This window comes from Spinacia oleracea, chromosome 2 (assembly GCF_020520425.1).
Source record: "Spinacia oleracea cultivar Varoflay chromosome 2, BTI_SOV_V1, whole genome shotgun sequence".
In the NCBI taxonomy this organism is placed as follows: domain Eukaryota; kingdom Viridiplantae; phylum Streptophyta; class Magnoliopsida; order Caryophyllales; family Amaranthaceae; genus Spinacia; species Spinacia oleracea.
Window position 1 is genome coordinate 92001091 of NC_079488.1, and position 71247 is coordinate 92072337.

The window sequence follows — 71247 nt, forward strand, 5'->3', positions numbered from 1 at the left end:
ATTCTAACTGCGTAATTTCCCATCTAAAATTATATATGCCACCTAAGACTATTAGAAACCGAAGAGGAAAAGCACAAGAGGACGATGATCAAAACAATGATATCTCTTTGGAAAACCCTCCTAGACCAACAACTCATGTCCGTGAAGACAATGCACTTCCTCTCCTAAATCCTACAGAGATTGAAAGGTCACATGATGACGCTAGAGCATCGAACCCGAGGCCAAATTTATATTTAAGAAATATAGTCGTGTGGGATCTTATTAGATTCGTCTCAATAATATTTTTAAAATATCAACTTTTCATAATTTTTTCTTATCCATAATTGAAGATGTTAATGTTTGAAATCTTGCATTGGAAAACGTGCGTAAATATTGTGTCATTTAAAAAAGAAATGAGGAAGTATATATTTGGATCGGGTACGGATCGGATTTGTTTGGATCAATTCGTTTTGGGTCATTATTGGCCCGTTCGGGTTATGTGTCGGGAATTCGAGTTGGGTACGTGTCTGGTCTATTCGGGCTCGGGTATGGGTCGGGTCCATTTGGGCCCGCTTATGAAGTGCATAATCTATCACAACACGACCAGACATGAAGTCAACCATCCCGGATTGTGCGTCAGAGGCGATGGCCCAGTTAGGTCAAGTCCACACACACATTAAGTTATACAAGGACAATATTATGTCGATATTCAATATTCCCTCCGTCTAAATTTAGTTATTACACTTACCTTTACACGAAGTTTTAGGTGATAAGTGGTTGTTTGATTATCAATTGTTATTTTATTGAAAAAGTAGATGTGATAGGAGTTAGTGGGGTATTTTTTAAATTGAATGAAAGAGGGTGTGGGGACAAAAAAAATTTAGTGGGAAGAGGAAGACAATATAATAATTGTGGTCATTCCTAATTTAGAAGTGTAACAATTAATTTGGGACGGACGAAAAAGGAAAGTGTAACAACTAATCTGGAACGGAGGGAGTACCAATAATATTAGCACACGACACAACATGATCTCCATAAATACCTCCATCAAAAACCCAACGGGAAGCAGAAAACGACTTCGAAATTACTTGAATTCTAAATGAGTGGGGTCCATATAGTATCTCGGCTTCCCACTAACTTTTTGTAGTGTTTTTAGTTTATTTAATAATAATAATTATAATAAGAAAATTAACAATTATTATTATTACTAGAATGTGCGTGTGCATAAGCACAGGATATATAGTGATGCAAATAAAAATAAAAATAATATACTTTTACATAAGGGTAAACCAAAAAAAAACCCGAACATGACCCGACCGAAAACCAACCCGACCTGCACCCGAGTGATAAAGTGACCCAACACGACCCGACATGAGTATAACCCGAGATGACCGGACCCGTAAGCAAAATTGCAAAACAAGTTAACGGCCCAGACCTAACCACGTGATAGGCACGAAACAAAAATTGACCCTTATCTATCTTCATTATCCTCTTACCTCCCTCACTTCACTTCTCACCAGTCCTGTACTTTCTTAGAGTAGAAACTAGAAAGGTATGGCTCCTTCCCTTCTCTAACTTTCCTGAATTTTTCTTCGAATCTCCTTCCCCCTTTCCCAAATTTGGGGTTTTAGTTCAAATATTACATTTGTAAGCTCCAAAACTTTTATCTTTTTCCTTAATTGAACAATTATGTGAGTCATTGGGGTTTAATTTATTGCAATTTATCTTCTTTTTTCATTTTTCTTGTTCACATTCTTATCTTTTGATTTGATTTTATGCTTTGTTTAATATTTTCTTGTTTCAAAGTTTTGGATTGTTATCTGGGTCTGTCGAAATTCCCTCTATTCTCTTTTTAGGGTTGTGATTTTTGTAGTGTATAAGTTAAAAATTTTCCCATTTTTTTGGGGTTATAGCTGAAATTGAACACTATTCACTTAATTAATCGGGGGTTCTATTTATTTTTCTTGCATTTTTTAATATTAGGTCATGATTATTATGGTTGATTTTGAAGTTTCAAATGTGGGGTAATTATTGATTGGTTTGAATAGTTTTGATACCAATTTGCCTCTATTGTTGCTCTGCATATTTAGTTTGGTGTTATTACCAGCTTCTAGAGAAAATTCTCGTGTCGAGATTTACATCTTTTGCTGCTTTTCTCTGTTTACAGTGCCATCATGGCAGCAATTTTGCCCACATTCTCGATAAAAAGCAGTAGCTGCACTTATTCGAGCAGTAAACGGAGCCTGAGCTCTCCGAAAGCTGTATCTTTGTCAAGTTCGGTCAATGGTACTCCTAAGGTTCAGTCCTTGCGTCTGTCTACATCATTTGTTTGCTCCCCGAATCAGATTATTAAGCTAAAATCTGTGAGCCCTAGCCGGTCTACACAACTAAGAAGAGCAGTAGGGGGTTTGGAGATAAAGATGATGAGTGTTGATGCTGGGATTGGTGTTATGGGTACTAAGCTGGGAATGATGAGTTTTTTTGAGGAAGATGGTACTGTAGTTCCCGTGACTGTGATAGGGTTCAAGGAGGGAAATATTGTTACACAAGTAAAGACAGAGTCTACGGACGGGTATAATGCAGTTCAAGTGGGTTATGAGAGACTTAGAGATCGCAAGCTCACCATGCCCGAGCGTGGGCACTTGAACAAGGCTGGTGTGATTCCCATGCGTCATCTTCAGGAGTTTCGTCTTGTATCTGTTGATGACTTTACTCCCAGTCAAAAGCTTTTGTTTGAGGAGCTCTTCAAGGAAGGTGACATGGTGGATATCTCTGGTACAACCATTGGAAAGGGGTTCCAAGGTATCTTTCTCACTCTTGATTACCTTTTTTTATTGTTGCCTATATGGTCTTTAGCATGCTTTGCAATTAATTGTTCATATGTTTAATTGATGTGAATTTAAAACTTGTTGAACATTTGTCTGAAATTTACGGTCAATTTGGAAGTCTCTTTTCAGTCCAAACAACAAGCTTCCAAACATAACAACGTAGCCAGATTCTTAGTTAAGTCAAAATCAACCGCAGAAAAAAGAAAACTGATCACTTATGAGGAATTGATTCTTAGGGTTCTTGTTTGTGGTTAAGATGCACTTTTAATAGTTCTGGTTATACCCAAAGTGGAGTTAAAAGATGATTGAGGCAGTCGGCGTTCATATCAGCCAGTAAAACACCATCTTCCTAACCCCAGAACAAGATAGCTTCATAGTCTCCCCTGATGGACTTCTAGGAAGGACCACAAAACGTACAAAATATGAATAACCCACCTGCCACCTGGTATATGCTGTTTACATTTGACAAAATCCCCACCCGTGCCAACTCATCAACATGCACAGACACTTGACATCATAGAAGCTTAGCTTCAATTAATAAAACTAAGGTTAGACGAAACCAAAAGTTACTGCCAGTAGACGTTAGGGAACATCAACGTGAGAAGTTGTCAACACTCGTGAAACAACTACACATGTTTCTGCTTTTGAAGAGCAGCTTGTTTAGTTCTGTGTAAAGCTGTGTGTTCTCAAGTGACAGCATACAACTATACAAGCAGCTTCAACACTCAACAATACACCTAATTGTTGCAGCCGGCAGCAGAGCCTCATGGATCTGCATACACTTCAACAGTCTGCTTTGTTCTCACTCCTAAATATTACTCAACACCATCAGATACCAGCAACCTGAATAACTTTCCAAACGACTCCTTTGTAAACGTGGTTTTTAAATTTTGTTTTTGTTTTGGTATTGTGGGTAGTTGTTGACTGGATCCCTACATATATTGCCTTTCACTGCCTGTGTTATAGCTGTATTTTATTGGTATGTATGTGTTCATCAACTTGCCAAGATGTCGTGCAAAATCATGCTGGATAATGAAGATACAAAGATCGAATATTAGTGTATATCTGAATTTGTTATGTGTTACACAGGTGGAATCAAACGGCACAACTTTAAGAGGGGTCTGATGACTCACGGATCCAAGAGTCACAGGGCTTTGGGATCCATTGGAGCTGGAACAACACCCGGGCATGTCTACAAAGGCAAGAAAATGCCTGGAAGGATGGGAGGAACCAAGACCAAGATCAGAAAGCTCAAGATCATGAAAATCGACACAGATCTTCGTGTCGTCATGATCAAAGGCGCCGTTCCTGGCAAACCAGGAAACCTCTTGCGCCTTGCACCAGCTAAGATAGTCGGCAAAAACATTCCTAAGAATTAGACTTTTTGGAGTTTTTTGTTATGTTTTGCTGTAGATTTGTTGTACGTAACTTTTGCTGTATATTTCTGATGACCGATGAGTGTTATCTATTAACATTACCGTGATCTATATTTTGTATTCATCTTCTTCATTGGCAGCATCAATTAGAAATGTTAAATTCGAAGATGTTAAATAGTTTGATCGGTATTTTTTTTTACCACACTACAATTTTTTTCTTATGACATTACTTCTCCGGTGATAATCATAGCAAAATATGATATCAGTGTTCATTAATGCGAGTTGGTGTCAGTAAATGATAAATTTAGACCAAATAGAAGAATCTTGTTACTTATAATTGCATGAAGAAAGTTTTATTGCATGTAAATTGTTTTCCTAAATTGAAATGATTTCAACAGAGGAAGAACTAAGAAGTAAGAACAACACCGGAAAAAACACAGAAAACAATACCATTCAAGAAAAAGAAAAAAAAAACACGCACACAGAAGTTTGGAACTAGTGAGATGCTAGTCAAAAACAAAAAACGAAGCTAAGGCAAGATTAGAACATTTTTTGTGAATGGAAGTTGGCAAATTGATGATCAGGACGAGCAAAGCCTTCAATTTTGGCCTCAATAGATTTAAGGTCGAAATGTTGATCAGAAACACCACTATTATTATCCATGCTTAAACCTGATGAAGACGCGTTTGTTTTCTCCAGAAACATAGCTTGATTAGCTATATTTTTCTTAAGATCCTCCATTGAAGCACTCAAAACTTGGAGTTCATGCAACCCAAGGTTATCGATAGGCGCCTCCCACCACCATTGATTAGGCTTCCCCTTCAAGTTGTTAAACACTTCTCCTCTAACCTTTTCAGCCTCTAATAGATCAAGTATTTTGGTTAACTGTGAGTTGAGTTCACGCATACTACAACTTTGTTCACCACCCACACCTTCATCTCTAGGACTTATTGTGTTACGACTAAGGTAACGATTCACTATAGATTCCACATCAGGGTATCCAAAAGAAAATATTTTTTGGCCAGGGGAGAAAACGATTATAATGGCTTCTACACCACAAAGAGTGCATATTTCACTAGCTTTCTTAAACAAACCTAGACGCCGTTTTGAAAATGTTACTTGTCTATGGCTTGGATTTTTAATCCTAGCCATTTTTATCTTCTGACGACCTTTTGATTCCTTCTTTGCCATGGATGATTTGATGAAGGATTAATTGGAAGAAAAATTGACTACAACAAAAGCTATTTTATGTTGTTGTTAATAAGAAATACCAACTTAGAGGGTATTTAAAGGGTAAGCTGTGCTTCTTAAAACTTAATTAATTAATTCTTTACCAATTATTGAAGATTTAGGAGTTTAACATATCTTATCTAATTAATATTTTTCTCATTATGGAGATTTATTACCATTTACTTTGTAACTAGTATTGTTCATCCAACCAGATAATTAAATCATAGGATAGCCAAAAAAAGCATTTGACCCTGAAAAGTCAATTATGTTTCAATAATGTGTATTTATTTCAAAGGTTAGGAACATCATATGTTACTATCTTAGTGCTTGGGATTCCCCTCCTTTTCCTGTTTTGCTTCATGACATTCATTTCTTTTTAATTCGGTTTTATTGAATTTAAATACAAATAATTAAGCCATGGAAGTATCATAATACGATGGACAATGACATAGAATCCAATATTACTACATTTGAATCCAATGATGATTTGATATACTACGTACAATGTATGGCCATAGTGTCGATTTTTCTTACAAATTTCGAAATAATTTCATGCGTTAGAAGTAGTAGTTTGTAAAAGTTGTTCAAATACAATATTTAGTTGTTAATCTCATTATTGTGTTATCAATATGTTTCACATGGTACGTATTGCGCATGAAAACAAAGTATTCGGTAGCTTTAGTTGGTAAAGTATTTGAGAGGTAATATCCAAAACATAAAATCATGTTTCATTATAAGCTATTCGATCTATACTTTATGACTAAACAATTACTTCATACGTACATAGTATTATTTTTTCTTTTGTTGTGGTTGAACTAAAACCAATTCCTTAAAGAAATACTTCACACTTGACTCTAAATAGGTCTTCCTTGTTTTAGAGATCATCCTATATATGTTAAAAGAGTGATACAGATATTAAATACAATATTACGGAGTACTCCGTACTCTATATATGTGAAGAATTGTTTTAATAGATAGATTTAACCAACGTATGGAGTATCACATGTCATTCAAGTACGTCATTGGCTGATCAATTTTATCAAGCTAGTGTGAACCTTAAGAAAGCTCTCAAACGATCCAAATAGTTTAATCTACTACGTAGTACTTAACTAGGTTAGATCCCGTGCGCGCACGGCTTTTCTAAAATCAATTAGCCACTTTTTTATAATATATTTGAATGAAATATTTCTCTCTCATAATTTATTGCATAATTAATAAAACTTGAACGTTACTCATTTAACCATCTTCCAATTTCAGTCCTATTACCTATTGCATATTTTATATGCTTAATATGTTAATTAGGCCAAAGTATTCGATATACTAACATGCTAATTTGACCAAAATATTAAGTAACTATATCTTTCATTATTAATATATTGATTTGACTAAAATATTTCCAAAAATAACAAATTATTACGTAACATATATTATTTCCATAAACATACATTCTTTTTTCTATACATAAATGGTTAAATAAAAAATGATAGAAATTAAAAATATAAATAACCTAAAGTATTTAGGAAATTTATTTTTGGAGGGAAAATTTGGAAAATTTGTCAAATACAACCTAATAAAGTTCTCTATTTGCCAATTACAAACTCAAATTTCTATTTTTGCCAATTACAACCTCAAATTTATACGTCCATTTTAAATTACAACCCGAAATTATTTTCCGGCAAAAATCACCGGAAGATGATGTCATAATGTCATTAAAAAAAATAGTTACATATTTTCTATAAAAAAATTAAATCGATAAATAAGAATTAAAACAAAAAAAATCGAAAAAATAATTTTTTTTACAGATATTATATACTTAATAATTGTTTTAATAACGTTATGACATAATCTTTCGGTGATTTTTGCCAGAAAATGGTTTTGGGTTGTAATTTAAAATAGATGTACAAGTTTAAGGTTGTAATTGACAAAAATAAAAATTTGAGGTTGTAATTGACAAATAGAGAACTTTATTAGGTTGTATTTGGCCAATTTGTCGGAAAATTTTACACCAGGAATTGACATGTGTCATTCCTGGTATCTATTTTAGTATATAGTAATAGATTAAAAAAGAGTAGGGGCTTTGTGGCAAGTAGACACGATTAAGGGGTCGGAAATGCATGAGCCGTATCGTATGACAACCCGTTGGGAAATTTATTTCATTCTTTTATAATTTGCTGTTCCTTTTCTCCTTTCGAAGTTGTTACATGCGTTATGTATTAGTGTCCATTATAATATTCATAACATATTACATTGCGAGAATATGGATAACTCGCTAACATATTACGTACTGTCCATTCATAATATTCATAATTAATCATGTTCCTATATAAAATTAAGGAAACTAATTTTGAGCATAATTTACAATCTTTAACAATATGGAGAAATAATTTTTTTCAGAGAAAAGTTAGGCAGAGATTTTATTACAGGTTATATGGAGAAATAATCTAAATGATCGTTCATATAGTATATATATAAAAAACAGGTGGAAGCATAGAACATGGCAACATATCCTTTTGCATACATGAATACATGATGTCACATTTAAACACCCCTCTCTAACTTGTCTATATATATGTAATGACATTAGCCATAAGATGAACTCTTAATCAAGTCAAACAGTTAAGTTAATTGATAAATAATCAGATTATTATACTCACACAGTTGAAGGAAATTAAATGGAGGAAATAGCAAAAGAAATGGAGAAAGTTGGATTAGTGAATAATAATCATGATTGTGATGACATGATTAAGGAAGATGAAGCAGCCGGAGGAGATAATCAAGGTAGGAAGAATGGTGGAAAGAAGAATGATCAACAAAAGACAACTTTGAGAACACCCGCTGATATTTACGAACATCCTTGTTTTTATTCCTTTATTCTTGATATGCCTGGCCTTGATGCTCAAAATATTAAGGTAATTTATTATTTCATTTGTACAATTTTCTTTTGTTCTATTTCTTTCTGTAAGTCTGTTCGGCAACATCTGATTAAATTGGAACGATACAAAGAAAATGAACATGATCCCTCATAAATGCATGTCATATAAATCAAGAAATATTGTGGTTAATATGACGTTTCACTACAAGAATTTGTATCTTTAACGACAACCTAATTACGACGGGTCAAAAAATCCGTCGCAAAAGCCTTTTGCGACGGGGTTAACAACCAAACAAAGACGGGAACAACCGTCGCAAATGTTTTTTATGACGGGTTAACGACGAGATTTTCCATTAACGACGGCCCCTTTTATGACGGATTTGTGACAAGAAATCCCGTCATTAATCAATGATTATTGGCCTTTAGCGAAGGAATTTCCCGTCATTAATGGTACAATAATTTGTAGTAATACATAATATTAATAGAGCACAATATGTTTAGAATACTTGTGATTTGTGAATAGAGTTAAAATCATGGTCTAAAAGGTTTGTGGTATGTTCATACTATTTTTACCAATTATCACATGTGTATGGTATCTTAATTATATAGTCTGATATGTCTTGATTTTATGGTTGAGTATATCTAAAAGTCAAATATGGCATAACAATGTAATGGTAAACTAACAGGTGAAGGTAGAAAATGGGATACTTCATGTATCAGGGAAGAAGAAAAAGAAGCAGATAATAGGAGAACCGACGACGACGACGGGGAACGAAGGAGTGAAGGTGATAAGGATAGAAAGGAGGAGAGCAAGGTACATGAGGAAGTTTACATTGTCTGAAAATGCAAGCCATGAACAAGTCAAGGCTGCCTACAAAGATGGAGTGCTTTCCATTACTGTTGCTAAGCTGTCCAATACTCTTCATGTTCAACACTCATCTAACCCCATCTCCCTCACCAATGTTTCTATTTCTTAATTTATTTATTTAATTTACATCATTATTCTTCTTTTATTTCTTTATCTATATCTTTTGTCATTTATTTATTGATTTTCTAAGTTTACAGTGTCAATGTTTTTTATTTTGTCATGTATACCCTAAATATACTTGTTTACATCAATGTTAATTCAACGTATGTATTGGCTTACCGCTTACATGATCGAGTTTACCAAGCGCACAGTACATTCAAACTCATTTTTTTATTGCTCTTTTTTTTATTTGTTTGAATGTCTTTTTATGATGTACACTAATAAAGTGGAAAGTAAAGAGCCAATTAAAAGGGCGACAATATTTAAGCAAGGGGAGAGGCTTCAATATTGCATTTATATAAATAGTCATTTAAAAAAGACGAAATGGGGTTGTCCTATTAAAATACTATCAAAGAAGGCGACTTAGAAATCATCTTCTATAATAATAACAATATGGGCGGGAAATGCTAAATCGTCCTCTTTGATAAAACTAATAACACAACAACTTAAAATCATCATCTTTAAGAAAATCGCTTTATGAAAAATTAAAGATACAAAGAAAATACATACTTAATGTTAATTCAGACATATAATGAAAATGGTTATGCATGAGATTTCAAAAAACACACTACGTATTCAATAACTATTATGAGCTGCTCGATCATATTACATGCCCCGATTACACGTTACATCCTCTCACATGTAAGGAGAAAATGTGGTAGGAACCATCTATGTGCATAAAAATACTCTTGGGTGCACAGTGCCCTGGGAGTACCTAATAATTTTTCAATGAGATGTTAGTATGTTCCTAATATATTCAATACTCCCTCTATTCCATAATGTTCCTCATGTTTACTATTCATATGGTCAAAGTTTAAAAAATTTGACCGTAATTAATAGTATGATTAAGAGTATAAATGTTAACTTGTGGGATATCATTGGATTCGTTTCAATATAAATTTTCTAAATATAAATTTTTTATAGTTTTTACTAATACATAATTAAAATTATTAACGGTAAAGTAGTGCATTGGAGACCGCGCATAATGAAAAAGTGAGGAACAATATGGAACGGAGGAAGTACTCCATAACTCATAGACTATTTGTGATTTTTTCTTTTAATTTACCTTTCTTATTGTTATTTTTCCCAAGTATAGAATTTGTATAAGTACGGAAAATATATCGTATATTGATCATGAAGCTACAAAATATGAAAGTTCCCTTCTAATACGTATGTAGAGATAGGTTATTATCATTAGGAGATAACTAATAACATAATTTAAGAAAAATATATTTAAATATACTAATTTAAATCGATATACTATGTATTTGCAGCTTCTTATTAGGTTTCGAAGATAATCGGTATAATTCAACCTGGATATAAAATTTCATATAGTTAAAAATGCTGATTTTTTGAGCGAGTAAAAAAATGAGATTTAAAAAGTACTCCGTATCGTGTTTTTCCATTGGGTTTTAAACTTTTAATGGCTGCTTGGTGTATTACTTGGGTGAGGCATAAGGGATTATTTAACAAGCTTGACCATTTCCCTATAAATGTTCTAAAATTCCAATAGACCTTTTTTTTTATAGAATCATATTATTCTCTTTGATTCTACCAATTTTATTTGAGATTTAAATCAATTCCACATACTCCGTACTTAAATAGTTAAGATTTAAATCACGATTTTAACAACATTGTATGTTATCTTATAAATAGGAGTCCATAAGTCAATGTATTAACAACCAATTGGGTAAAATACCAATTTCTTCTCTCAAACAAGAAAAAATGGATCAATAGTTAGAGCTTGCAATTGTAAAAAAATGTCGAAAAATGTATTTTTGTTGGCTACAGTGGTAGTGTGCTTGGTGATTTTGCCCGTGATTAAGCCACCATTGCCGGCGCCTCCAACAATGTTCCTCCTTGTCCCTCTTATCATCTTAGGAGGGTTATTCTTTGTGGCTTTTACTACTCCCTACATAAATTGGTAGATCAAGATCAATAGATGTTTTCGTTACATTGGAGGCTATTGTGAAAACTTTTTTTTTTTGTGTTTCTTATTTTATCCAACGTTTTTAGCTCTTCCATTTAGTTTATTAAATAGATTAGGTCCCGTGCACGTACAGATTTTCTGAAATTATTTAGCCATTTTTTTATAATATATTTAACTCAAACATTTCTCTCCCATAAGTTACCGTATAATTAATAAATCTTGAACATTACTCGTTTAAGCATCTTGCAATTTCGGTCTGATTACATATTGCCTTTTTATGCTTAATATACTAATTAGACCAAAATATTTGATGTATTAATATGCTAATTTGACCAAAATATTAAGTAAATATATTTCATTATTAATATATTGACACTACTACATTTCTAATCAAATGCGACGGTTTAAAAAAGCCTAATGCGACACTTCACATAGAACCGTTGCATTAGATGATGCTAATGCAACGGTTTCCTCTATAATACACATGAAAGTTGGGCTAATGTAACGGTAGTGATAAACCGTCGCATTAGATTGTCTAATGCAACGCCTTGCTAGGCTAATGTAACGATGGTGAAAATAAAATATCAAAATACCCGCGTGACCTTTTATTCTTTTCCCTCCCATTTTTTCCCAAAATTTCAAACCCCATAGGCCCATACTTAGAATTATTTTCCCCAAAATTTCCAAGCCCTAGCTGCTCAAATTGTTACCCAAAAAAAAAGATAATAGAAATTAAAAACACAAGAGAGGAGAGAGACTGAGAGAAATTCATGAATTTCGCATCAATTCGCAATTCGCAGATCTAGGGTTTAGAGGGTCTGTAATTCGCAAGTGAGGGTTTAGAGGGTCTGCTTCGGGGGTTTAGAGGGTCGGCAACACCACCACGAGGAAGGAAGAGGACGTCGAAGGAAGGAGACGAGCCATCCATTCATGAATTTTGCATCAATTCACAATTCGCAGTTCTAGGGTTTAGAGGGTCTGTAATTCGCAAGTGAAGGTTTAGAGGGTCTGCTTCGGGGGTTTAGAGGGTCGGCAACACCACCACGAGGAAGGAGAGGACGTCGAAGGAAGGAGACGAGCCATCCATTCAAGTTGTAATCCCGTAAAACAGATTCATAAACTCTCACAAGGTTTGTTATTTAGATTAAATTTCTGGCCTAATTTCTTGAATTACGTTTAAGGTTTGCCTATTTAGGATTTTGATGATTTGCAATGATGGGGGTTTAACATGTCAGCTCTTTACAATTTCAATGGGTTTACTATATTTCAAAGATGATTTTGATTTTTGCATCCGCTTAAACGTTCTCTGATTCTGTATACTCCGTATTATTTTTCCTGAGCATTTTGTTTTTTTTTACTAGCTTAGTAATACTGGAAAACTGCTACCCTTGTAGGAAGAGTGATAAGAGCATTTTGAAGTGTTTTGTATTTGGTAGGTGTTTGTGAAGCCTATTGGGTTGAATACTTGTATCATTATTATTATGGTTTGAATTCTGGAATTTTTGGGTAGTTCTTTTTAGAGTTTTTTCCTTAAGATCTCCGGGAAGTCAATTCATTACTCTGTATTCCATCATTAAAGTGAATTGTTTTGTTGTTGGATTGTATTCCGTAGGACTCATACATGTCTAAGTATATGATGGAAGTTCAGGTACCCGTTATTTTGCTGAAGTCTTAGATCTGTAGTCTATTTTCTCCTGCTTAGTAAGTGGTTTCAGAAAAAAAAAAAGAAAAAAAAAAGTGCAAAGATGCTCAATTTCAAGCAATTTTCGAGAAAATAAGTTTTAGTTGATTATAGCTGAGAAGAAAAAGTTTCAATTCTTCAGAAGGTTAAGGCGTTGGGAACATCAGAGGAGTCTAACAGAGGAAAGATTGAACTACCTGATCATAATCAATATAACCAGTGCTTTCATCCAATATGTATGGCATTGTCTCAAAAAATATAGACACAGCAGATATCTTCTTGGTGTCTGTCTGCAACATAATAATTGAAGTTATTAGCTACTCATAATAATTGTGGTTGGTGTGTATGTATCTGGTATTGATTGGGTTGTTCCAAGGCTTTATATTTCAATTATCGGCCGTATTAGTTGACAGTTAGATCTAACCATTGCTATTAACATTAAAATATTGAAACTAGTAAACAATATGATTAATTATTTATAACTGAAATATCAACAAAACATATAATATTGAGAACTAATTAAATTTAGTGTGTTAAATTTTGTAGCCTGTTCAAATAATGAATTTCTCTGAAGTTAGGTAGCTTGCAAACTTTGCAAATTCTAGGCTAATCATATTAAGAATTTATTACAGTACAAGGCTGTAGTGTTTAAGGTGAGGAAAAAGGCTAAAAAAAAGAAGAAAGAAAAGGGGTAGTAAATATTGCTTCCAACATTTACGTTCTCGTAGCTCCAATGGTGAATCTCGTGCTTGCTAGTCGTTCACTCCATCTTGACTTTCCGTGTCTGGGATCTCGCCTGTTAGTTTTGCTTATAGGGCTAGACTAGGTAGCTTGATTTTGCCAACCTTATGTGCTTGCTTTTCCATGCCAACCTTGGCTAGACACAGCATGTTACTCAAACTCTTGGCCGTCCATGTTTCCCTTTGGCCCTTGCTAGTTGCTATCTTGGCTTAAATTGTATTACGTTGTCCGGTAACCCATGCTGGAACGGCCTACTGCAGAGGGTTATGTTCATGATTTCAAGACTTGCGAGTTGCTAGCAGTGTTTAAAAAAGCAGTAAATTGCATGGTTGGTACTGATCATTGGTAACCTTCAAAACCAGTTGGTAAAGCTGTTGAAAGGAGCTCATGAAAGTACATATGGTGGATGCATATATTTCACTCATCTTAGAAGTCTGGTCATCTGGTGGATGGTTACCCAGGCCATGTGGTTTGCCAAATACATTTAGAATCTTGCATAACTGAGGAAGAGAACTGTGAAGCTAAGCAAGGTGCATCCAGAGTCGTGCACGGTTGAACGAATCGAGGTATCAAAAACTTGCTCAAACATAGCATTATTCTGCTGCAATTGTAAATATACTTTGTATTGAATGATCATGTAGAATTGAATATCGGGCCTGGCATCCGGAACTTGTGAGATGATGTGACATTGTGTTGATCATCTAGCTAATTCAGTTGTCTGTTAGCTAAAGATATCCCTAAGGTGATCACTTGAATGTATTCATCTCTTTGAAGCAGTTTCTTAACTTGAATGGTTTCTCTTTCATTAAAACTATATGTAGCCTGAAGTACTTGTGCCATCCAACATGTCTTTGTTAAAATGTATGTGTTAGGTTAGAAAGGTTGATGAGAACTCCTTTTCCAGGAAATACACGAGGCTCAGACCAATTGAGTGTGTGCAAACCATCTCATGTTAGCATGAGCCACAAGTTTATTTACTTACAAGAATAGTGGTAAAGGGAAAGTGGTTACACACTAGTTTTTCTATTATTAGCACAAAACAACATATGAATTTGAGTAATGGGTACTTTCTGGTCATCATGGATTATTATGTCATCTCAGGGATTTTCTTTTTCTTTTGCTGGAATCCTGGTTCTATCATAGCTGTTAGTGATGATGAGGGTGGCCTTCATGAATCCCTTTTGGTTAAAGATACAAATCTTGGCTTGGATTCAGATTGTTTACCAACTAGACTAAAACGGAATGAACTCACTGAATTGGTTAAAGGCACAATCTTGGTCTGTATTCAGGTTGTTTGGATTCATAAATGTTCGGACCAATCTGTTTTTCAGAAATTTGACAGAATTTTGTTTATCTCCTATGAGCACTTTCGATTCTTACTGTCCTTTCACACAAGAGCAGGCGTGGCAGCATGTATGGTCCTGCTGCAGCCAAGCTGCACTATACGGAGTATAATTTGTCTGAACTTGGCACAATTATTTTTCATGGAATTATCAACTGATTATACATGTGATTTAGGACAAATCTACAATACTGCAACATAACTGATGAGTCTGATGAGTGTAAAACTGCTCCAACTTCTTTGCTGTAGAATGTTAGTATGGAGTATTCTACTGCATTTAAATTTCTTTGCTGTTAGCTCGCATTCTATCTTGTGGTAATGTACCCTTTTGTGAATTTTGGAGCTCGAAACTCTGCACAATATTCTTATTTTGAATTTCAGAAAGAAAATTATCAACTAAATACAGTGATAATATCTGATATTGGACATAAGGTAACTGCTTTGTATTAACTGCTTATTCCTTTAGGTGATAATACTTTATTTGCCAAAAAAATGCTAACTTGAGATGGATGCTGACATACTGTTGTATACATGATCTTTATACTACAGGTTTTGGCTCAGTCCCTGACTATGGGTGATTTTGTGAAGAATAATAATCCCAAACAGAAGCATCATCAGGTTAAGTAAGGTGAGCTAAATGGAGAAGAAATGGAGAAAAATGTAGATCTAGCAATGACATGGTGGAGGCTCTTGTTTGTTTTTGAGTCATTTTGTGATTTCTAGTAATGTACATTGAATTTGTTTATGTGGATTTTAATTTTATGCATTTTTTCATTAAAAACACTAAATTAATTAGTGAACGATTATTTTGTAATGCATGTGTCCTATGGGCACTAATATTGTAATATTACTCTTTAAGTCAATGAAAATCTTTTATTATTGACATCCTTTCTTAATTTAGAATAATAACTTTAATTATTATTATTATTATTTATTATTATGAATAAATGAACCCGTTGCATTAGGTGCTCAACAGATCGATTTATTTTGACAATAAATTACCGTTGCATTAGGCTAAAACGTGTTGCATTATTTCTTTAAGCCATTGTAGATAACCGTCACATTAGCTAAAATAACCGTCGCATTAGCTAAAATAAACCGTCGCATTAGCTTAAATGTCCGTCGCATTAGCTAAAGAACTAATGCGACACCCATCCAAGGACCGTCGCATTAGGTGTTTATCTAATGCGACGGTATTAATTTTACCGTTGCATTAGGTCATTGATCGTCGCATTAGGCCTAATGCAACGCCACCGGATGTAAGGGTCATTTGTCGTCGCATTAGGTCTAATGCGACGGATTTTGATGCCTAATGCAACGTTTTTAGGCGTTGCATCTGATAAGAAATGTAGTAGTGTGATTTGACTAAAATATTGACAAAAAATAACCAATATTTATGTGACATCTATCATTTCCATAAACATTTATTCTTTTTCTATACATAAATAGTTAATAAAAATGATAGAAATTTTAAACAATAAATAAAGTAAAGATTTTTTTAGGAATTTATGTGTGGTGTCTGTTTTAGTATAAAGTAATAGATAGATAGGTAGATTATTGCTCACCGATCAAATTACATACCTAACTTCTCCTTCTATCAAATATGTAGTACCTACTAGACTCGGATTTGTTTGAGCAGTCATTATTTGATCCAAGGAAAATTAGTTTAACTAGAACTCGAAAAAAAAGACATCAAACTCTACAAATAGTACGAAATAAAACAAGTCAATATAATAAAAATTGACATTGATCTAGATCAATCCTTTATTTTTTCAATAAAATAAAATATGAAGATAATTCAAATTTTCTTCCTTAAACAATATTCATATACTTCCTCCTTCCCTCTTTTTGTTCTTCCCATGTGGAATATTTTGTGAGACAAGTCACAAGTAATTAGAAGAACAAACAAATAGAGATGGACCGAATATATGACAAGCTCATTATGAAAAAATTATTTCATAAGAATTAATGGCAATCATTTTTTTCCCTTAATGCCTTATGTTGTGCTAATTGCTATTTCCTTGATATTTAGAAAGGCATCAATATGAGATTATAATACAAAGCAAGTAATTTATTTTCGAACACAGAGACATAAGAGAATATATATACATGTTGAATCTAACTGCTGAAACAATTTTGTAAAGATTTATGGGGGGCCAAATAAGAAGCAGATTCATCAATACATTAAAAATGAAGATTTACTTTACATGAGGACGATTGGTTGGTTAACATCTCAATTCGTAAAAAAACTTGCACTACAACACTGATGCCAGCCAACAGTAATTTTTGAGTAGGAGGCGAATGAAGCAATGACCTGGTTGTCGTTGTCAAGCCGCTAAGCACAAATGAGACCGGTTCACACTTGGAGAAGCAAGTACTCAGCCCAACAGAAATGCTGCGATGCAACAGGCTTTATCCATTGCTTTTACCGAGATTGGTTCTTGGCATTGAAAGCTCAATTCTAACCTTGGACAAAAAGAGAAGACGGAGACCAAAAGAAGTGAGCCTCTTGATAAGAAAACAAGGCAGACAATATCAGAGAGGTGCCTGCATCTTAAGCACAAAGAATGGAGGTCCTAGTCATGTATGTTATACGAATGTACCTTAGATTTTTTAGCGTTTCTCAGTGCTTCATAGATAAGGACTTTATTCTTGAGAAATGTGGCTGCTTTCATGAGGCACAATATTCTCTGAGAAGATGAAACTGCTCGAGGCATCAAAAATATTTGCAATTTGCAGAATTATAGATTGAATTGCAGGTGATGAGGGTTGAACATTTTCTGGGAGAGAAGGCAGGCACTGGGGAATGAATTCACCCTTCTTCTGTGTAGGAGCATACAGGGTAAGCACTGCACGGCAAAATATGAATCTGCAAACATCACAAAAAATCATTTCAGTTTAATTAATCACGGTGATTGTTGCAAGAGATCTGAAATGCTTTAAAGGTTTTTATGTTACCACAACATAACATCTCTTACCACTCCTACACCTTAGTACGAGAAACTGATGACAAATCGATGAACCTGTATTATGCGTTGAAAACATTCAAGCAAATATGATGCAGTGTCCAGCAACAACAGTTAGATTGAAATTGTCTTCCCTGAAATAGCACTTCACACTTTCTAATAACATGAAATAGATGAAGAGTTGATCCGATCATGCGAGAAACGTAGGAAGCACATAAACATAAATGATGCACAAGACCTGCTGGCACTCTCTCTAACTTCTAATACTGTTTCTTGAAGTTTTCATTCCCTTGTGCCTTCTTTTACTTCTCCTAAGCTGCACATAATCTTACCCATCTAGATATTTTCCTTTTTTTCTGTTTGTGTGTTCTGCACATATTTTCTTTTCTTTTTTAGAACAGGGAGGGGGGGTTATTTTCTTTACAGTTAGGTGACTCGGTAGAAAAATCTCCCTAGAAAGGAAGAAAACGGAATAAAATAATTAATTTGAACCTATAGCCAAGCCAGGGTGGACGGTTGGTCTAAGACAATTCCTTACGCATGCAATACAAAAATATTGAATTGTGCACAGACATGAGTTTGAAACCGTCTGAATTAGCAGTCCTTGATCAAGTTGATGACGACAGTCGCCACAACACAAATCTTGTATGGATCAGGGTATAACGACATAGTATGAGACATCTGAGGTAGCTTGTCTGACTATACAGCCTATTGACGAGCTTGACTTAATAAGGCTTAATTCAGCTTAGTGCCTTAGTGCATGCATCAATCCACAAAAAAAATTGAACATTACCTAAGTAGGAGTCGCCTGAGGAATGGATCGCAGAAAACTTGAGACCAAACAGGATCAAGAAAGCCTGATGTAGCTAAAGTCAATCCCCATTCACTTAAAGAAGAAGAGAGAAGTTTGTCGGCAATTTCGAACCCATCCTGAGTCATAATATTGTCATAAGTCTACATAACAAAGTACTCAAAAAAAAAAAAAAACAGGGATTGATTATTAACACACCCACCATTTGAATATCAGACCCAGAAAAACCCAGCAGCAGGCAGAAAGCCTGAATAGGAGCCGTGAGAAAGATGGTAAACAGGCTCCCGTTCAAATGCCAAGACCATTCACCAGTGGAAGTTGGTGGTGAAGACCTTGGAGATAAGAGCATAGCAGCTGGTTCTCCTTTTTCTGACCCACTTATAATCTACACATTTTAAGACAAAGGGTCAACATGGAGAACCAGTCATCCATCAGCGACGACTGTAGAGAATAGTGCTGCAGCATTTTAGGGAAAAACTCCAAACAGAACAACATAGAACTGTGTTAATGACGTTCTATCTGAAATCAGATTAACAAATAAAAGAAAGCATCATTACTTCAGGTATCTGGTGTCTTAACTTCTCTATGGTGTTTAGAAAACACTAATACATCAACAAATAAATGATCTGTAAAAATAGACATATATACCAGAGCAAAGAATGTCAGCAATTGATAACATACTTAAAATTGGCACACTCTGTGACAAGAGAAGATTGTCATGGCAAAATTTCCTCTCTTTGTCCTACACAACAACTTTCAAGTTGGTGAACCCACAATTACTGACATAAAATTGGCTGGTATGAGTCATTGGTCTGATCATCGACCAATAACCACAAACAAGCGTGAGGAATCAGACTTTGATAGCAAATTTAATTGTTGAAGTGATGTTTAAGAGTCAGAAACGAAATCTGATAAAGGCAAAGTCCACATACATGCTTATTATCAGGTATCACAAAGCCCAATGTGATTTAACTGCAAGACTAGCAGCAACCTAAATGAGACCTGATCAGGACAAGCCCGGCCCGGCCCGCCCGAAATTTTCGCGGGTTTGGACAGAATTTTCCGGCCCGGTTTCCTGGCCCGGCCCGAAAATTTATTTTATTTTGATGGGTTTGGGAAACACACAAAACACTTTTCAGTTATAAAATTGGCCCGGCCCGAATGACCCGAAAGCCCGGTATTTTAGGCCCGAAAATAACGGGGTTGGGCACAAATTTTTGGCCCGAATCTTGGCCCGGCCTGACATACCGGGCTGATTTTTAACGCACGTGCCCGGCCCGACCCGCCGTTTGATCAGGTCTAAGCTTACCATATGTTTTCCCCTGTGAAACTTACTCAATAAATCATAAATCAACTCTGCTATCATTTCTGTTCTCATGTTCATTCACCAATAACGAAAGAATCATAAAAATAATACTCCCTTTTTAATCTTGCAAATGGCACGCTTATTAACAACATATGTACTTTGTATAAAATAGTGTGAAGTGTGAACGCACTATAATGTACTATACACATGCAAAAGTAAAGTGTAAAGATTAGAAAGTGTGAGAGGTAGTACAAAAAAGCGGGTTAGGTCTGCTTTTCATTGCTACAAAGAAAGTATTATTAGCCAAGTTCATAGCATTGATGAACAAGTATTGTGCACCCGACGAACATGTACTGTAATGAACATGGAAAAGGATTTTAATGTACGGGTACATAAATGGAATATAATTAAATGTTCTTTCACTTTATGTTCTTTGGGTTGGAACTATATATTCTTTGGATTTTAACTAATTAAAAAAAAACGAGGTGCACAGTGAGCACTGTACACCTAGGTACATTAAACACACACACCCCCCCCCCCCCCCCCCCAAAAAAAAAGCCGCAATAAGAAAAAAATAAAATGGAAACAATAGTACAAGACTACCTATATCATCTGCTGAATCCCTGTAATAACATGTGATTTCAGGATTACCAATTTAGAGCTACACATCTGGACTACAAAAACAAGGTCCGGGATAAAATGCAAATTAGTTGATCCATCAATAAGTAGAAAGCTCAGAGACTTGCCTTGAATGACCCACTGCTCTCGCTGTCGATAACAATGAATAGCGGCCTTCTTGTAAATGGGAGTAAGTCAGAAGGGTAAATGTAATTTGAACCTGAAAAAGAAAGATGACAACTTATGAACGAAATTGTGCTTGAAGGAAGAAATAAAACAATAGAAAACCATGTAAGTTCAAGGGGGAAAAAAAATAGTCATCCAGTTTTCTTTTTCTAATACTATATTCTAGTAATTGATTTTCCTCTAGTTCACAAGAAAGAAAGAAGAACATGCGCACATTGAAGCAGATTTTCTTGAAAGAGGTAGGACATTAAAGTCATAAAAGATAGGAAATTGAATCCCGGGAACCCAGAAAGATGGAACAGACAGGGAAGTCATGAAAAAAACATTAAATCCACCATCTAGTTGTATTGGCTGAAACAAAAATTTCACCAACTTTTTAGAAGGCTGGAAAGTAATAGTGAAATATCTACTGGGCAAAGGGGAATTCTGAGGATTTGCAATGTTGCTACAACAGTGCTCTATACCTCAATTACTTAGGACGGAAACCACATCAACCCTAAATGACATATTGAAATGGAACTTGGTATTGGTATTGGTATTGGTATTGGTATTGGCAGTATTCCTGACTCTGAGTCTCAGGGACAAAAGTTCATTTACCATAGATGAAAGCATGACAGAACAAATATCAGATGGATAAAGAGAGAAAAGTCAACCTGAATAAGCTTATAGTTTCATATTATCTTGGGTTGCTACTAAATTTATCCATAAGTTTCACTATACCTTCATTTCCGCGGGACCCAATATGTATGCAGTCTAAGGGGCTATTTAAAAAAACTTCTTTGCCTTGTCCAGATAAATGACTTAGCCCGTCAGTAATGGGAGTTACATGCATGGTGGTCTGGGATTGAAGGCTCTTGACATTGCTCTCAGGACCAAGACGGCTGCCAGCACCAGACGAAGATGAGAAAAATGGTCCACTTTTCCCTGATACATATTAAACTACGTAAGAGACCACAAACCAAACCTTGCACGAAGTGAAAAACAACAGATGGGGTTTCTTTTTTGTCCCAGAAGGCCAGAACTACCTGACAGATAGATGAAGAGAACACCATCAGATGGAAGGTCATCGCAAACTGTTGCCAGAACCTGCCACAAGTAATAAAGCTTAGATTGGTACCCACTTTAAGTTCATATTTGTTTCTGATTAAGCAGAAAAGTGGAAGGCTCGCCACAAAGATTCAAAACCTTATCTCTACTGAAATTCCAAAATTAGCTTAACTTCATATCTCTTTGACATGGAATTTGCAGTCCAACAAGCATCAGAAAAACATAATATCAAATCAATACAGTAAATTCTGCACACTTTTTGTTCTAAGACCACTTAAGTGGCTTAGACAATGAATATGCATACCGCAATGAAATGTGTAACAGACGGGCGATACAGGACAGCTTTCCGTGGATTAGGTGGCAAGGTGGGATCAGAAATATCTTGTGTGTAGTTACTGCTACTAGTTTTTGTTGTTCCATTTTGACCCGCACCACCTCCTGAATGGTAAAATGCACCAGAAGGCTCCCATTCTAGACTCTGGAGCATTCTGTAAGTGTCAAGGGTAAGGTCTGAATATTTTACCTGCATAATTTTTTAAAGCCTAAACAAGTCATGGACTATGAGGTGAGCCTTGGTAGCCAAGATCACGAGAATCGTAAAAGTACATGAAGTAGCACTTGGTAGCGTCTACACTACTAGCTTTAGGAAAACATTAACTGTACATGTAGTACTTGAACAAAGACAAGAAAGTAGGCCTAACCTCGTTAGAATGGTAGCTACTTAGTACTGCATCCCGTAATCTTAGATTTTTCTTTAAGTTGAGTGAGGAAACATGCGGTAGAGTGTCCGGATGATGATCAAGAACAAGACTATATCTCAGAGGCCTGATGTTCAAAAAATTGGTGTCAGCTTTCAGAAATTTAACTATTTCTTGGACCACCACCTTCCATTCTCTGAAGTTAGCTTCCTGGAAAAAGAATGTGGACCATGGGGGTCATGCAACTTATCAGTTATTACCGCTTACACCAGCTATTCACTATAATTACATCCTTTGACATAATGATTATATAGAGAAAAGTAATAACAAATGGAGTTCAAAGGACGTCACAGCATAAAGCAATATAATTTTTTATTTCTTTAGTTGGCAAGTGTTAGGAAATAAACAAAACTTAATTAAACCAACGGTAGCTCGTGTTGGGGTTTGGAGTCAAAGCTCGGTTTGTAAACATACTAAATCATCCGACAAGCTGTCAAGTGGAGGTGCGAGAAGAATTTTAGCATACGTTGATTTCCTTATTAGAGTCCTAACTAAACATCACTTTTGGATATCACATGGAACAAGCAAAGTTAGGTAACTATGCAATTCTTTTGGGTTTGACAGATTGTTTAGTTTGTTAATTATTTGGTTTCCTAGTTTAATTAGAATTGTAATTAGGAAACTAGATATGTTTTGGTATGTAACAATCTCTATAATTATTTAGACTTGGGGAGCAAGTATAATTCTAGTACACGAGGGTTTCTAGTTTAGCCTATTAAGGGGTTTATGCCTAGCTAGAAAATAAGAGGGAAAATACATTGGTGAGAGGAATCATCAATTGAGGGGTTATTGTATTATTTTGCAGGAACTTAATAATACGATAATATTATTTTGCAGGAACTTAATAATACAATAATATTATTTTCCTCACAAACACTTGTGTCATTTATTATTGTTTTTGCTATTTGTTCTACATTGTATTTGCAGGGTGTGTTCCTAATCATTCGTGACACGTGTTTGGTTATAACAGTAAGAAAACAATCGAAGTTGAAGGAAGCTTCATGAGCACACCGTAAAAGACACATGCGATCACTTGAACAATTGGACTTCTACAACTACGATACATGTCTGACATGACATTGAAGAGCTAATGGAACAGTAGAACAGTGAAAGTTCACACCGACCATTTTTAAATCAGAGCAAAAGCTGCTGTTGGTTCCAATTTGATGCTGTACATATTGCCGCAATCTCTTACACAACCTCTTCCTGATAATGATAGATCTCAGCTTCTGCTTTCATGTCTAAGTCTCTAACATAGGTAAATATCTCACAGCATCTCCCCAAAAAGTTCCAGGAATCACAACTTAGCAACGAACAAAACATATCAATGGAAGATATCTCAAACTAATCTCCCCTTAAAAAGAAATTTCTAATAATTATATGATATGGGTTTTATATTCTTGCTCGCCATACAAACTTCCTGCTTCATACTTCTACTAGTAATGTATGAGCAAGACTTCCTTTCTGTTATATACCTTCAGGCCTTTTCTTCTTTATGTTAAGTGTCTCATATCAAGACAGTCACCGCGATTAGAAGACAGACCTCTTCCAAATATCACAACAAAACATAAAACATCTTCTTCATATCTCTCGACTTCACCATTCCATGATGTGTTCCCCCTAAATATCCTCCAATTTCTCTCCTTCCGGAACACGACCAAAAAAAAGAAAAACTAAACTTCCACATTTTTATTAACGATGCTCCACTGGTCCTATAACTTCTACTTTCTAAATAATCAAAATTGTGATAGAAAAATTGGTTTGGGGGGGGGGGGGGGGGGGGGATTAATACGAATTTTGTTTTGCATAGAACCACCTTATCCATTATGTTTTAACACATCGAAGTCACCTTGACCCCTTTCTTGAGGGATTGGGACTTGAAGTGTTTAAACGTCATCTTATGCTTTATGTTATTAACAAGTAATGATGGGAGCTTTCATAATTTCACTGGAGTCATGACATGATATGCTCATATTGTGCATTAACATGCTTAAGGTACCTATATTTTGTAGGTATTGAGATTTAAAATAGCGACATTATGACTTACATAAACCACACAAGGACAATTTGGCCATTTAAAGTACAGAAAAGGGTCAGAGTGAAATATAGGATGTTATATACAAAGAAAAATCTATTGGATGGTTCTCTACAAAATGCTTATCATATTAGTTCCCCAAAAAAATTCTATTAATGCAAAACATTTTTGTAAGAGACCAATTTCATATAAAAAGGGGAATGTTTTCAAGGCTAGCATACGAACACAGAAATAAAGTAACAGGAGTAATTCAAAGTAAATAACCTGAAAAGTCCGCTTGCACTCATCAAGCAAAATCTTCAAGTGATTAACCAACTGATGAACCATATGTCGACGGTTCAGCAGTAGACATACTGTAATGAATCTAGCAAGAAACCTCAATTGTTTATTTGCAAGATTAAGATCTTGAGACAAGCCCTCCTTGAAATACTCCCTTGTCAATATTGCATCATAGAATACATATGATTCTGACAAATAACTTGCCTCACTTGTGCGCATATACTGTCCAAAATAAAGCTGAGCAATTCGAGAAGCAATCTCACCGATCTCCCATCTCTTGAGCCCACCTTCTACCAGCTTCTGCCGATTTTCTTGCTGAAACTTCCATAACTCTGTATAGACTTTGAATACTTTATAAAAATACGTGTCAAACCTGCATTACGGAAATAATACCATTGCATATCAACAAATGGACCAATGATACCATGGCATCAAATAGCTACCACTCTTTAGAATTTAAAGTTTCATCAGAAGTTTAATTTAACTCATCAGAAATGTAATTCAAATCAAGTCATAGATGTAAGCTCAAGCAAAGAAGCCCAGTTGATGATTATCAAGGTGGTTATTTCCTCACTGAGGTGAAACCAAGCAGCATTTGAGGATGTCCCCCTCCTCTCCACCTTACAAATGCTGGTAGGATTAGGGGTCCCCATCCTTACCAGTGTTAGAAAATTTAAAGAAAAAATATGACAGAGACTAGGCATACTGAATATCTAAAACCATTCTGTGAAGCGAATGTACAAGTCTAATAAAATAAAATAAAAACTTTAAACCAACACTTGTAAACCGACCATAAAATTCTTGAATTGTACAAACGGGAAACGTTTTAGTAAAACACATTGAGAGTGAGTGAGAGAGTCAGTCCTTTAGTCAAATATTCACAATACATTTGAGTTTGACATAAAGGTGTCGATATTTCCAATTCAGTCAGTAATAAACTGTTACAATATAAGGGCTGGTAGAATCTGTTTCTTTTCTCTCTTAGATATCTGCTGTTATTTCTCTTTTAGAAAACATAACATCAAACTTCATAGCCAGCATAAATCCTCCATTAGTGAGTCCACCATCTAAGACAGAGATCATTGCAATTTCTACCTTTGTAACAGGTCTTGCCAGTGGCATTTTAGATATCGGTCCAATCTAATGGTCCATTATTTTACCAGTCTACTGCAAAGACCGGAGGTGCGTGATCCCTAGAGACTCCCACAAAATTTATAATTAAGATTTGTCAGCATAATCAGAGAAGACTTCACAAGTGGAAGTTCTAACCTCTGGGCGGGGCATTTTCTGTAGACTCTCATGCTAGTGTAATTTTACTAATTCATGTTCCCAAACATAACCACTAGAGGCTAAATCCAAGTGTTATTTGGCAGAAAAATAACATCATAATGTCCACGGTAATGAAACCTTATCTCAAACATGGTATTTTTCTTCATAAATTTGCATTCCCACCCAATACCACTCCCCAAATGATAATGGATGCTAATAAAAATTTATGAAGCAAAAATTGATAATTTTGATTGAACTAGCATTACCATGGGAATGAATTAATTTTTCTTAGAAATTTACATACAAATTCGTTCTCATTGACACCATTATGACCGAGTACCAAGCGGGCCGTTAGAGTTTTATAAAGGTAAACCACATTATGAAACAATATATGATGAACAAAGGCATCAAAATCCCACAATTTCATAAAATCAATTCCTACTTACAATGTGTCCATTGGATCATATATCTATTTTAAATACTAACAAAAGCAAATGTGGCTTCCGAGTGATCCTATGAGTATTCCCTCATTTTTCAATATTTTGACCAAGGCATGGGTAGGCATCACAAGCATGAGTTAATCTTAAAAGTTTGAATTATTTAGATCATATTGAGCCATTGTGAAACATAGTCCATTAGTCCCATATGCTAATAGTACCTTAAATCTCCTTTGAAATTTATGCCATAGTCCATCAAAGATCAAGCTCCCTACACATCACGACCTCATGGGCATGAACTATTGTATGGTCCAGAAACTTTGCTACCATTTCTCACAACAATTAGTAATTTTATGCATCCTAGGCCACTATATTGTGATGCGAGGGAGCATTACTCCAGGACCATGCAATAACTACTCCCGCCTAAGGCCCGAACCTCGTTAAAGGAACTCGGGGTAATGTTGATGTTGAGAATCAAACCCCTAGTACATTTCTTACTCTCTTCCAAATTCCGTTTGACCAAATTATTCACTTCAACCAAATCATGAGCTCCAATCATTCACAATGTCAAACAATTATGCTATAATATACTGTATAAAAGATCAAATTGTCTAATATTAACCCATTAAATTAACAAAAAAATATAAACCCAATTCAAACAAAAAACCACAGATAAAAAGAAATTAAATAAACAATCAAAAGTCTGATAAAGTTGGACAATTTGAAGAAAAAAAAAGTAAAAATTCACCTGTTGCGTTCATAAAGGGGCAAGTCCCTGATCTTGGAGAACTTCTTATCAGCTTTATCAACCAAAGACCAGTAGATTTCTATCAAGGGTATACCACTACTTTGTTGCGCCATTTTTAGTTGAGAATTTTCTTCTTTCTCTCTCCTCTGCAGGCTCAATTGACCACCTAGAAGAGGGTCTCAGAGACAGAGAAGAAGAAACCTGCAAATGGGTAATTTTTTATTGGGTTAATTATTGTGTTCTGTTGGACAATTTTTGGTAAAGTAATCAAAGCATCGTCTTGTTTGTTAATTTGGTAGCACGAACGCCCAATTTGCTTGATTGGATCTAGTTGAAAGAATGCAACCCGATATTGGTTCAAGTTTTCGGTCCGCAATAACAACAAAAGTAGACCCAAATATAAGATGTTATTTTTTAGTGAGTAATCTTAACTTTTTTATAAGCAAGTGTTTCAGGTTATTTAGAGCCTACTACTAGACTATAACTAATCCAGATTTGTCGGTTTAAGCCTTAATGACATCGGAAGCTCTTCCAATGAATGTGAATGTGTTTTCAAGTTGCAAAGTCAAGAAAATAATTAAAGTGAAACATCTCTCTTACCGGCTGATTCAAGCACTTGTTGGTATTTTTTGAAAATACCATGTTTGTTTTGACAAAAGATTAATGGATAGAATTAGGTTAGGGTTAATATTCTCGAACTACAAAAATAATCCAGTTCATTTGCTTTCATTAATAATTTGTTTTTAACTTAAATAGGTTAAACAAGTCAAGTGCAACCTAGATGATTAAATATTGAGTTAGGGGGAATGAATAACAAGACCAGTTCACGCACTATCAATACCAAAACATGCTAATTTTCTAGGCACATCGACGCAATGTAATTCAGCTTGTGTGTCGTTATGTATTGTGGCAGAAAGAAGGTTCAGAATTTGTGGCCCTTTCTATCATGACATGGTTGCTTAACTAATTTGGCGACGATGGCGTGAATGCACGACAAGTCCACAAAAAACACATTGTCAACTTTATAACTGTAACCCAAACAAATTATATTAGGGGCCGTTTGGTTGGAGAAAGGGAAAGGGAAAGAGAATGAGAATGGGAATCAAGGAGAATGGAATGAAAACCCTTTGTTTAAGAATGTTGTTTGGTTTGTCCATTCTTCTCCCCTCTCTCTCTCCTAAGTAAGATAATAAATAATAAATAGTAAATAAATAAATAATTATTAATTAATATTTATTATTTATTATTTATTACTAATTATTTATTATTCATTATTGATTATTAATTATTAATTATTATTTATTATGTATTTATTATTTAATATTAACTATTTAATATTAATTATTTATTATTAATTATTTAATATTCATTGTTTATATTTATTATTTATTATTAATTACTAATTATAAATTATTAATTATTAATTATTAATTACTAATTATTAATTATTAATTATTATTTTTTAATTATTAATTATTAAATTAATTATTAATTGTTAATTGTTAATTATTAATTGTTAATTGTTAATTATTAATTATTAATTAATAATTATGAATCAATTATTAACTGTTAATTGTTAATTGTTAATTATTAATTATTAATTATTAATTATTAATTATTAATTATTAATTATTAATTATTAATTATTAATTATTAATTATTAATTATTAATTATTAATTATTAATTATTAATTATTAATTATGATTAATTATGAATTATTAATTATTAATTATGAATTATTATTATGAATTATTATTATTAATTATTAATTATTAATTATTACTTATTAATTATTAATTATTAATTATTAATTATTAATTATTAATTATTAATTATTAATTATTAATTATTAATTATTAATTATTAATTATTAATTATTAATTATTAATTATTAATTATTAATTATTAATTATTAATTATTAATTATTAATTATTAATTATTAATTAATTATTAATTATTAATTATTAATTATTAATTATTAATTATTAATTATTAATTATTAATTATTAATTATTAATTATTAATTATTAATTATTAATTATTAATTATTAATTATTAATTATTAATTATTAATTATTAATTATTAATTATTAATTATTAATTATTAATTATTAATTATTAATTATTAATTATTAATTATTAATTATTAATTATTAATTATTAATTATTAATTATTAATTATTAATTATTAATTATTAATTATTAATTATTAATTATTAATTATAAGTATTAATTATTAAGTATTAATTAATAATTAATAATTAATAATTAATAATTAATAAATAATAATTAATATTTAATAATTAATAATTAATAATTAATAATTAATAATTAATAAATAATAAATAACAAATAATAATTATTAATTATTAATTATTAATTATTAATAATTAATAATTAATAATTAATAATTAATAATTATTAATTATTAATTATTAATTATAAATTATTAATTATTAATTATTAATTACTAATTATTAATTATTAATTATTAAATTATTAATTATTAATTATTAATTATTAATTATTATTTGTTATTTATTATTTATTATTATTATTTATTATTATTAAAGAGTGGTCAAGGGAAAGGGAATGACAAACCTTGGGGGGTGGTAGGGTATCATTGTAGAGGGATTTGGGGGTAAGTGAAAAAGAAAATAGGGTAAAGGGAATGACAAAAACCACCAAACAAACAACAACAAATGGAATAAAGCTCCATCATTCCCTTTCCCTTTCCTGAAAACCCCCAACCAAACGCCCCCTTAGTAACTAATTTTTTTCTAGTATTTATTTGTGAATTCTTAGGAATAATAGGAGATTAGTCTTAAACGTGTGAAATGGATTGGTTGGCTCGGATCGGGCTAAGGTTCGAAAATCATGGTCCTTGACCTTTTGAGCTCCTTGCATTCCCCATCCCCCTCGTTCATTCCAAACAATCCCAAAAGTTGGGAAAAGAAGAGAGAAAATGTTCGGGTGGGGCAAACAAATATAGTGAGAAAGGCAACTACTCCGTACAACACAAAATTTGTTTTCTATTTTCTGGTCTACTTCTGTGACAATTGGAACAACAACGAGCTTAGAGTCAGGACTCAGAAGTCAGCAAAAAAATCAGCAGTATTCAACCTTCCTACCCAACTGTAAAAAGGGTGTAGAAATTCAGGTTTTTCAACTCAGAAACCCCTTTCAATTCATATTTTTATTCAATCATATTCTTTCATTATTCTTTGAATAGTTCTTCGCTCTAATCCTATTTTCTTCCTTACATTGCTTGTAATTACAGATAATTAAGTCAACCATTGCTTAATTAGAAGCTCAATATACTATTGAGTGATTGAAATAAGGTAAAAAGGTAAAGATCAAAACTTTTATTTTGTGTATTTCGTTTACTCCACATTATTGAATCTTGTTATGATTTTATTGTTCATATTTAATTGAAAGTTTGTTCCTTTTTGTGCTTAATCAAATGTTTTTGGATGTGGGTTAGTTGGGAAATCTGGTCAAAAATGGATTTGGGATGAAACAAGAGAGAGGACGTTCCGATTCCGAAAACTTTATTTGGTTGCCTGTATTTGATTGTTGATGTTGTGTTGTCGCAATGAGGGAAAAAATGCTCAACTTCAGTTGCATTTTTCAGTTTCTAGGTCTTCAAAATGTCATTTAATGTTGGAAGCAATCTGTGTATCTTTAATGATTGACATTCTTTCAGTTAGTTGGATATTTGGACAGTAAGGGGTGATAAGTTCTTTCTGAACAAGGGTTGTTATAAATACTGAGTGACCGAGTGGTTAAAACTTTAAAGTGATTGATTGAAAATCTGTACGGGCTGCTATTGCTATCTCAGAAGACACTCAAAACATAAATGGTAACATAAACAAAATTCACCCGGGACACTGTGACGAGAACTGACAATATAATTCTTGTGGTTCAGTAATGTTTTTTTTTTTTGGGGTCTTTTATGTATTAAAATTTGTTTATTGGGCTTTCTCGCAGTGGATAGTGTGTATCAGACAGAAATTATGCAACATTTACTTGGTCATTGGAGATAATATACACTCCAGCGTTTGGATGTTTCATGCTTGAGAATTGGGGGAGTCCGGTGACATGTCTACTGATAATGGTACACCAAATTCTATCAGGTTATCTCTTTTTACACCATGCCCATCCATTTGTTAGTATTTTTGTAAGTCCGTATTATACATGTGGTAGAAGTTTCTAGATATCTTTGGTAAATCCTTTCTGGTGGGAATAATATTTTGTTTTTTAGGCATGATACTGGAAATTCTGCTTCATGGGGTTTGAAAGGAGATGGCAGTTTTAAAAATCCCGAGGAACAAAAGGTTTTAGTACATTTAATTTCCTCTACTGTCCCATTGTTTCCAACTATGTTCGGCCAAAATCAATCCACTTCTGAAACATTAACGAGCAGGAACTTTCTGGGCAAGCCAGGACACAAGAACATGAGATATCTTTTCTTAGGGGGGAAGTTACTCAAGCCCATATCAAGGTAGTTCTAAAGAATACGGTTACTCATTACTTTCTAATTTTCTGGTTGCTTCTCTTCTGCACGGGAATGAGCTTGTGTCTCCTCTGAAATGACAGGAGATGCAGCTGCTGAATGAGAAGTATGCTCTGGAGAGGAAGTTTTCTGATTTGCGTATGGTCTGTCGTCTGGAAAAATCTTATTCCAAGTCATTTTCTTCTATTGTGAAATTTCTTTTGTATTGAATAATTATAAGCACTCATCCAATACCTGATATGATAGGCTATGGATGAGAAGCAAAAGGAATCGATAACGTCAGCCTTGAACGAATTGGCTCACAGAAAAGCTGACCTCGATGAGAATGTAAGACTAACCAATGATTTGAAGGTAAGATGAGTTTTTTCCCTCCGAGTTTGAAATAACTCTCCATGCACCCAACCAACTTACCCAAAGCCCTCAAAAAGATAGAAAAAGATATATGCACTGACAAAGGGAAATCACTAATTATATGCTGGAGCTGCTGGACTTTTGTTATTTTGTGCTTCCTTTACAACTTGTGTTTAGGCCTTATCTTAAGTAAGCATACAAATCATTGAGCAAAAGAACTTTGTTTTTATATATTTGGATGGTGATAGTGGTTATGGGAAATTCCAATAATAGTGATGTAACCCGTAGTATAGCTTTGACCAATTCGTGTACAAGACAAGTGTATGCAATTTTATCCCAAATCCAATTAGAAGTCTTCTATCCTTACGTAGGTCATCCGCAAAGGTTAACCCATATCTGATAAGAGTCAACCCAGTCTTAACTCTCACCTTACATCAATCTTATAGCCTAGAATAATGAAGTGATAAATTTTTACCAACAAAATAAAAGATTAAAAACTTCATTGGATTAGAACTTCAAGATTGAATCATTTTATAGTAGTCCCTACTCCCCATTAACATTTGTTAGGAAAAATCAGAGTTCAGTCTAATGAACACTTGATTCATTTGAAACCTTCAATATGTTTTCTTTCCTGCTACAACTCTTAAATTTGGCTTATTTAGTTTGTTTCACTTTCTCATAATTAATGCATAATTTCTGCTATAGTTGAAGCCGTGTTCTCTTTTAGGATGCAGAAGAACAGAGATATATTTTTATGACATCTTTGGTTGGATTATTAGCTGAATTTGGCACATGGCCAGGCGTCACAAATGCTGCATCCCTTTGCATGAATCTGAAGGTATGGAGAGTCGTAAAATAGGGCAGTATTTGTCTTCTATCTATTGATGTTGGTGTAGGAGTTTTCTTACTTGCAAAACACCCTAAATAAATGTAGGAGTTTTCTTACTTGGAAAACACCCTAACTAAATGTTGTCGTGCTTTTTTGAGTGACCTGAGTATGTCATAGTACTGAATGTCTCATTAAGTCATCATTAGCATGCTTTTTAACTTGTCATATATTTTGTGATGATAAAATAATAGCTCTGGTTTCTGGTCTTGTAATCTTCAATTTTAATAAAGCCAAAAATATTGCCGGTGATTGGATCTTAAAGCTACTGCAGGTTTTGAATATGAGGAGACAGGAGATTACAAGAGAAAACAGAGTTGATGATGTTCATGCCTAGAATTGAAATGATAAAATAGAGTTGTCTTCTTTTTAGTTCCATGCCTCACTTATCCAAAGCTATGCCTTTAACCAAATTTCCCTCTCTGTCTAAAAAGATGCAAGGCTGTAAAAAGGTAGTTTCTTGTCATGTTGTCGAAGGTCCTTCCTGCTAGAAAAAATAGGATTAGCCTACCATAAGTCTATTAGTCACACAACAAGAAAGTCGTGTAAAGTAATTTTACCTTCTCTTCTTATGAAAGAAGGGTGATTTTTCCTGTTGAACCTTGTCTTATTTTTGTAGCCTAAGTTAGGATTAGGGGAGTTTTACATCTGATGGATAATAATGCACAGAAGCAGTCATCTAGGGATTTTGAATCAATGAAATCAACATTCCTCCATTTTTTTTAAAAAATCTTCACTAACTTTGATCATCTTATTGTCAACATTCTATACATAATGAAATTATTGGTTCTTTCTGATTATCTAAAGTGCACTCAGGCTCTTGGTTCCTAAGTCTGCCTGATCACTTGAAGAGAGTTCGATACCTAATTTCTGACTGTTGATTACTTGGTTCAATTTGTTTGAAATTGTTAAAACTTTTTTTTTATCAGTTATGGCGTTACGTGAAAAGTCAAGCTCTGAATGTATTATTGACTCTCTTCTTTTCCTATGCTTTTTGTTGGGGGGGATGAACTTGCAGCACCTGTATGATAAACTGCACCTGAATCTAGAAGTAAGTCTTTCAACAGATACTTGCTGCTCTACTGCATTACTCTCAAGTGTATCAGTGTATGTTTCGATACCATATATCTGTTTTTCTTTCCCCCATGTGCATATATCAATTAAAGAAAACAACTGCAATGATCAAAATATGTGCAAGACTTGATGAGTGATGACTTGTTTAAATATGGTTACGCAAACATGGCTGCATTTTTTCATGTGTGTTTATGTAGAGGTGCTTTTGTATGGAATTTGTAATCTTTAAGCTCCAAATTGGTATGAGGATATAGTATTGTTGGCAATAAAGCTGACACCATGTAGATTGAGCCGAGGCACCATGAGTGTGATCTATATATTATCTTAATAGGTACCGGGTCCTCTTTCTTTTTATGCTGTGTGCATCCTACTCTATCCTCTTCAAAGTGATTATAGTTATTAAACGTCCATAAAGTGTTATAACCCGAATTAGTTACTTTGCAAGAGGTGGAGTCATTTAGTTCAGATATTGGGCTGGAGTTACTCGCACATCTCATTGATTAAGAACATAATAATTGCTGATTTTTCTTGCCTGATAGCTTAACTTAGTGGGAGAGTAATTCTCAAAGTTCCATAAAATACCCTAGTGGTCATATGATGATTGACTGGTTCCGAAGTTCTAGAGCCTTTTCTTTCTTCAGCTGGTAGAGAATTGTGTGTGTGTGTGTGCGTGCTCCTTTCCCAGAGTTCTGAAAGACGAGGGAGGGGAGAGCCAATTTTCTTCTTTTTTCACTTTGAAAGGAATATCACACTCTATGGACTTTTTTAAGAGAAAAAGGATGTATAAGAAGATAAGCCCTGGATTATATTATTTTAAAAGATACACAGTTGGTTTTGGACATCCAGAAACAGGTGAAAGTTTTTAAATTTTACGGAGTGGAATTTTGGAAGTGAGAAAGTATTGTTTTCCTTTTCCTCTTTTTTTTGTATCATGCTAACCGGGCATGAATTCTTCCCAATTTTAATTCTATTTCACTTTGGTTATTATGTTCAAGCCATACTCCAAGAACATATGCCCAATGGAAAATAGGTAATTCGTTTCCTGCTAAATGTTATTACTGGTGTTTGTTAAATAATCAGTGGAGTAATATTCAGAATTCAGTTTGCCTAAATATGCACAATATTGGCAGTTGGAATCATTCATAACAAGGAATAAAGGTTTGAATTCATGTCTCTAATTGTAGGAAAAAACAAGGGAGTTGAGGATTCTTTCTCGTGACCAATATCATAAGGGCAGTTCTCTAGCCAGCAGTGTAGATGTTCTGTCTCCTAGCCGGCGTGTGGTAATGTTGTAATATCCCAAGTGTGTGCTGCATTGTATGGCATTAATGTTTCTAACTTATGCGTGATTAGCTGTTGTACCAAAATAACAAGTTCTCCTTTTGTGATTACGTGGACTTCTTTATGAGTACTTTGGCTCAGTCTTTTATGATTTTATCTAGATATTAGGATCAAGTGCTTTTACACAAAGCCTTTATGACTCTTAGTTCAGTGGGAGTGTGGTGCATCTCCTGGAGGATGATGACAGAGAAGGGGTTGTCTTATGTCTCCAGAAACCTACCTTGGCTAGGGAGGACCGAAGGACTACGGGTTTACAATGAGAGCTCTCGTAGGAGTGAGAACATCATCATCATCATTACCCCATTCCGTCAAAGAGGCTCCCGCAAGAAGCGGGGTAAGGGGGGGTCGGGTTAAAATGGTTACCCTTGTTACCGAACCAGCAAATGTTTTCCTTTTTGTGCTTGTGGACCAGTTAAAATGGTTACCCTTGTTACCAAACCAACAAATGTTTTCCTTTTTGTGCTTGTGGGCTCTTTTAAGGTTTTCTCACTAAGATCATTATTGGGTTATGTTGCCACGGTATACAGCATGATTATTTCAAAATTCAGATGTTGTTTTCTGTATCAATTTTATCATTTTATGGTTTACTCGTGCAGAGAGAAAATTCAACAGCAACTAATCATGTGTGGCGTGAAGTGAATACTGGTACTGGGGTGTTGCTACCCGAAGGTGAGATGCTCTTACCAAAATTAAGTTGGCTTCCTTCTTGCAATCAACAAGTGATTTTATTTTTTATGCTAAATGGGTATGACTTAGTAGTTATAGAAATTTAGGCTTTGTGTGGTTCAACTTAATATCTGAACTTGTCCTTTCCAAACTTATTTTGTTGGAGAAAAAGAACTTTGTTTTCTCTGAAATTTGTCTTGTTTGTGTCTGGAAAGAACTTATTTTATATGAATTTATCTTAGCTTATTTTTGTCTGGAGTAAGTCAAAATAAGTCGTCACATATCCTTTTTTGGAGGTCATATCCTTCATTTCATTTTCTTCTCATTCAATGATTTGCTCCTTTTTCTTCTTGAAATCGTTTTTAAACAAAACAAATGCCGTGGCACGAGCTAAAAAACTAGTCTTGTTAATGAAGTTCTGTGTAGATGTATACTTCTCCTCTTTAACGGAATCTCTTATTTGCTTTTAATTTTAAAAATTGGATGAAAACTGACTTTGAACCCCAGTTTGTAGTAATAGTATTATGGTAAATCATTAAAGGAATGGCTGCAAAAATAGCCAACCAACACGGATCTTTCCAAGAATGGAAGGCTGGAAGCTTTGGAGGTCTGGGTATATGCAGCGTGAACTTTGACTTCTTTGTTTGACCCAATTTCTGACTGTTCTACTTGTAGTCTTTGCAGACATGCCAATAATTTTCTGTTTGAAAATGTTTTATTGCTATTGGTTCTTATTAGGTGCCTCAGAAGGGGTTCATTACGGGTGATGAAAATTTTGGAATATGGTAAAAAGGAGAAATATTACAGTACCTTTTATATGTTGTCTTCATAAGAAACTAAAATAAGCTTGAGGATATTTGTGGACTGGACACATGAGTCTAAGAACTAAAACAAGGTCGGGTCTTAGAACTTCATGCATGATGTAACCCCGAGGCTTATGTTTGTAGACCAGGAGTCTTCTCAACTGATTATGGATAGTGATTATGTTAAGTTATAACTTATAATGTTAATAGATCTTTCATAAAATGAATGAGAACATTCAGAATGGGCATGGGAATCTTTTGGGTGTAGTCCCAAATTAAGGATTAGAAGATACCGTGCTGAAGTTTTGTAAGGAAAGCAGTCATAGGTGACAACTAGTTTGGTAATCCCTTTTACTCCTTACTGATAGTTTTCAGGATGATTTCCGTTGAACATCCAAAATATTAAGTATTGGAGGTCAAGCCAAAAGCCAAAATAACAAACCATAAAGAATTAGAGCGTGTAGTAAAGATGTAAATGTCCAAAACGTTACGCCATGCATGAACTCCCTGGAATATTTTGTGTCTAAGGTCCTCAATTGTGATGGAATACCTGGTCTTCTTGGTTGAGGTTCCTTTTTGTTTATTAATATCTTCTCTGTCTATTTTATTCTGTCTTCTTTCTTTCTACTTTTTGAGATCTCTTCAATGTTGGAAAAGAGTCATATTCTCATTAATTTATTTAGATATGCATAATTATAATAGCATCTTTCCAAGAACCATTATTCTTTTTGCTTCATTGCACCATATTTTATCAAAATTTTCTTGATGTCAAAAATTACTCTTTTAGTCTTTCTCCTTGCATGATGTTAAAATTGTGAGTAATACATTCTCTTGCTTAATTTATGTACTTTAATCTGCTGAAGGATTTTGTGTTTAATTATTCTCACTTCATACATAGGACTGATATCTTAAAAGGTGAACTTGATTTAGTCATTTAGTCGTTGCATATTTGCAAATTTTGACACTCATTTGACTTTTATAGAAGAGGGTCCTGGAATAGAAGGTTTCCAAATAACAGGTGAGGCTAAACCAGGATTCAAGCTTCTTGGGTGTGGTTATCCTGTACGAGGCACTTCTCTTTGCATGTTTCAGGTAATAGAGCAAGTTTTTCCAAGGACCATATTGGATATATTCAGTTCTCTCACTAATGACCAAGTTTTCACTTTTTCACGCTTATGCATAATAGTGGGTTCGTCATCTCCAAGATGGGACCAGACACTACATTGAAGGTAAATGGTGTACATCCACATTCCACAATACTTCTATGCATTTTTCTCGAGCCGGGGTGATGATTATTAATCCTGTGCAGGTAGATTACATATATATGTTCTGTCAACACTGTCACGTCACAGTTTGGGATGCACTTTGATCAACCTATGTTCATTATTCAGGTGCTACGAACCCAGAGTATGTTGTTACAGCTGATGATGTTGACAAAAGTATTGCTGTTGAGTGCATCCCGATGGATGAGAATGGCCGTCAGGTATTCTCTTGAGTCGTGTGTCTGTTGTGTTATGGATTTCCATTTATTAGTTTGATACTTTGATGAATTTTCTTCTACTGCATATATATCTCAGTTGAAGAATTTATCTGACATATAAAGACAACTCCTGAGGAGTTGGTGTCCACCTTAAATACATAAAGTACTCTTACTAATTTATATACTCGTATTTTCAATGTTAATATACTATGAATTGTCGACTTGTCGTACATGTTTTTAAATGTGAGGCACGCATCACGAGCATTTAAATTTAATTTTCATGAAACAAACAAGCCCTAGCCAGTAGGTATGATCAGGATGTTGGATGCGAATTTCATGCAAGTTGCTTCAATATGGTATTCTGGCCGTCATCATACTGGTACTCAAGAGCTATATTTTGACCTTTTGGGTTGAAAAAACTTTTATAAATGACTTATAATTTGGACCAGAGGTAATATCATGATTTTTTTTATGGTCGTATCACTCTTCTCAGTAAAACACAATATCAATGGGTATGTCAACTAGCATAGTTTGGTTTACAGTATGTTAACCTTTTTAGGCATCACAATCACATTCTTCGATTCGTGAAAAATTGATAACTTACTGTATCCCTTCTGTTACAACTATCAGGGTGAACTAGTAAGACGCTTTGCCAATGACCAGAACAAGATAACATGTGGTAAGTCTATTAGCTCTGTGTCTCTTGATTAATCTGGTTCAAGCATTGTTTGCCAGTTTTCAAATGAATTTTTGTTTTCTTCCCTAGACCCAGATATGCAAGCAGAGATTGACTCATATATTTCTACAGGCCAAGCCGATTTCAGTGTTTTAGTTCTGGTACGTTTACCGGAGATCTTTCAATTTGTATTCTTGGATGCATTTGCATCAAGCTTTAAAGTTTAAACACTCAATAGTTAACTCTTCTCATATGGTCAGCAGGGTTTGGTTTTGTTTTGTTGGAGTTGTTGCACTCATGAACATTTTGTCCCTATTTTTGCGTTGTTTGGAAGGGGGGGAACTGGATTTCTTTTTTCTTCCTGTGAACTAATGTTTGCTGCATAAGTATGTATTCTGATGAGCTTTAACAAAATCCTTCATAACTCTGAAGGGAATACAAGCCCCTAGAGATGTACCCGCTAAAGCTTTCCTCTAACATTCTTATTTAGACTCAACATCATCCCTCACATATTTTACTTTTCCCACTTCAAATTTTGGTTTCAACCAATTATTGGATGAATGGTTACCTACCCTAGCCACCTGAGAAGTAAAGTGAGGGTGAATATGTCAAATCAAGCTGACGCTGTTATGCACTGCTCCATCCTGTAACGTACAAAGGTGTTCTGTTTTTTAATGCATATAGAAAGGGGAAACTTCTATCTCTACTAGTTTTTTCTTCGAAATGGCAAAGATGTTATACTCATACTTTGCAACTGAAAGAAAAATGCAATTTAGAAACCTGAAAAAGTTTCCACCAATACTATTTCGATGACCCAGGAACAGTACTCTCAGATTTGATGTCAATAAATCATCCATTTTATTAGATCTTTGGTTAAACTAAGTATCCTTATAACTGATATCTGAAGATCTGATAAATAGGAAAGAGAATGAAATGATAGACACCTTGACCCCCTTGGAGAGGTAACCTACGCTGAGAGACCGAGGCTTTATTATTGCTGATATTATCATAGTTCTTAATTGACAGAAGAAGCTCAAAGCAGAGATGAGTTTTCTTCTTTGTACCCCGCTTTCTGTTTTTTTCATGTCCTTTGGTATCTGGCTAGGTCGAAAGGAGTAGGTGTAAAGGAAGTGGACTAAGAATTATAACTTATCCATATTTGGTCTGAATTACACTTGTATATAAGAATTGGAAGGAAAGGAGAACTATTGATAAGAAAGTCTCCTTTATAAAATTCTCTTCATGTTTTCTGCTAAATTGGTGAAATTTCAGTAGGAAAGAAAGCTAACGGTATGAATTCCTTTATTTTCTAATTTGTATATACTTCGCAGTTACCTTCCAAAGGATTCCTCTAGATTCCTAGTTTCCTATAACATGGCCAGTGGTAAAACGTATCTCTTTCTTTGCTTTTCTCTTCCAATCACCAATCTCTACCCCTTCACTTCCAAAGAAGCTGTTAGTTTCTGACTTTCTGTTTATAAATATGTACTCGGTATCACATAGCAAGTTATTTCTTCATCAACAGAGAGATTGTTTTTTTTTATAATATTCATGCTGAATAATTAGCGTGAATATTATGGGATATGGGGTGATTTATTTCAGTGTCCTCTATGGTAAGGGTGTCTTTTATTTGGGTTGATTTTGTAGGACTTTAGGTGACTTGAGTCTTGACTGGTTTATACAAATATACACATTTGTATAGAATGAGGAAAAGGAATTACTGAATACTTGAAATACTGTCTCTGTCTTCTGTTTCATATTTGATAAGTTCATGATGTGTTATAAGGCTTATGAACGGTGAATTGATATCTTTTTGTTTATTGCATATCAAGCAGTTGGACTCGTTTGAAAACTGGGGAGCAGCAACTTTTAGTTTACGGCGTTCAGGCTTTCAAGTGAGGATCAATAAGACAGGAAATGTTCAAATTGCTGAGAAATTCTCAGAGAACTTGTCGGTATGTTGGACAGATCGGTTTTTCATGGACCTCCTCCCCCACCCTCACCCTCACCCTCACCCTCACCCTCACCCAAAGAGAAGGGAACTCCTCTAGTTGATAAAGCTAGATAAGCAGATGAGTTCCACTTAGCTAGCATGAGTTTGAGATTTGCATTGAATAAAAAGCTATCTGGTCCCTACATATTGGAAGAGGTGATGCTCTTCTAGATGCATACACGGCCCATTAAATTGATGTTTTTATATAAATAAACTTGTGTATGCACAATGCAGCCGATAATTGTCATCATTAACAAAAGATATTATCTCAGCGGGACCTTCCTCTGACAGCACCCTTTCTTCCTTGATCCCCCAAATTTGCTAGTTCATGATTTAAGTCAGTAGTATCCTTCCACACATTGGCACATGATTCACATCAGGAGAAGAAAGTTTCTCGCGAACGATAATGATTCATTAGCTATTAAGCTGAGGATGATGTGGGCTTTTCCTAGTGTATTTTTTTTCTCTTCTGCTGGGCATACAGCTACCCCTCCAGGAAAGCCTCCCAAACTTCCGTGTCATGAGTGCGCTCACACTGTGTGAGATCCGACTATCAGTATTGTTAGTTGTTACTGGGTTCTATTACTTGTCTTCCCTTAGCCTCATTCTCTGTTATGTATTCTTGCAGTCAGCCCTTCAAGATTTAAGGTAAATCATGAATGCTCCAGTTTAACGTCAAAATCCCAGGAATTCCTTTTTCCAAACTTCTCATGCTCGCATATCTTACCATACCCCTCATGTCTTACCTTTGGCTCTACCTTGGTAAAACCTCTTTGGACCATGCTCACGTTGACCCCTCCGCTAGCTGTAACACTTCCATTCTTAGAGGTTCTGTACCAAGGTACGAGTTTGGCCTCTTCGTATTAAAGCAACATGTGAATGCAGTTTCATGTTGCTCACGACATCTTGAACAAGTAGTATCCTGTACCTTAAGTCCATGATTAACTTTGATAGAGTCAAATGTCTTTCCATTACAGATCACGAGTGAGTCTAGAAAAAAACTTACTGACCTTACGTTAGAATTGTTGATTCATATTTTCATCCAGAAATCACCATAGTTCTCTAAGGATCTTCCCAAACTCACATCTTCTTGCTTCTCTGTACCCTCTTGGCCGGGTTACATCATGAGCTGATTGGACCCTAAATCCTTTGCCGTGACTCGTATTAGTGATTTTACTATATGCTAGAAATTACTATTTTCATGCACCAGTTCTGAATTCTGACTACATTTTTCTGCAATAATTTATGGATTATTTTGGGTTTGTCTTTGTTCAGTTAATGCAGTTCTATGTATAACTTCATTGTTTTTTCTGTGCAGATCAAGATTCCTGGTGGATTATCAACACAATTTGTTCTAACATGTTCGGATTTAACTTCACACCCTTTTAGCACATACAATGATGTTCGGTAATAAATCAGTCTTGCAAAAATAAATTCTTTGTTGATGTCATAATATCTGAGTCAGTATATGCAATGGCTTCAATTTCATTGTATTTCCTGTTCTTCATATCCAAACTTTTCCTTAAAATCCAAAGAGGACCCAAATGAGAAAATCTGTGTGTGTGAATCTTATCTTACTACTCCGTATAATCTATTGCTGTTATTCTAGAACTGATGATACAACCTACTAGACAGCTTAATGAAACTGCATTAGGATTACACTATTAGAAATGTAATCCATTATTTATTTTTGTGTGAACTTTTTCTAGAAATCATGACATAGTATATGCGACTCGGTCTCAATAATGGACAGAGGGAGTAATTGCTAAGTTAAAACAGATATGGTCGTAATTCTAGAGTTCACAGCTGAGATACAGACTATGTACTGCCCTTTATGTTGTCTGCACTGCACATCTTGTGACAGAATGCCCTCTTTTGGTTTGTCTACAAAATACTTCTTGTGAAACAGAAGTTTCATTTTACTCCATAGCTTTTATTTTTACTAATGTTATTCTTTTGAATTTATTTATGATTTCTTGGTACAGAACGCGTGATACTCTTGTGTTGACAATAAGAATGTTCCAGAGCAAGGTAACTTTTCTTGTTTCCAGCATGGAATGATAAATTACTCTCTTCCTTCGTTTTGGTGGTTCGCTTATGTTTTTTGCTGCTTGGTTATCGAAATTATCACCACATAGTTTGTCATTATAAATTGTGACATTTGGTTTGTTATTATGAATATTCATTTTCTGGTTTTCATTTTACTAGCTTGTGCAACATCCTACATATTGTTTTGAGTTCAGTACACCTTTGAAGCATAGAAACTCTCGTGAACGTCTTGCTTCCTGTTTGGTAAAAGGGTAATCCTATTACAAGAAAGTTTTACCCCTTGAATCTTTAAAGCCTCATAATAAACACGAATTGACTTAAATACTTGTAAATATTGAACTTCTCTGATACACTTATTAGACTAGTACTCTAGTATTGTCAGGACTGTCAAACGCTTGCACTGATAAAAGTGTCTATCTTTGATGCTATATTGGAAATGTGTAACTGAACTCCGTACTGCATAAAACAGAATATAGACAGATGATCACTTTTCCTTTTCTTGCATGTTGCTGGAAACAACTCACTCAATCGCATTTCTCATTTTCAGACAATGATTACATCTATTCTCTTTTGATAAGTTAATAACGAAAAAAAAAAAGTTGAAATCTGACAGATCAGCTGGCTTGCTTTTTTTATATTTTAAGAGTGTTGTATGTTATTTTTTTATTTTTTTTGTTTAAGTTATACGAATTATATTCGAGTATTTACATTAGGTTTGACATTATTTTCGCCGTAATTTTATTTTATTCATAATAAAAACAGGCTCTGGATGATCGAAGGAAAGGGAAAGGACATTTATAAGTATTTCTATATGAAACTGTACAAGCGAGGATTACAGCAGTTTGGGACGCATCAATCAACTATTATGTTTTCTTGGTTGAAATTTTGTATTGTAAGTTAAAATTTTGCAATTAACTGATGATTTTTCTTACATTTACAAAGAAGCATATAATATCAATGATTTCCTTCGTTCATTCTTTTTCAAAAAAAAAAAGTCAGGAAAAACAAAATGTGTACTTACATTTATACCAGATTAATGCTCTCTCAAAACTGTTATTCTTACCATGTTTAAAACTGTTGTATTTTATTTTATGTTGATGTTTTTAAATACAGCCCTCTTGTTCCCTTCTCTTCTGTTTTGTTCAATTCTCTATCCAACGTTGTACGGAATAGAGTAGAAATAAGACTAGAATTGTCTAAATTATCACTTGTAACTAGGTGAAAATGTATCCATTTATCGTTTACTATCATACCATAAACTAGTGAACTCTGAATCGTATACGCTTATCCCTTAATTATTTTGTAAGAAATATTGTTATATGATATAATATTAAACAAGAGTTCAATTAATTACGCACTCTCTCTTGCCGTTTTCTCCCCCTTTCTCATTTTCTAGGGTTTATTTTCTTGGTCGTCGTAGGCCGAAAATAGTCTAATTGTTTTTCGGAAATTTAATTATTTTCGGCCCTTTGTCTTCATTTAATTCAGCTATTATCTCTTACATGCAATAAATTTTTACCATATGGGCAGAATTCGGCATTGTTCGTAAGTCTCCCTAAGGTGGAGTTGGTTTAGTATGTTTTGTTTGTTGTTTACTCCTAGTGTATTTATGTACAATTGGTCCGTTGGTACGGAATTGCAATAGATATCAATTTTCTGAGAACATTCAGATGAATCAAGTGGAAATCATCCTCGCGGCTTTTCTCTGAAAAAGTTGTTATATACGGGAGATGTTCTACAGTGCAAGTTTTATTCAACCTTATTTGATTTATTGTGTCATGTATTTGTTAGATCAGTATTTCTCTTGTAGATGTCGTATGACTCCTTATTAATGAATTAATTTTTCTTTCAAAAACAATCTGATATAATATATATCTATCTATTACATTATACTAAAACAGACACCACCGAGTGACACGTGTCACCTCCTGGTGAAAAAAATTCCTGCCAAAAGTTTTCTTCTTTTTAATTCATTTATTTATTTCAATTAACTTTTATGGAAAAGATTCACTATTTTGACTAAAAATTTATCATTTCTTATTTATTTGATCTTCAATAAATTATTTAACTATAATTAATTTTATTTCTAAAAATTAATATTTGCAAAGTCTAAAAAATATATTACAAATATATCATGCCTTTATTAATCTTTTGAAAATATGCAAGTTATATCGTTTATACTCCGTACTACTTTATTTTTGAAATTTTCTTTTATTACTCAAATATTTAACCAAAACAATGGTAAAATATATTTTTGTGAATATTCGTGCGTGCACGGGATCTAATCTAATTAATAATAATTAAATATTTTTATGAATGACGGCCAAATCTAAAGCGAAATAACTTGCTCGAAATTTGAATCCTGAAAAAACCTATCCAACCCGAAAAACTCATTCTAATGATCTAATCTGAAAAAGTTCGATCTAACTCGAAAAAATCGATCCGGTATGAACCGAACCGATATTGATCCGGTCTGATGTTGAACCGAAGTCTTGACCCAAACCCGACGCGATCTGACCATCAAAATTTCGAATCAACCCGAGATCGGAATGGATCTAACCCATAACCGAACCCAACCCGAAGTAAAACTGATACGAATGGACCTGATCCTAATCTGATCCGAATGACCCATTTACCGGGTCTATGTGTAATCATGGAGTCAGTGGCATTTGGAGTGCCAAAGAGCATCCCGAGCACTATGTGGCTAGTTGGTTCACAAAAGCAACATATTTGAAGGCCTATACATATTCTGTGGAGTCTTGAAATGGTCCACATGAGTGGCCAATGTCACATAATGATCCGATATTGAACCCTCCTTTAAAAAATAATTATGATAGATGATGTTTGGTTGACATGAAAAATTATGAAAAATATAACATTTTAGGAAGTGAAATATTGTAAGATTGTTTGATTGACAAAAATATGGGAAGTCACACGTCCTAACTTATACCCTCATGGTATCAAATAGTAACATACATTGGGCTCCTATTGGTTGTTTTCACATGAGCAACCTCACATGAGATTAAAATTTAAATCTAAAATAGTAACCCCATATGGAAATTAAAATTTTAAACCAATCACAGCCAAGGATATCATACCCTTAAGGTATATGTAGCCTTTTCGCTTTCTAGGAAGTTTCACTTCCTACAAAATGGAGATAGTTGATTACCTAGGTTCCCCTGGCCTAGGTAAGTGGATCTTCTCGTGTTTAACCAAACATTATCATCCACTTCCTGGGAAATGCTTATACATGGAAAAAGTTTCTTCCCAAAAATTTCTACTTCCACGATCAGTGAAACGACCCATAAGAAATAGGTCAACTACAAGTGGAAAAGCAAAAATGGGAAGACGAGAAAAACTGGTGTTGTCATGACATGTAGCCATTGTAGAGTACTTGGACATAAATGAACCAATTAAGGAGAGCATCTTATTATACAAATTATGCGGTTGAGCAGAACCTGAACTCAATAATGATTGATTGATCTATTATTGCCTCATTCAGTGTCTTAGAGTATGTACATTGGTTGGCTCTTCAAAAGAGCTCTTGGGGGCTCTCCACTCTCTCTCTCTGCCACTATCTCTCTACAAGACACACTCAAGAATTCATTTCTGAAAACTCCCAACATTGGTTGGTTTCTCAAGTGAGCTCTCCAATCTCTTTTTTACCATTTGGTGGTCCATAATTAATTGTGTTTTTAACCAAAGTTACTATCCACTTTTCAAAGTTACTCCCCATTTTTTTACAAGAATCAACTCTTGGAGGGCTCTTGGGCAAGAGGTACCTTGAAGTAGCTCTCCATGAAGAGCTACTCAAGAGCCCCAGTGTTGGCCAAGAGATAGTTATTGTAATCCCCCGTATATTTATAAGTTTATTAATTTAGTTTTACGAATAATTAATTATATTTAACTTATATTGGTGAATTTTAGTAATAAATATACATATTTAATGTATATTTATTTATTCATAAGCATTTTAAATATTTTAAGAATTTACGAAATCAAAAATAATTTTAGAATTTTATTTCGTAAAGAATTCAAATTACAAAAACGATTGAATTTGGAAAACAATCGTAAGCGGTGTTGAATTCAAATGCTAAGCTAAATTCTATTTCTAGCCCAATTGGGTGAAGCCCAAAACAATAAAACACAACTGTCCTCTCCTCCCTTCTTTTCACTTTCACGTGAAAACAGAAAAGGAAAAAAACAACAAAACAAACCCTCCTTCAAGGTTCACGTAACTGCCATTGCTTCTTCCCTTGCTTGTTGTTGCTCACGCCGCCACCACCACCAGTCACCTGCTCGACTGTCGGCGTCCCTCGCCGCCGCCTTCCGTTGTCCGGTAGTCTCCTCTTTCCTCCTCTCTTTCGTTCTTTTTCTTTCTTTATTTCGTTGCTTGCTCTCTCCTTAATCGTGGCATGTTTACATCAACCACCGTGAACCGCCTTGCTTCAGCCACCGACGCCGCAGCCTCGCCGTCCAGCACGGTAGTTCCTCCTTCCCTTTCTTCCCTCCTTCCTCCTTCGTTTTTCTTTTTCTCTTTTTTTCGTGGCTGTTAATCTGCGTCCTTGCCCATTCGCCCAGCCACCACCCTCGCTGCCACCAGCGCACCACCGTGTGCCGCCCAGCCACGCTCCTGCCGCCGGCAGCCTCCCTCTCTCCTCTCCATTTGGTAAATTTCTCAAACCCTAAGATAGTTAAATATTTTAAGCATGTTTTGTTAAATATGTTTTATTAGTTTATTCATGTTTCTTGAATTAAATTATAGTCTTATTATAAAGTTAGGAATTTCAGATTATATACTTTGCATAATTAATAATTTAATTTTCAGATTTATATAATTGAATTAAAATAAGGATTTTAATTATTAAAACATGATTTTTTTAAGGTTTTAATCATGATAGAATGGTTATGTATTATTAAAATTATTATTTTTATGTTCTAAGCATGATAATCTGATTTTGGGAAAACTTTAAACGATTTCATATTGCTGAAAATTTAAAGTATGATGTTTGCGAAGAGTTTTCAACGAATTTCAATAATTAATTCAATAATTGTTATGCTAGGAAATTAAACATTCAAGTTTTGATATTGGGGAATGTTCTGAACATGTTTAGGATGTATTTAGAATGCTCTAGTATAGTTGTGAATGATTAGAAATTGATTGGGAATCCTTGTTGGTTGTTTTAGGCAGAGAATTCTCTTTAGGCGACTTTTGAAAGTGTTAAAGTGGCCTATCAGTTTGTTTACACAAGGTACGTACATACCTGTGTGATTGGAATATGTGTTATCCGTTGAATCCATGTTGAAAGTTGTTGATGAACTTTGTTATGTTGGAATTACATGTTTAATATTGTTGGATGGACGTGTTGAACATATATATTTCGTTATGAGAATTATAACATGTTAGTATGGATGATTGATACAGACATGTTGGTTGGGAACACTAGATTATTTTATATATATGTACATTGATTCAGATCGATTGATCGTTGTTCCCTTTTAGCTTTTCAGTGCTTTATAAGGGCCGAGGACCTTGTTTAGTAAGTTGAAACCTTATACCCATATAGAGGGGTTGTTCAGTATTAAAGGAAAGGTTGAATTAATTGGAATAAGTCTTGATTGATACCTCTGTGATCACTTACTTAATTCCAAGATAAAAACAGTCCTGAATAAATGTTGTTTGTATGATTGTTGAGTCACAACAGAGTTTAATTTGTAAATCATGTAAAGTGAAACTAAGTAGCAATAGCTTTAGACTGTGCACGTCTAAAGTGACGGACAATCAGGAGTTGGGGTCATGGGTAGCCTATGGCTTTTTCTGGGGCCGGATTGATCACCGGTTCTATTTTATTCAAAAGTCCCTCGATATCGCAGGTCATTGGGGTTTACGGAGTCGCTCCCGCACCTCGTCTTCCTTAGTGAAGAAGAAGAAGTTTCTAGTAGCAACTCTGTCCATTGACTATTTCAATTAAAATAATGTTAAGGATACAAAAATCTAGTCCAGTCAAGTATAGCTTTCAAGTTAATATATTTTGGTTTTCCTTGCTTATGTTTCATTAGAATCATGTTAGGGTTGTTCGTTTATTATTATCATGTTAGGATTGTTTTTGTTTTGGTATGTAGTACTCAGCTTTGCTGATTACGTGCTTTTGCTTGTTCATGTTGATCATGGCTATGCCTTATTGATCCTGTGATGACCCAATCTTTGGTGAGCAGTCTCTAAGGATCAATAACCATTGTCCATCTGCAGGTTTGAAGATGTAGCATCATTGGGATCGGGATTAGAGAGCTTGTATTTAGTTTTATTTTGCTAAGTGACTTGATTTGTTAATTTGGACTTTAAACTTGTCGTCCTATTTATATTTCCTTATTTTCGTTGGTTGATTTTTGGGATTAAACCTGTAATCGATTATTTATAAACCTAAAGTTAGTTTTATGTTTTCCGCTGCAAAATTCTGAATAAGCCGTTACGTTTTCACACGGGCGATAATGCCTTGATAATTCTCTACGTTTTATGTTAAAAAGTTATTTTAGAAAAGAGAGAATTGTAGGGGTGTTACAGTTCTTGTTGGAGAGCTACTCCAAGAACTACTTGGAGAGCCACTCCAAGAGGCCCATTGTACATGTTCTTAGGCCCCGTTCTTCTATGCTCTATTTTACTGAACTGAACTGAATGGAGCTGAACTGAACTGAATTGAATGGAATCGAATTAATAGTAAATAATAGGATATTTCGGTATTTACTACCTTTAAAATACACCACTTTTGTATTTACTACCTTATGAAATTTTTATTTTAAATTACTACCTTAAACTTCCAATTTTTTTTTACTTACTACCACTTTACAGTTTTCTCATTTTAAAATTAAGATATCTCTTTCGTTTCTTAATCGTTTAAAGTGATTCAAAGTTCATTATTTTCCTTTTTCTATAGGGATTTCATTGAGAACGTCATTTCAAAGAAATTCGTTTGATAATTCATAAATATTTTAAAATTTTACAAATAATATTTAATTTGTTTAAACTTTTATGAAATGTTAAAAAGTCGGATCCCTATGGAATCCTTACACATAAATGAGAAGAATGAGCTTTGAATCACTTAAAATGATTAAGAAACGAAAGAGATATCTGAATTTTAAAATGAGAAAACTGTAAAATGGTAGTGAATACAAAAAAAATGGAACTTTAAGGTAGTAATTTAAAATAAATTTTTCATAAGGTAGTAAATACAAAAATGGTGTATTTTTAAGGTAGTAAATACCAAAAAATCCTAAATAATAAATACTAAATAACAAATAAATAAAATAATACAAATAATAAATAAGAGTACACATAAATAAATTATTTCATTTCCGTTCATCGCCCGTGTCGCACATAAAGTATTTTCATTTTTATCTATCATTTTATTTCAATAGTTACACCTCACCTAATAATCGCCCCACCATTTACCTCATATAACTTAACACCTACCTGCACCATCTACATTATTCAGCTAGAGATGAGTTTGAAATGGAGCGGGGCTAGTGCTGAGTATGTCCCTCCACACTGGTACCTGTCTAAAAATCTCATCCCATACCTGCCACACACGATGGGTATGGGTACCCATCTCCTCCTTGTAGGATATAGAATAAAATTCATTTGTACTCTATCAACGTCCCAAGTATCTGCACATGCCAAAACCCACCCCTGAATCGGAGGTTTATTAATTATTTGCTTTTGGTAGGAGAGTTTTGAATTTTAAAACTCTATTATTTTTGAGTATTTGACAATTTGGTTGTGCGTGAACCTTGTAATTAGTGTGAACCCTATTAATCCACTTGTCAATCTTTATTTTTCTCTTATTTTTTTTAATCACGTGGGCATTTTAGTCCAATATTTCGCTTTCTAAGTTTTCTTAAATATTGTAACAAGTCAACCACTTTTGAAGGCTACGATAATAAAAGAACGGATAAGGTATACTGAAAGTAGATTTATTTATTTCTATCATCGGCCGCGGGAAAATAATCTAAAACTATCATGTCATACCACAAGTCAGCATACTCACAGTTCCTAACACCCGTCTTACCCGTTTGCACCTTTTACCCACACAAATAACCACCTTAGTACCTTTATATAAACTTGGAAAAATGGTCAACCTTTCGGAATGTTTGAATGAAAATTATGTTTCCCTGTAAATGACACATACTCGAAAGAACGAACGTGTACCTGTAACTAATATCCTCATCACTTGAATTCGACCCGACATGTTTCCACCTATATTTTTACAAAATAAGATCTAATGAGATATACTGCCTACGTTTTATAAAGATATTTACAATTACTATTTGCACGACTGAAGTGTTAGCTTCTGGACCTTATACTCTTAGCAACAAACTTGTCAGAGTGAAGCCATGGAATGTTGAATTTGATTTCTAGAAGAAGGTATTGATTGAGTTACCACTTTGGCTCCAATTGCCTAGTCTTCCTCTAAGTTGTTGGGGTTCAAACTCTTTGAGTTGTATTGGGAGTGTCCTTGGTAAACCAATCATGGCCGATTAGTGTACCACAACTCAATTCAATCATAGTTCCTTATTTATTTATATTGTTCCAGAGGAGATTTCAAATGATCCTGGTGGGGGGAGGTTCCCTTGGTAAGACATGAGGCTTTTAAATGTAAAGGATGTTAATAAACCCTTTAACCAATAAGAAATATAAAGTTTTTTGCTCAAAAATAAAATAGATGTTTGTAGTTTCATTGAGACTATGGGTTAAGATTCATAAATTTAAAAAAGTTTCTGCTAAAATCAATGAGAACTGGAATTTTATTACGGAGTAATAGCTGTACGGGGTGTCCTACCGGCACCACCTGGTACCGGCAGAACTCCCCATATGTAAACTTAACCTGCAGGTAATCTGGTCATCTTAGATAAATATCCTCTACCGGCATTATTTGCAAGACCCCCTACCGGCATTATCATGAAGACAACCAACCAAGGGTCACTATCAACAGGTCGCTATCTAACCACAAGGGACCTACCTGATCGTACCTTTGGATTGGTCTATATAAGGAGCACCTCATTTATTGCTATGAGGTACACAAAACACTAAAACACACTTCTTTCTTACTCTCTAATCATCTCTTAATCATCTCTTAATATCTCAGTAATCTTACTTAAGCATCGGAGGGGGGATCCTCGAACCACCCCCGAGGCTAGTTAATCCATTCTGTTGTGCAGATACCAACCGACACTCTCGACAGGAATCCAGTATCCCACAGTCAGCTGTTCTCATTCCACACCCGGAACAATTGGCGCTAGAAGGAGGGGACCTTATCCCTTGAAACGGTTGAACAGTCAGCATGGATCTCTCACAGAAAGACGGTAAAAAATCAAAGAAGAGTCAGGAAAAAGCAACAACTCCGCAACCGGCGACAACCTCCAAATTCCAACCCTCACTTCTAAACCCCGCCCATCCATTACAAGCACAATCAGTTATAAGCCCAGCAACAAAAAACACCTCGATACCGGCACAAAAGGAATTCACAGTGGAGAACGATGATGAATTAGAAGTAGAAAGCCCTGCCAGAGAGCAACCGAAAACTCCGCTGGAGCAGACGCTGCAGGAGCGCCTGTCTCCCCTGTCGGAAGTATTCACGGGAGAGCAATTGAAAACACTATCAGCGGTGATGGCCGCTTTGTCAGAGCTACCAGCCTCGCAGCAGCCAGGTTCAGTCGGCAGTCTAAGAAAGACCAGGTCGGCGGTTCCCCAGTTACCCGTTAGGGATCTCCTAACCGCCCTGAATCAAGAAAACACCCCAGAAAAAAGAAAGCGCTCGGATCCGGCGAAAACAGAATGGCCTGAAGCAGAGCAAGTCCCAACCGCGGAATATGAGCGAAGAGCGCCGGTTCTACATATAGCTAGACGGCAGACAATCCAGCCAAAGGATTCTCCTCTGTGCCGAGAAATCCTGGAAGAAAGGATGGAAAGGATAAAAATCCCGACAGGGAGATACGACGGGACGACGGATCCGGAGGATCACTGCACCACATTCGAACAGCACATGATGCTGTACACAGATTCTGATGCCATGTGGTGCAAAGTATTCCCATCCACACTCTTAGGGGTTGCAGCAAGCTGGTATAAGGGCATAGAGGCACACTCCATATACAGTTTTCGACAGCTGCAGGCGTCGTTTTTGTCACGATTTGTGAGCAAACAGAAGAGAAAGAAATCGTCGAGAGAGTTAATGTCGTTCGCTCAAAGAGATAGAGAGCCGTTAAGAGATTATCTCACCCGCTTTAATAACGAATCAATCACTATTCCCAATTTGCAGCAGGAGGTTGCTGTTCTGGCTCTGATGAGGGGAATGCAAGAGTGCGAATTCAAGAAGTACCTCAGCCGGAAGTCATACACTAATCTGGGCGACGTCCTGCACAAAGCCAATGAGTACATCAGGGGGGATGAAATGATGAAGATCTCCAATGTGGTAGTGGCAACCGGCGGAAATGTCGGGTACAACCCAGGCTATAACCCCCAGGCGGGAAAAGGAGGAAACAATTTTCACCAGAACAATAATCAGCAAGGGGCAAGCCAGAGAAACCAGAATAACAGAAATGCCAATCCGCAGGGGCAGAGACCCCGACAAGACAGAAGGGAGTCCAGAGGACTCTTTGATAACTACACTCCGCTGAACACACCGCGGACGGCAATTTACAACATAAACAACAAGATGGACGGCTGGAGAAGGCCGCCACCAATGCAGAGTAGGGAAAGGAATGTCAAGAAATTTTGTGACTTCCATAATGAGCACGGCCACCTAACAGAGGACTGCAGAGACCTCAAAGACAACATTGATGATATGGTCAGAAAGGGGTATTTTTCACAGTATAGGGCGAGGCAAGGAAATGGTAACAACAACTCGGTGGGGGGAAACCCTGCCAATTCATACCGGCCACAACAGCAAAATCAACAACAATACCCTAGAATCGAGCAGCCATATCAGCCACCTAGAATCGAGCAAAAACAGCCGGAAACCAGTGCCAGAGCAGAACAGAGGGATGGCGGGAAAAAACCACCCGTATATGTAATTTCTGCCGGTCCAGTCCACGGAGGGACAATAAGCGGCGCCAGTAGAAGTTTGGAGGAACACAGGCACATGGTAAACTATAATAACACAAGAGTGTGGCCTAACCCACCCAGCATACCAGTGATGACGTTCTCGGAATCGGATTGCAGAGGCATCATTTTCCCGCATGATGACCCGCTAGTTCTTACAATCGATATAGCAAATGCCGATGTGAACAGAGTACTGGTAGACGGCGGCAGCTCAGCAAACATCATCTTCTGGGAAGCCTTCAAACAATTGCACATACCAGAGGACAAGCTTCAAAGGGTGAAATACCCAGTAATCGGTTTCTCAGGATCTACAGTGTACCCAGAAGGTAGTATACGGCTGCCGGTGAAAATCGGAGAAGGATCTGAAATGCGGGATCTCATGGTAGATTTCCTAATCATTAAAGTACCAGCGGCCTACAATGTGATCATCGGTCGCCCATTCATACATGACGTGCAGGCGGTAGTCTCCACCTATCACTTGACAATGATATATATGTCGAACTTGGAAAGGCCGGCAAATATAAGGGGAAGTCAGTTGGCGGCAAGATCCTGTTACTTGACTGCTTTGAGAACACCGGGAAGAATGGTCCCAGAAGTAAACTTGACTACTGAGCCGGCAAGGCAAGAGGTACACTTGACTACTAAGCCGGCAAGACAAGAACATCTGCCAAAAAAGAAGAACTGCGCAAAAAGAGGTCGAACTGACTTGAACATGGAACACTTTGATGAGAGGCCGGTATCAGCACCAAGACCAATGCCAGATGGTCTGACAGAAAATATCGAGCTGGAGGTTGGAAATATGGATAGAACAGTCGTGATCGGTACAGAAATGGGGAGTGACATGAAGGTCAACCTCATAAGCTTGCTGAGGGAGCACGCGGACATCTTCGCATTCTCAACGGATGAGATGCCTGGTATCGATCCAGAGATAATGGTCCACCGGTTAAACGCCGATAGAAATGTTAGGCCTGTACGGCAGAAAAAACGTAATTTCTCCACGGAAAAAATGGCAGCGATACAAGAAGAGGTGGATAAACTGCTGGCGGCAGGTTTTATTGAGCCATGTGACTACCCTAAATGGTTGGCAAATGTAGTAATGGTAAAAAAACCGAGTGGGTCATGGAGAATGTGCGTAGATTTCACCAACCTTAACAGGGCATGTCCGAAAGATTTCTACCCACTACCACGGATTGATAGGCTGGTAGACTCTACCAGCGGCCATGCAATGCTCAGTTTCCTAGATGCTTTCTCAGGGTATCATCAGGTCAGCCTGCATAAATCAGACAGAAAGAAGGCGACTTTTATCACGGATGCAGGAGTTTTCTGTTATAAGGCGATGCCATTCGGGTTGAAAAATGCAGGGGCAACGTATCAAAGGCTGGTCGACAAGGTGTTTGCCGACCAAAAAGGCAGAAACGTGGAGGTCTATGTAGATGACTCTATCGTAAAAAGCCGGAAAGAGGAGAATCATGTTAACGATCTCCGAGAAACTTTTGAAACTTTGAGAAAGTACATGATGAAATTAAACCCAAAAAAATGCGTCTTCGGAGTAAGGTCGGGAAAATTCCTGGGTTTCTTGGTCAGCGAGCGTGGCATAGACGCTAACCCTGAAAAAGTAGAAGCAATCATCAGTCTGCCGCAACCCAAAAGCGTAAAAGACATACAGCGGTTGACAGGAAAAATGGCCGCCTTAAACAGATTTGTGAGCAAGTCGGCAGATAAGCAAATGCCCTTCTTCACGACCTTGCGACAAAACAAGAAATTCAAATGGGGGCCGGCAGAGCAAGAGGCTTTTGAAGCTCTAAAAAGTCACCTAAAGAACCTGCCAACAATAGCAAGGGCAAAAGAAGGTGGAAAATTACAGTTGTACATATCGGCGTCGCCAAAAACAGTTGCAGCAGTGCTGGTAGCCGAAACAGAAAACAAAGGGCAGGAACCAGTATATTTTGTGAGCCATGTGCTAAACGGCCCAGAAACAAGATATACATTGGTGGAAAAAATGGCATATGCAGTCCTCATCACGGCTAGAAAATTAAGACCATACTTTGATGCGCATACAATCGAAGTGCTAACAAACTTTCCTCTCGAAAAAGCCATCAGCAAGCTAGATACATCAGGCCGGATGCTAAAATGGGCAATAGAGTTGTCCGAGTTTGACTTGGAATTCCGGCCAAGAACTGCAATCAAAGCCCAAGCATTGGCGGACTTCATAGTTGAAGCGTCATACCAAGAGGATGAAGTACAAGCTGAAGTATGGGATGTGTCAGTGGATGGTTCAGCTGCACAGACAGGCAGTGGGGCCGGAATAATCATGAAATCGCCAACAGGAGACATTTTTGAGTATGCTATAAAATTTATGTTCAACGCGTCAAATAACGAGGCAGAATACGAGGCAGCAATCGCCGGCATCCAAATGTGCCTCGCAGCAGATGCCAAAAGAGTAACACTGACAACAGACTCCCAGCTGGTAGCAAGTCAATTCAGCGGAGAGTATGAGGCAAAAGAGCCTTCAATGGTCAAATACCTGGAGAAGTTGAGGTCAGTGTCGGCTCAGCTAGAGAAATTTAGCATTAATCTGGTACCCCGAGTAGAAAATACGCTGGCAGATGCACTATCAAAGTTAGCAAGTTCAAATGTCGCCGACTTGAAAAGAACAGTCATGATGGAAGTCATGAATAAGCGAAGTACGGAGTCGGAGGAAATACGGGTCATGGCCATCACAACTGCCTCAGAATGGTACGATAATATCCAAACATACATACAGACTGGAGCCCTACCAGCAGATTTGGCAGAAGCCAAAAAGACAAAAAGGGACGCGGTTTGGTACATCATCATGTGGGGACGATTGTACAAAAAGTCATTTAGCCTGCCATTCTTAAGGTGCCTGACAGCATTCGAGTCAGCAAGGCTGATCGAAGAGATGCACGAAGGAACATGTGGGAACCATGCCGGTGGAAAACCCCTTGCCATCATCTGTCAAAGGCAAGGCTATTAGTGGCCAACAATGTTAGAAGATTGTCGAGCATATGTAAAAAAGTGCGAGAAATGTCAAAAGTTTTCAGCTGTGATAAACTTGCCAGCAAATGATTTGATGCCCATTCTGAACCCAATTCCATTCGCGCAATGGGGAATGGATATTGTTGGACCATTCCCAATGGCGGCTGGAGGGCGCAAGTTCTTAATAGTAGCAGTGGACTACTTCACCAAGTGGATAGAAGCAGAGCCGGTAGCAAAAATAACGGCAAACCAGGTGAAAAAGTTCATATGGAAAAATATAATAACAAGGTTCGGGCTGCCGCAGGCAATAGTTTTTGATCATGGGTCACAGTTTGATTGTGCACCCATACAATGCTTCCTGGGATTATACATAGTAAAGTTGGCTCACTCGTCAGTATGTCACCCACAGAGCAATGGGCAAGCAGAGGCGGCGAATAAGCAAATCCTGGCTGCGCTGAAAAAGAAGCTAGAAGACTGTAAAGGCAAATGGGCAGATCTTATGCCAGAAATTTTGTGGTGCAACAGAACTGCTATCAAGGAGGCTACCGGCGAGAGTCCGTTTAAGTTAAGCTTCGGATCTGAGGCAGTCATACCGGCAGAAATGGCTCTGCCAACCATGCGAATCCAGCATTACGATGAGGAAAGAAACGATCAGCTGCTGCGACATCAGTTGGATTTCATGCCAGAAATCCGCATGAAAGCAGAAATCAGTTCGGCAGCATACAAAAGCAGAATGAGCAGAGCGTACAACAAGAAAGTGAAACACCGGCTTCTAGGAGTAGGAGACCTGGTACTGCGAAGAACGGCGGCAACAGGAAAAGGAAATGCTCAAGGAAAGCTGACAGCTAATTGGGAAGGACCATACCAGATATGGGAGGAAATTGTTCCTGGATCATACCGGTTAATGCAAATGGATGGTACCGCGCTCAAAAACTCCTGGAACGCCAGTACTCTGAGAAAGTACTATGTTTGAAAAAACTGTAATGATGATGTATGAGCAGACTGATTGAAATAGCAGTCTGCATTTTGCTGTTATGTATAATTAGGGCGGTCCTCACATACGACCAGTCCATAAATGAAGGAAGAAAAAAGCAAAAAACAAACGCTGCATAAATCAACACGCAAAGGTAATGTATGGATGTGATCAGTAGCTGTAAAGAAAATAAATGCCGTATGGGCACTTTACTGTGAAGCGTAGCAGTCCATAATAAGTTGATGTGATAAGTAACTTTGGAGAAAATAAATGTCGTTAAGGGGCACTCTATTGTGAAGCGTAGCATTCAACGAAGTGTATGGATGTGATCAGTAGCTGTAAAACCGCAAGGGAACTCGAAAAAACAACTGGAAGGGTTTATGACTTTGTATTACCCCGTTGTTCGATTCCATTTCAACCAAACCCAGGTTTCATTCCTAAATCAAAAATTCCTGACAGCCAACCAATTTGAATTCCATATTGAAATTGACCTTTATCTGCTATATTCTTTGTTCCCATTTGTAATTCCTCTGTCTTGATCACTGAAAAAATGTCGGTAGAGCAGCAACAAAAACAAAATGTCGTGTACGAACACTATATATCTAGCTTCTTCTTTTCTTGAGATAGGGAGACCATAGATGTGTGTATCTTTCCTTTATAAAAAAATAAATCTAGCTTCTTCTTCAAGAGAAGTATAAAATCCAAAGGCGAGACCCTCGCCCTAAACCCCCACCTCACTCGAGTCGTGGAGGAGATGAGCCATAGTATTTGTCTCAATTAGGTTAAAGTATAGATTTTCTATTAAAGCTGAGATCAGTGAGGATATATTCCTACAGGCCAAGTTACCACAAATATATCTTAACATTCTTGTTGTTGTTTTCAATGAATCTAGCTTTGCATGTAGAACATGGAAAGTCGGACAATGAATTTGTAATTGTACAAGAACTTGCATTCTTTAATACGTAGTACAAGCGACATTTTGTCAACAACTAAGTGAGAAAATGCACACGATTAACAACTAATTAATGTAGCAACAAGTAAAGAAAATCTACAAGATTAACAACTAATTAATGTAGTACTATGGTGAACCGCTAACTCCTACGACTAGATTTAATAGATAATGAATTAAAGACCTAACGAGTTAGGACTTATCCCCTGGATTAATCCCCTGTGTGATTGTACCTCCAAATGAATACCACAAAAAAGTGGACGAAACCATACGACCAATAAAAGATTCGGGATGTTATACGCATAATCAACAATCAAGAATCTTTACAACTAACAGAAACAATAGTAATCTCTTCTAAAATGTACTTCACAATAATACATGATACAATCATTTTTCGGCATCCGACCTTCTCTAAGTTATTAGGGGATTCTCTCTATTTCTACTTGATAGACCATTTAATTACATTTGGAAAGAAAAGTAGTTGCTCTTAACATTCATTTTAAGATAAATGTTATGCATTCTCTCTCAGTGTAGAGTGTAGACAAAAGTAACATAAAAGTAAAAGCACCTAGTTCCTTCTTTAATAAAGAAAATAAAGAAGCATACAATACTTGCCACTTGGTAATAAAATTCATGCTTGGTTTCTCGTCTCCCAAAACAAAAGGATGTAAACTCCATAAAAATATACACAAAGATTATTTTGCAACAACCGCCCAACTATCCATGTGACTAATTTTGACTTCCAACCATTAATCTACGCTCTACGCTCTACGCAATACAATCATTACAATTCCCCTACTTGTAATATTTTCCAATTACTTTTGCACCATCTGGATGCTTCCAATTTGCAATATTTAAGTTCGTCCAAAATCAATAGTCACATATATACTATAATATAAATTACAAACGCGACAATAAATCCAATAAATAAAAAATAAATAAATATTCAAGAACAAACCCTTCAATTTCTCCCTCCATTTATAACCAAATTTACAACAAACAACTCTATATAACTAACTCGACTCAAAAGTTATGAGTCAAGAAAATTAATCACCAACTAAGGCAATAATAGTAATAATAATATCAATATACAAAAAAAAACGCAAAGGCAAGGCAAGGCCTACCTTTAATTCCTTGGTATTGTAGAAGAATCCGTATTGTATTTTCCTCATCTTGAATTATCATTATTAATATCACAAATATCGTCATTAATATCTAATTTAGTTTCTCTCTCCTCCAAATTCCCACACCCATCACCACCTCCTACCTCATCACGAGCTGCCTCGACAACCCGAACGCGGGTTTCCAACTCCCGGATCACCATAACGGTGTCATAACTCCGCTCAACCCGCAACGCCGCAACAACACTACTCGTAGTATTGACACCACCGGGGTTCGGGTTCGGGTTCGGGTTCGAGTTCGTATTTGAATTTGAGTTTGAGGAGGATCTCATTGGCGGAGCCGGATTCATGGTGGACCGACAAAGCGGGCAGTTAGAGTGAGTCTTAAGCCAAGTATCAATACAAGGGATATGAAAGGCGTGCTCACAATTCGGCATCAGCCGTAGATTTTCGTCCTCGTTGAATTCGGTGAGACACACCGCGCATTCCGTGCCATCGATCAGGTTATCCTCTCTCCTGTATTTGAACACCGTGATCTGCCGAATAAAGGCGTCGTCGAGTCCTGCAGCGGCAGCAGCAGGCCGGGTCGGGTCGTGGATGAGTGAGTCGACTCGGGCGAGGGGATCAGAGGTTTCCGAGTCGAGGAAGCGAGCGTTGTTGATGCTGCTTCTGCGGCGGGAGCGGCGGCGGCAGAGCTTGGAGATGACGGTGAAGTAGAAGAGTAGGAGGAAGGCGGCGGCGAGAACGGCGATGAGGGCGGCCATAAGAGGGGAGATGTGAGAGGAGGAGCCGTCATCATCACCGTCTCCTTCGCCGGGGTTGAGAAAGAGAGGTGGTGGTGGAGGGAAGATGCATAATTGAGGACAGTTGAATGAGCAGCCTAGAGAGCAGAAATTGTAGGTTTTAGAAGAGGAGGAGGTGGAGGGCCATGGTTGTGGAGCTCCAATTGAGATGGGGGAAGCCATGGATGATTATGATTGTGATTATGATGGGTAATGATGATTAAGATTTAAGAGGAGTTTTACTTCATTGGAAATGGTGGGTGTAATTTGGAGGGAAGGTGGGTGAGAGAGGACAGAGAGAGAGAAAAAGGGAAAGTAGAAATGGGGAAAAGGGGAGAAATTTGTGTTTTATATTCTTCTGTTGAATTATGATGTTGATGAGTGGGGACTAGGGACTACTGGAGGACTTGGGGAGTGGTATGCTTGTGTGTACAATTTTTATGGCAAAATTTTACCTCATCGGAGAAGAACACGAGACGAGTTACTCGTGAAACTTTCAGTCTTTACTTTTTAGAAATGAAAGTTTTATTCATTTGGTAATGACCTAATTAAACTCAGTATGAATAAAACTTTTGTTCGAGTTTAATTTTGTATGAAAGTTTTATTCATGTTAAAATTTTGTTCGATGACCAGACAGTCAGACTAAGGAAGAGATTTTTTTTTTTTTTGGTGATAAGAAGGGGGAAAGCCCCTAACAAGAAGAGAATATAGGGTAATTAAGGGTAAGGAAATTAAGTTCAATCTATAATAAATATTTACCGTCCCATATGGGTTTTAAGAAAAATTGAATATGGTACATGGAAAAATAGAATAAAGTACAAATGATGATTGAATTGGATGGAAAAGTGGAATAAAGTACATAGATAAGATAATATAGTACATATGAAAGTGAAATATAGTACATGGGTGGAGTTTTCAATGCATTTTTAATTAATATAGTACATGAATAGCCAAAATTAGAAACGAGACTTTAATTTTGGGACATCCGATTTGGAAAACATGACTATAATTTTGGGACGGATGAAGTAGTAAAGTAATAACCGTTGAGGTTATTACTATCCACATGACACTCTAACAAGAAAAAGTTTCCCTCCAAAGTCTAAAGATGATGTCATTCATTTATAATTTTGAATTAAATTAATTATTAAGATGGGTTAAAATTTAATTCACACGCTTCCAAATTCCGAAATAAATTTTGCACCACCACTCTCCATCTCTCTTTCTTCCTTATTATTGGAAATTATAACTATATGATTATCCTCCAATTTTCTACCTTCCATTCTTCTTGCCTTTTTTTTATCAAAATGTATACGTTGCATTAATTTATTCTCCGTTAAAGATGACACTTTTTTCATTATGTAACTTTGTTATTCGTAATTTTCGTTATATTAATCTATTCTATGTCAAAGAATGGAATATACAAACACTACAAGAATTTGTATCTTTTATGACAACCTAATAACGACGGATCAAAAATCCCGCCACAAAAGCCTTTTGTGACGGGGATAACAACCAAACAAAGACAGGAACAACCGTCACAAATGTCTTTTATGACGGATTAACGACGGGATTTTCCATTAACGAAAGCCCCCTTTTATGACGGGTTCGCGTCTGGAAATCCCGTCGTTAATTAACGATTATTGGCCTTTCGCGACGGGATTTCCCGTCGTTGATGGTACAATTTCTTGTAGTGAAGCACATAAACTGAGCAAAAAGTTTCATCAAATCGTGCATTGCACAGGTACTAACATAGTAGTGTTCTATTTTAAAGCCAATTAGTGATAGATTGAGTAGTAAATTGACTTTTTGTTTAACGTGAGCTAACTTGTCTAATACTTACATGTGAATTATAGTCTTAACAGATTCCACAACTTGATTGTGAAATCCATGTAAACCTTATTGTTACTCCTCTGTATTTTAAAAAGAAACACACTTTCCTTAAACAGTTGTATTTTAAAAAGAGATACACTTTCTTTTTTTGACATATCTTGGCCCCCACTTCCAATTATATTAATTTTTTTTTGTGGTCTCTACACTTACTCACATCATTTTTTTACTATAATAAATAATTCATCTAATACCCCACTTTCATCTTATTTTAATAATTCAACACACTCTCCTAAAAATATGTGTCGGTTAAAGTGTATCTCTTTCTAAAATATAGAGTATAACATGGAGTAGTATTACTTAATTACTTAATCTCTATTATATAAGTGAAGAGGTGAAGGACATTTCGGTAACCTCACTTTTGGTGTCCCCAAGCAAAAAGACTATACCCCAACTAACTCATATTAATACTAATTTAAATTACAATAAAAATAAAATAAAAAGTGAAATCACTATCTATTATAGTATAAGTCAAGAGGGGAGAGATATTTCGGTAACATCACTTTTGGTATCCCAAGCAAAAAGACTAAAATATCCCAACTAACTCATATTAATACTAATTTAAAATGCAATAAAAATAAAATAAAAAGTGAAATTACTATTTAGATGCTTTCAACTAGAGATTACATTTTTTTTTTTTTTTTTTTGCATATTATTTACTGTGATTAGTTACAATAACGTAATTTTTAGTTTTTATATAATCGCGCACGTATAGTGTGCATATAAGACTAGTTAATAGTTATACATACGTCAACGTAGATGTGTAATTTTTTGAAGAGGCAGTCGTTGTCATAATTTGGTAGAGTTTGATCGAGTCTACTCTCTTTCCTTTGTTATATCTATATGCTTTCCTTTTTATGGTTTTGACGAATGGTTTGTATAAGTTTGATGGACAATCATGTAGTTGGCCAACAAGGTATATGGTGGTTTATTTTCTGTATAATAACAAAGTTGGTATGACGTGTTTATGTCATTGTTCTAATTTTTCATGGATGACTTTACATCACTCAAGTTAGCAAGTACTATATTAATAAACACCAAGTTAAAAACGTCTTCCTTCAAAATTGTAGCCTAAATTAATGACTTAATGAACGAATAAAAATATTTTGTGTGCGTAGTATATAGTTTACAATAACCGTTTATTCTAGTGTATCGCTATTCGACGTCCTAATCCGTTAAAAACGCCCGCGTATTTGACTTGAAAGGACAATTGTGCCCTTATAAAAACTACCCACCACCCTCCCCTTCACCACACCCCTCCCCGTGACCACTACCACCACGCAGCTGGCTGAACTCACCACCACCCCCTTCCCGACACCACCACCATCCTCTTCCCCACCTTTGCACCACCATCGTCTTCCTCGCGCACCTCCTCTCCTCCTTAATTTCTGCACTTCCTACACAAGCATTACCAGTCCCGTTCCCCAAGGTCGACGACGCTCCTCCATCGTCGTGGTCGTCGGCCATTTGAGCACCATCGTCGCCGGAGATTCGATTTTTTTTATTTTTTTATTTATTGTAGGCTAAAGTGCCGCCCAGAATTGGCGGGTGGCGACCATGGTGGCTCGCCCAGAAATGGCGAAACCCACCATGGCTCAGCCGCATATCTGGGGTGGGTGAGCCATGGTGGGTGCCGCTTTTTTTGGGCGAGCCACCATGGTTGCTGCCTTCTAATTCTTGGCGGCAGTTCACTTAATTTTTTTAAAAAAATTGTATTTTTTTTTCTGGGTTTAGCAGTTATACAAAAAAAAAAAAATCTTAAAAATTAAAATTCATTATTGTTAAATTTTATAAATTCTGAAATTATTTTGAGAATTAAATAAATTTGTTAAATTTTTTCTTTGTAAAAATCTGAATATTAAAAAAAATTATTTGCTAAAATTAAATTACGAAATATAATTAATCGTTCAAAATAAATTTTTAAAATAAATAATTGTTAAAATAATTTTTTATTATTATTAAATTTCTGAAATTCAGAAGGAATGGGCGTTAAAAAAAAAGATTTTTTTTAAAAAAATTACACAGTGCCGCCCAGATTTGGTGGTTGTGTCCATGGTTAAGCCGACCAAAATTAGCGGCGGCGACCATGGCTCAGCCGCGCAAGATATGTGGCTGGGCCATGGTCGCCGCCGCCAAATCTGGGCGGGTCAACCATGGACACGGCCGCCAAATCTGGGCGGCACCGTGTTTTCCAGAAAATAAAAAAAAAAATTAAAAACTTACCGGTTGAAGCAGCGACGCCGCAGTGGCTGGGACTAGGGGTGTTCAAAAATACCCGACCCGTATTACCCGACCCGTTGACCCGTTGACCCGACAAAAATAAACCGGGTATTTTTCTTATTTTTCTGAAATTAACGGGTCGGGTACCCGACTCGGGAGTTTATCCAGGGATCCGGGTCGGGGCATGGGCCATTACTTTACTGAAACGGGTACCCGGTTACCCGCTAATTTGTTTTTATAAAAAAGATGTTGAGCCAGTTAGCTATACTCGGTAGGGTTTATTTTCATTTCCTTTCTTTTAGCCAGCCGCACAAACTCACTGACTCACCCAAACTCCTCTCTAAACTCATGTCTCTCTCATTCTTCCTCTCCTTCTCTTCCAATTCTCATACACACTCAATTTCACTCACAAACTAGATCATCGAATACATCGTACATCACCACCACCACATGTTCCGTCAGCTCCACCACTCCACCACACAAATGCATCAACCCCCTCCGCCGCTCCACCGCACCAGCCGCACCGCGCCGCCGCACTCCCTGTTATTGTTTCTTAATCAATGCTTGGTTTCCTTCTGTTTATTTTCTCATGTTCTTTTTCAAATTATATGGGGCTATATCTTAGTTGGAGGGATGTTCTCTAATTCTAGTACTAGTTCTTCGTTTGTAAAAAAATTTGTTGCATATTCAAAATACAGAGAAAAGGTATCTCAATGTGAAGAATTTGACTTAGTTCTCTTCAAATTTTGATGAGAAAATGTACTAATGTCTCAGATTCGTAGTTAATGGGCTTATTTTAAAGTTTCGAACATAATTCCGTAGAAATTAAATGGAAGCGAATTAAATCCGGGTACCCTGTTACCCGACCCGGGAATTCGGGTACCCGAAAAGCGGGTACCCGATTTTCGCGGGTCGGGTCATGGGCCTCTTTTTTCACTACCCGACAAAGCGGGTACCCGGTCTTTCGGGTACCCGAAAAGGCGGGTACCCGATAATGAACACCCCTAGCTGGGACGAAAGCAGCGACGCAAGCAGTGGATGGGCGGTAGCAGCGATGCAGGCGATGGCTCCCTCTTCGTCGGCATCTTCCTCTTCGTCGTTCCTCTCCTGTCTTCGAAGCAGCGACGCAAGCAGTGGAGGTGGGATGGAAGCAGCGACGGAGGTGGGACGGAAGCAGCGACGCAAGCGGTGGAGGTGGTGCAGCGCGGAGGTGGTGCAGCGCGGAAGTGGTGCAGCGCGGAGGTGGTTGCAGTGCCAAGGGGGGAGGGTTATGGGCGGCTGATAGGTGGAGGAGGGTTATGGGTGTTTGGGTCAGTTAAGGTGAAGGGAAGGAAAAGAGGGAATTTTAAGGGTAATTTCGTATTTTCATTCAAAATACGCGGGCGTTTTTAGCGGATGAGGACGTCGAATAAAAACCCCCTTATTCTAACCTGAATATCACTTTGGCATCACGTGCTCAAAATACGGTAAAACATTTTCTCGTTATTGATACTCGTCTACAAAGATAAATAGACGTTTTAATTTTAAAGAACGCTAAAAACTTCATATACAAAGGGCAAATTTGCTAAAAAGAATCTTTTACAACTCAAATTTTGCGAGAAAGGATCTTATATAATTCTTTTTGTGAAATCACACCTTAATGTAATTTTTTTTGCGATAAAGGACCTAAAGGAAATTTTCGGCATTGATTGAGTTTTTCCGGCCATTAACTTGCACGTGAGCAACACGTGTGGCTTAAGTTGGTTAAAGACACTGATTTTCCCGAGTCTTGAATTTTCAAACTTGATTTTATTTCGATTTTTCTTTTCAACATTAGGTTTTAAAGCTTTTTTGGAGGAAAATTGGGTGTGGTTAGCAAAATAAAGTTACACGTGCTTCTCACGTGCAAGTCAATGCCGGAAAAACTCAGTAAATGCCGGAAACTTACTTTTGGTTGTCTTTCGCCAAAAAGAAAATTACATTAAGATGTGATTTCACAAAAAATAATTATATAAGGTTTTTTCTCGCAAGAAAAATTTACATTAAGGTGTGATTTCACAAAAAAAATTATATAAAATCTTTTCTCGCAAAATTTGGATTATAAAAAGTTCTTTTTAGCAAATTTGCCTATACAAAGTATTGAACAAGGGGAAGGAGCCGAGGAAAAAAAAAACAGTCCTCCATTCGGTATTGGGTGGCCTCTTATGTTAAAGCAATAGCTTATTTAAGAAGATCGTTAGAAGTACACTTTTGTATTTTAAAATAAAAGGCAGACAATCAAATTGTTCAAAGTACATTTTTATATCTAATGACTCAAGAAGTTATTCGGTTTGGTGATCAAAGTTTGATAATGTACCCTAATATCAAACTTTAATCAAATTATTTACGTCTTCAAATCCTTATAACCAGACACTTCAATTTATTTCAGCTCACTCCTGACAAGTATATCAAAGTAGTGATGTGGTGAGTCCCTCATACTCAATCTCAATTTTTAGACATTGTCGCATATGTTTTTCTCTAATTTTTACCTACTTTTACATTATTCAAATTTATAAAAGACTCTTTATATTTTTATACATTATCTCTGATGTGGCTAAAAAGACTTATCAACCTTAGATCATCACAACACTTCATGTGGCACCTTTTATGACAAGTGTCATATATTCCGGAAAGTGGTATAGCCAAATACAAGGACTGAATATGTTAAGGAAAGTCTAAACCGGAGGCCCAAGGAATAAAGAGGCCCATTGAAGCCCTCTACCTCCATATCTGTCAAGGACACATGTCCTCATCTCCATGGTTAACCAATCAGATAACTAAGATTTTTTGGAACAAAACCTAAAACCCTAACCTTATAAATAGACCAGATCCCAAGGTAAAAGGGGGCAACCAATTCATTCTCACCTATCTTAATTATTCTTCTCTAATTTCTCTTTAAAAACACTTTCTCTCTCTATCAAATACTTACTTAGGCATCGGATCGGAGGAAATATTCCTACGAGAATGTTCTTGTTTTGCAGGTTGTAAGAAAATTGTGCCAGCGCATACCTGATATCTCTGTGGAAAAGGGTGACACGTCAGCACCAACGAAAGTTCCCACGTCATTTGGCGCCGTCTGTGGGGAGGTACAATATCATGGAAGACTTGCAATCTGACACTGATGAACATAGGGAAGACTCAAGAGAAAGACGTCCACACGAAAGAAGAAACCAACCGAATCGCTAATGCGCTCCTCACCGCGTCCCTGAGATAAAAGTAGTCAGTGAAGAGGATCCTGACACTGGGCTACCTCCCCCTGGTGGACACCTCAGTCCCAGTTTTAGAGACGTTGTGTACGTTAGATGAAAACATGGACCTCCAAGTTTCAATGGAGACGTTGTGTACGTTAGATGAAAATCTTGGCTGGTTTTCAACAACAGATGAACCAAACTTTTCAACAACAAATGAGCACCACCTTGCAAGAGAAATTTCGAAGAAACATGCTAATATACAATACAAGTACTATAGAGCAACTCCAGGAGGGAAAGTTAGCTTCGGCTTCAATCGGATAAATAGGATGCCGCTTAGATCAAATGTATGGAGGGCCGGAGAAAGTTCTCGACAGGTGGTCAATAGGCGTGTTAGTCACATTGCAGAGCGGCAAGATTTAGAGCACAATAGTCGGACGCTCCTTACTCGACGTGAACATGCAGCACAGTCGACTTCCCGACTAGTTCCTTCAGCTGTCCAACGTCCGCTGGTGTAACACCCTAATAATTCCTTATTTTATAAAACCATTTTTCAACTCAAAATACAGGAATTACCAAGATATTACCGCCACCGTGGTAACGACTAAGGCTATTTCATGTGGCAATAACCAGAAGTCCACCTTGGACCTACCACAGGATGACACCTGGCACCCCTAAGCTTACTAAGCAAACTAGCCAAAACATTTCAACATATTTATCTTATAAAACTTCAAGAGGCCCAAAGGCCCATGCACCAAAAAAGGACACTTTACAATGCCTCTTTACTCGATGAGGACACATGTCCCTATCTTTGAGGTCAGCCAATCATATGGCTATGGTTTTAGGACACTTCCCAAAAGCCCTAGTCCTATAAATAGTTCGAATCCCAAGATAAAAGGGCAATCAATTCATTCCTACCTACCTTAAACTATTCTGATTTGTCTTCTCTCTAAAAATTACTTCTCTCTCTAGCCAATACTTACTTAGGCATCGAAGGGAATGTTCCTACAGAAATATTCTTGTTTTGCAGGTTGCGGGGAGATCGTGCCAGCGCATACTTGATACCTCCGAGGAAAGGGTGACACATCATCATCAACAAAGTTCTCACAACATTTGGCGCCGTCTGTGGGGAGGTACAATATCATGGCGGAACTGCAATCTGGAGGGCATAAGGATGGCTCAAGAGAAAGACGGCTGCACAGGAAAAGCGTCGCACATGCCACCGATAAAGATAGTCACCCTACTGCAAAAGCAGAGGCATCTTCCATAAGGCGGAAGCTACGACACCTTTCAACACGGCAACAAGCCAACCGGCCTCAGCAAGATCTCTACAACAAATGTTACGTGGTCTCCATCAGGACATCGCGGCAGGATGGCATGCGCGACTTCAACATACCCTACAAGAATAAATTGCAAAATCCTTTAACGAAGCCGTCTCGGTGAATGAACAAGGTAAGACGACCATGCAGGAGGAGGACATCAATATGGATCACTGATCAACGGCCTCCCTGAGGAAAATCAGATTGCAGACGAAGTGATAGAAGTCAGTGAAGGAAATGTGTCATTCACCCAAGGTGCATTAGTTTAATACCAAGGTTTAGATTAATTATGAACAATTAATTCAGTGAGATCAAGTGATCGGAACAGCTAGCTGGAGCAATGCTTCCGATCAGTGAGTTCTAATCTATATTAGGCTCACAGCTTACTCTTGACTGAACCTATAAGGTCACACCAATGACATGTAACAGATCACCAGATTAAATGAATCGGAAATTCATTTAATAGCTTTTCATGAATTAGTTCGAAAAAACATAAATATACGATACGACGTTGGATCGGAATCGTATATCGTATCGCAAATATTTTAAGCTAGGCGAAACGAATAATCGTATCGTACGATGGTGATTCGTCGATTACGATACGATAAATAATAGCCGTAAGGCGTTGGTCGCGAATACGAGCCGCAACGAAGTTGTCGGCCCATCGAGCCAAGCGCGCATGCGCGCAATGTTAGGTTATGATACATATGACATTACATAGATCATGCGGAAACAACCATTAACCCAGGACAACATATTATTTACACATAATCATATAGCATAATTTAGATGCATACTCTTTGTTGCGTGCCCTCCCTAGCTGCGCCCGAACCGAACAAGAACAAGTCTTTAGGACTCCAAGTGTCGTCCCTCCGTAGATAGTCCGCAGTACGTCCGGATCCGCCTTAAGATTGACCAACTAGAATCGCCCTTAAGGTACTAGAAAATTTCGGCACTTTTATGAGCAAGATGTGTGTTTTAATTTTCTCTCAAAAAACTCACTTTTGAATACTTTGAAACTTGTTATAAATTGTGAGCCCTAGCCTCATATTTATAGGGGTATGGAAAGGGAATCGAAATCATATTCAGATACAAATTAATTAAACCTAGAATCCTACAAGAACTCTAATTTAATTAATTTATCAAATAGAATTAGGAATTTAATCATTAACCGAACTCTGCATGTTTTAGGAAACGTGCACGAACACAAACACTTGCACACACACGCACGGCTGCCACGATGGGCCCCATGCGTGCGCGCGAGCAGCAGCCCACGCAGCGCCCGCGCGCGCTGCGCGCTGCGCGTGTTGTGCGCGCTGTGCGCGCTGCGCAGCCTGCTGGGCCTGGCTTTGCGCTGGGCCTGGCGTGGCTGTTTGTGCGGCGCGCTTGGCTTGCTGG

The 71247-nt window shown here is 36.3% G+C and overlaps 7 protein-coding genes and 1 long non-coding RNA gene across 17 annotated transcripts; 5 read left to right on the forward strand and 3 right to left on the reverse strand.

The window, feature by feature from the left end:
• The first annotated feature begins 1399 nt into the window (after window positions 1–1399).
• LOC110790081 (50S ribosomal protein L3, chloroplastic-like) lies at window positions 1400–4351 on the forward strand. Of its 2 annotated transcripts, none has more exons than XM_021994814.2 (3): window positions 1400–1531; window positions 2147–2781; window positions 3897–4351. In XM_021994814.2, the coding sequence occupies exons 2-3, from the start codon at window positions 2154–2156 to the stop codon at window positions 4184–4186; spliced, it is 918 nt and encodes a 305-aa protein (XP_021850506.2). In that variant the 5' UTR covers window positions 1400–1531; window positions 2147–2153; the 3' UTR covers window positions 4187–4351. The 2 variants fall into 2 exon arrangements, with proteins under 2 accessions (XP_021850506.2, XP_021850507.2); XM_021994815.2 differs by having other exon boundaries at window positions 1517–1626.
• Window positions 4352–4550: 199 nt separating this feature from the next.
• On the reverse strand, window positions 4551–5407 carry LOC110790069 (agamous-like MADS-box protein AGL61). The gene has a single exon (XM_021994804.2). The coding sequence runs from the start codon at window positions 5372–5374 to the stop codon at window positions 4724–4726; it is 651 nt and encodes a 216-aa protein (XP_021850496.1). The 5' UTR covers window positions 5375–5407; the 3' UTR covers window positions 4551–4723.
• Window positions 5408–8032: 2625 nt separating this feature from the next.
• LOC110790075 (17.6 kDa class II heat shock protein-like) lies at window positions 8033–9431 on the forward strand. The gene is made up of 2 exons (XM_021994809.2): window positions 8033–8322; window positions 8972–9431. Exons 1-2 carry the CDS (start codon window positions 8086–8088, stop codon window positions 9260–9262), a joined length of 528 nt encoding a protein of 175 aa, XP_021850501.2. The 5' UTR covers window positions 8033–8085; the 3' UTR covers window positions 9263–9431.
• A 2452-nt stretch (window positions 9432–11883) lies between these two features.
• On the forward strand, window positions 11884–15889 carry LOC130468008 (uncharacterized). 2 transcript variants are annotated; one of them, XR_008928270.1, is made up of 3 exons: window positions 11884–12372; window positions 13925–14230; window positions 15556–15889. It is a non-coding gene; the product is annotated as an uncharacterized lncRNA (long non-coding RNA). The 2 variants fall into 2 exon arrangements; XR_008928269.1 differs by having other exon boundaries at window positions 11891–12372; window positions 14027–14230.
• Window positions 15890–17094: 1205 nt separating this feature from the next.
• LOC110790082 (uncharacterized) lies at window positions 17095–27820 on the reverse strand. Of its 3 annotated transcripts, none has more exons than XM_021994817.2 (11): window positions 27467–27820; window positions 24998–25385; window positions 22642–22848; window positions 22245–22463; window positions 21919–21979; window positions 21614–21817; window positions 20836–20927; window positions 18986–19168; window positions 18766–18902; window positions 17610–17875; window positions 17095–17472 (listed from the first exon to the last, which is right to left on the reverse strand). In XM_021994817.2, exons 1-10 carry the CDS (start codon window positions 27577–27579, stop codon window positions 17653–17655), a joined length of 1827 nt encoding a protein of 608 aa, XP_021850509.1. In that variant the 5' UTR covers window positions 27580–27820; the 3' UTR covers window positions 17095–17472; window positions 17610–17652. The 3 variants fall into 3 exon arrangements, with proteins under 3 accessions (XP_021850509.1, XP_021850508.1, XP_021850510.1); XM_021994816.2 differs by having other exon boundaries at window positions 17095–17467; window positions 27467–27819; XM_021994818.2 differs by lacking the exon at window positions 22245–22463 and having other exon boundaries at window positions 17095–17467; window positions 27467–27740.
• Window positions 27821–30387: 2567 nt separating this feature from the next.
• Window positions 30388–44433, forward strand: LOC110790084 (uncharacterized). Of its 6 annotated transcripts, none has more exons than XM_021994821.2 (20): window positions 30388–30628; window positions 30749–30817; window positions 31459–31604; window positions 31733–31805; window positions 31895–31972; window positions 32068–32127; window positions 32231–32335; window positions 33063–33173; window positions 34240–34272; window positions 35480–35578; window positions 36233–36305; window positions 38088–38197; window positions 38292–38334; window positions 38497–38588; window positions 39216–39264; window positions 39352–39422; window positions 41097–41216; window positions 42573–42661; window positions 43240–43285; window positions 44066–44433. In XM_021994821.2, the coding sequence occupies exons 3-20, from the start codon at window positions 31570–31572 to the stop codon at window positions 44102–44104; spliced, it is 1326 nt and encodes a 441-aa protein (XP_021850513.1). In that variant the 5' UTR covers window positions 30388–30628; window positions 30749–30817; window positions 31459–31569; the 3' UTR covers window positions 44105–44433. The 6 variants fall into 6 exon arrangements, with proteins under 6 accessions (XP_021850513.1, XP_021850520.1, XP_021850519.1 ...); XM_021994819.2 differs by having other exon boundaries at window positions 30399–30628; window positions 41094–41216; XM_021994826.2 differs by having other exon boundaries at window positions 30399–30628; window positions 31915–31972; window positions 41094–41216.
• An 8205-nt stretch (window positions 44434–52638) lies between these two features.
• LOC110790077 (uncharacterized) lies at window positions 52639–57390 on the forward strand. The gene has a single exon (XM_021994810.2). It carries the CDS (start codon window positions 52639–52641, stop codon window positions 57388–57390), a length of 4752 nt encoding a protein of 1583 aa, XP_021850502.2.
• Window positions 57391–60233: 2843 nt separating this feature from the next.
• Window positions 60234–61712, reverse strand: LOC110790085 (RING-H2 finger protein ATL51). Its single transcript, XM_021994829.2, has one exon. The coding sequence runs from the start codon at window positions 61398–61400 to the stop codon at window positions 60483–60485; it is 918 nt and encodes a 305-aa protein (XP_021850521.2). The 5' UTR covers window positions 61401–61712; the 3' UTR covers window positions 60234–60482.
• Window positions 61713–71247: the final 9535 nt, after the last annotated feature.

Bases quoted from the DNA above. Each gene is read 5' to 3' on its own strand.
- LOC110790081 (XM_021994814.2), top strand. From the start codon at position 2,154: ATGGCAGCAATTTTGCCCACATTCTCGATAAAAAGCAGTAGCTGCACT. The intron at 2,782-3,896 runs GTATCTTTCTCA...TGTGTTACACAG, and splicing joins CATTGGAAAGGGGTTCCAAG to GTGGAATCAAACGGCACAAC.
- LOC110790069 (XM_021994804.2), bottom strand. From the start codon at position 5,374: ATGGCAAAGAAGGAATCAAAAGGTCGTCAGAAGATAAAAATGGCTAGG.
- LOC110790075 (XM_021994809.2), top strand. From the start codon at position 8,086: ATGGAGGAAATAGCAAAAGAAATGGAGAAAGTTGGATTAGTGAATAAT. The intron at 8,323-8,971 runs GTAATTTATTAT...GTAAACTAACAG, and splicing joins TTGATGCTCAAAATATTAAG to GTGAAGGTAGAAAATGGGAT.
- LOC110790082 (XM_021994817.2), bottom strand. From the start codon at position 27,579: ATGGCGCAACAAAGTAGTGGTATACCCTTGATAGAAATCTACTGGTCT. The intron at 22,849-24,997 runs GTTATTTACTTT...TTCTTTTTCCAG, and splicing joins AGTGCAAGCGGACTTTTCAG to GAAGCTAACTTCAGAGAATG. The intron at 18,903-18,985 runs GTGGGTGTGTTA...ATTATGACTCAG, and splicing joins CTGGGTCTGATATTCAAATG to GATGGGTTCGAAATTGCCGA.
- LOC110790084 (XM_021994819.2), top strand. From the start codon at position 31,570: ATGTCTACTGATAATGGTACACCAAATTCTATCAG. The intron at 34,273-35,479 runs GTAAGTCTTTCA...CTCTAATTGTAG, and splicing joins AACTGCACCTGAATCTAGAA to GAAAAAACAAGGGAGTTGAG. The intron at 39,265-39,351 runs GTAAGTCTATTA...TTTCTTCCCTAG, and splicing joins CCAGAACAAGATAACATGTG to ACCCAGATATGCAAGCAGAG.
- LOC110790077 (XM_021994810.2), top strand. From the start codon at position 52,639: ATGGATCTCTCACAGAAAGACGGTAAAAAATCAAAGAAGAGTCAGGAA.
- LOC110790085 (XM_021994829.2), bottom strand. From the start codon at position 61,400: ATGGCTTCCCCCATCTCAATTGGAGCTCCACAACCATGGCCCTCCACC.